Below are 72,089 nucleotides of genomic sequence, written 5' to 3' on the forward strand. Positions count from 1 at the left end.
GGGTGATACCAGGAAGGAAGTTCTATGAGCCATCAGTAATTATACTGTCCAGGAAAATTGCCTTGGGATAATTAATCCAAAACTGAAGGTCTAAAATGTTTTATTGCCATCAATGTACATAGATGAGCCAAAGATCACATGTCTTCAGAAATGAGAGATGACCCCTTGATGAAATTTCCTTTAATTGCCTGCTCACTGCAAACCCCAGTCAACACTGGGCTCTGAAGTGAAACACTCAGAGTAATGTGGATTTCAAAATATGGCATGTTTTCTGCAGTGGGGCACATTTAATGATTTTCTCATTTGCCACCTAATGAGATTTTTTCCAACTAATTGCAGACTTTCTATAACTTTTTGAAATCAGATAAGAACAACATTAACAAAGCAAACCATGGCAATGATCCCATGCTGGGATGAATTGAATAAGCTATCTCTAATTCCAGAACTGTGGTCTGGTGTAGGATGATATTAATCAAGAGTTTTTAATAGAGTAATGCTAGATCATAATGGAGTTTCAAACCAGTCGTGCAGACAGGCCTGGCCATTACAAGGACCAGTCGATTGCAAACTATTGCTTACAGTTTCATTTAAATTTCCAGTGAAATTTCTAGTGAAATACATATGAAGTGGTCTCAGTTAGAGTCATGAACTTTCATTACCCAGAAAAGTGCCTGAAATAAATCCCCACAGTTTGCTAGTTTAATTACAAACTGTTCTCCCATCTACATCACCATAATAATCTTTGACGTGAAACTTTTCTAGTGTAATGGATTTGAAAGGAACAGCATGGATAATCCCATTCTACTCTAAACTCTCACATTAAAAGGATATAGGGGGCGGTGCTACAGTGGTTCAGTAGCAGAATTCTTGTCTCCCGTGCAGGAGACCCGGGTTCAATTCCTGGAGTCTACCGATGCCAAAAAAAAAAAAAAAGAAAAAGAAGAAAAACAAAAACAAAAACAAACAAAAAAAAGAGAATATAGGTTACCAAGGGATGGGGTGGGGATAGGTAGGGAGTGGGAAATTTAGGCTTGAAATGTACACGGTTGCTATTTGGAATGATAGAAATGTTTAGCTAATGGATGGTGATAATGATAACAATTAACAGCTCTGAAATATGTATCTGAATATGACTTAAAAGGAAAATGTTAAATTGTGTATATGTTAACAGGATAGAAATTTTTAAAAATCCATGGAGCTATACTACACAAATAGGGAGCCCTAAGTTAAACCTGGACTTTGATTAATAGTTCAGTTATAGGAATACGCAATCATCAATTGAAACAAATGTTCCACACTAATGCAAGGTATTGGTGATGGGGAGGTGTATGGGAATCCTGCATTTAATGCATAACTGTACTGTAAATATACAACTTCTCTATTTAAAAAACATTAATAAAAAATTTGTAATTAAAAATTTTTTTTAGGATATAATAATGCCATTTGTCTTAAGTTCCTGGGTTATTTTTCATATTATTCTTCAAAGAGAAAAGAGAAAGGAAGAAAACCTGCTAAGAGTCTGAGATTAAATGTAACATCGTGCACACCTGTATAACCTAGGAGGCAGATTCCCTGTGCACGACTGCTCAATCAATTGTTTTTGTTCTTTAATAAGATGCATATGCTAAATGATGAACTGTTTGGGTTCAAAGGACAGGGGAGTCATTAAAAGAAGTTCCTAATAAAAGTAATTCAATCTCTGTATTTAGCTTTTAATAGGAAAAATTAATTAACATTTGCATTATGAGACCTGACCTCCCCAGGGAAATATAATCAATTCTCCCAATACAGGATGGATTTCACAGTGATAAATTCTTATTGTGGTACTAATCAATTATGTCAGTTGTACGGGGGCATTGTAAATGATGTGCAAAACTATTAAACTCTGGGCTCTTTTAAGACCAATTGTCAGTGCCATAATATATAAATATATACTTACAGTGGGGACTATTTAATTATATAATATTGATTAAATTATTGCCATTGCTGGCATTGCACATGATTATGCTGTGGCAATCTGGAAGGAATGCAAGACCACTGAAAATGTAGACAGTTCTGCAAGCATAATTTCATAAGGGTAGTGTGTTAATTTTAAAGCGTGTTGCATGTTAAAACAAGGTTCTACTGCAAAGGTCACATCACTGAGGAAAGAAAGCATTCTATGTTGAGGGCTCCATCTAGGTGATTTTAGGTCAGTAGAGGTGACTCCTATTTTTATAGAACGTTTTTCTTAATCTGAAGAAATACTCTTTTTTTAATGTGCCCCCTGAACATTTTATATTGAAGTAAAATTCACATAACGTAAAATTTACCATTTTAACCACTTGAATGCACAGGGTTCAGCGAATTCCAGTACATTCATAGTAATGCTGTGAAAACGTCACCGCTATTTAATTCCATAACATTTTTTTCACCCAAAAAAGAAATCCCATACCTTTAAGCAGTCACTCCCTATTCCTCCCTCCCCACAGCCCCTGGCAACAATCTGCTGTTTATCTCCATGACTGTGTCTATTCTAGAATAAATGGAAATGTACAATATGTGGTTCTTTGTGACTGGCTTCTCCCACTTGGCATAATGCTATCAAGTTCACCCACATGGTAGGATGTATCAGAACTTCATTCCATTTTATGGCTGAATAATATTCCATTGTATGGTTATACCACGTTTTGTTTAGCCACGTCCATCAGTCAATAGACATTTTGATTGTTTCCACTTTTTGGCTATTATGAATAATGCTGCTATGAGCATTATTGTACAAGTTTTTATTTGAACACATATTTTCATTTCTCACCAATTCCATCCAGCATTGGAATTGCTGGATCGTATGATAACTATTCTTAACTTTTTTTGAAGAACTATTGGACTGCTTTCCATAGCAATATATGAGGATTTCAGTTACTTCACATCCTTGCCTACACTTGTTATTTTCTGTGTGTGTGTGGGGGGTGTGTCTGTGTATGTGTTTTAGTTCTCCTAGTAGGTGCAAAGTGATATCTCATGGTTTTGATTTGCATTTCCCTAATGGCTTATGATGTTGAACATCTGTTCATGTGCTTATTGGTCATTAGATATTTTGGAGAACTGTCTAGTCAAGGCCTTTGCCCAATTTTAATTGGGTTGTTCTCCTTTTGGTTATTGAATTTCAAATGCTCATTATGTGTTCCAAATAGTACACTCTTATCACACATTATTTTGAACTGTTTCCTCCTATTCTGGGTGCTGTCTTTTCACTTTCTTGATAGTGTTTTTTGATGCACAAAAGTTTTAAATTTGATGAAGTCCAATTTATTTATTTTTTCTTCTGTTGCTGGTGCTCTGGTGTCATATCTAGGAATCCATTACCAAATCCAAGATCATGAAAATTGACCCTGGTGTTTTTTCTAAGAGTTTATATTCTAACACATTTAGGTTTTTAATCCATTTTGCGTTCACTTTTGTATATAATTTGAGGTAAGGGCCCAACTTCATTGTTTTGCATGGGAATATGTGATCTTCCTGCATAATTCATTGTTGTACTTTTTTCAATGCCAGAATTTTTCTTTAATTCCCTTTTATATCTTTCTTTTTAGTGATACTCTCTACTTCTCATGCTTTCCTTCAGTGCTTTAGCTGTAATTTCCCTTCTCTCTTAGACATATTTAAAATAGCTGATTTATAGACTTTGTCTACTAAGTCCAACGACTGCACTTCCTCAGGGGCAGTTTCTATTGATTGCTTTTCTCCTGGGTATCAACTTACTTTCTTGATCCTTTGGATTATTGGTTGAAAAAGAGACATTTTGACGTGGCAATGTGACAGTTTTGGAAAGCAGATCTCCCTGCACCCTCAAGGTTTGTTATTGCTACTTGCTGTAGTTATCAATATTTGTTCAGTAACTGTAACTGAGAAATCAGGATTTAAGGGATGATTTTGATTACTGACTCGTTACATAGATGTTCCTTTGTGCTTTCTGGTGTATTGGAGTGGACACAGGGAAATACCTGAAAATTTTAAATTGTAATCCAGCTGCCTTATTCTCTGGTAATGATTGTATAGCCCTTATCTTCTGCCCCTGTGATTATAAAAGCCTTGCAACTAAACTTTATTATCCAGGTTTTCAGCTTTAGAGTCTTGCACCCCAATATTTATTAATGAAGGATCTGGGGTCAGCCCAGAACTAACCTTCCCCAAGTCCAAAGTTATCTTGATAACCAAGACTAGATCTAACCAAAATGGGCCTGCCTGACATGCACAGTAGCTGAGACTTTAACTTACAAGTCTTCTATACCTCATTCCGCCATTTCCTTATGTAGATTTTGTGCCTAAGCATCTAATCAATCTGTGCATGCTCAGTAATTAGATCACTCCAATTACATCAGCTGAGGCTGCTGTGCTCATTATCCTAAACCCTGCCCATCTTTTTCTCTAATAAAGCTATCAGAATTACTGCAGTTTGGGGAGATAGATTTGGGGCCCATAGGCCACCTGCTCTCCTACTGCATGCCTGGTAATAAACTTTCTCTCTTTGAAACCCGGTTTCTCAAGAATTGGTCATTGAATGCATCGGGCAAAAGAATTCATGGTGTGTGGTAACATAACTTTTCTTAACTAATTTTACAAAGTCTATTTATAACTGAAGTGTTTCTTCTTTTATTTTAGTGTTCATCTAATGATTGGACAGAGATTTTCTTAAATGCCTGGAATCACAAATTTCCCAATCTTTGCTAATGTGTGTGCATTGCGGTCCGCCTTCTAACCTCAACCAGACAATCTACAAGTGTGCCTTAGCTGTTACTTACTGTTTGCACAGAGCATGAAGGTGAGTGTCGAGAGTTAAGAGCCCTGTTGGATTTCTTCTGAGCATGCACCAAGCCCTGGACATTGAATCTAGATTTCTAGAAAATGTGGGAATTTTTCAAAACTCTTATACCTCCAAGCCTCATGTGCCCCAGCCTTCTCTTCCAAGCATTTTGTGTGTCTATTGTTTACCTCAACTGTTGTCCTCTGCCCCAGGCAGCAAAGCCCAATCCATTTGCCTTTAAATGGTTCTGAAAATGAATGCCAGGTAGCTGACTCTTCACCCTGGTAAATTCCAATTTAGGCAAAATAACAGCTAGCCCTTTGTGCTCGTCCTTCAGGGAGCCACCAGAGAGATCAAAACAAACAACAACTCTTAGAGGACAAGGGTCATTCTGCATCCTCTGGCTTGAGGAACCCACACCAAGAATGCAAGCTGCCATCTTTAAGACTGCCACTGAGCTGGATGGAGAGATGGGATAAGAGTAAATTAAAATTCCACAAAGTCCTCCTACCAAGTTTTAGCTACCTTTTCTTGATTAAACATTCATCTGATTGTTATACACCTTGGACTAGTTTCCAGAGTTCCAACAAAGTTGACTCTGGCATTTCCTCCAATTTATGCACTCTTTCTTTGTGTGCAGGGGCAGGCTCTTGGATTTCCCTTCTTGCCATTTTTGCTGATGTCACCTGAATCATTTCCTTTCATATAACAAAAATATCAAGAATAGGGGAGCAGATTCACCAAGAAGGTATTTTTTTAAACATTGTAGCTCACAAAAAAATGACTGACTAATCTAATTTCGGTGTTTTGTCATATTGCTTGGACCTGACATTTCATATGGTTGTAAATAATTTGGAAGGTAATTGACATAGAGTCTATACTGCATGACACATTGGCTCAAGTGTATCAACTGATCTGACTCATATTGAAGTTTTCTTGTACCATGGACTCTATATTTATTGTTCAAACTCTTGAAATTTAAAAATAGAGCAGGAAACTGGGATCCACTTTAGTGCCCACAGTCCTTTTTAATTTTATATAAGACATGTTTGAATGGGTTTATTTAGCCAAATGCTCTAATGGAAGACCTCTCACATGGGTCTTTTTAAGATAAGGATCTAAGAGAGATAGAGAAAGATAGATAGAGATAGAGAAAAAGGAGAAGGAAGAGGTAAGTTGAGAAGCACATGAGGTTCTTTACTATGTTGGGACTGAAAAGGTTTAGACATTTAGGAAAGAACAAACTCTGTTTAATGATACCCATTTCATGCGGCCATTTATCCCTCATTTGCCTAACTATGTGCTAGGGATTGAATCATGTCCCTCCCAAAAGGCATGATCAAATCCCAACCCTGGTCCTGTGAGTGTGAACCCATTTGTAAATAGGACCGTTCAAGGTGTTATTAGTTAAGTGTCCAAAGTAAATAACGGAAGGCCTTAATCCAACATGACTCCTTATAAATCCTTATAAGCCAAGGAAATTGGAAATAGGAAGAGAAGCCACAGGGAGCAGCCAGAAGCTGGAAGTTCACAGAACCAAGGAGAGAAAGGAGAAGATGGCGCAATGTGCACTGCCATGTGACAAAAAAGCCAAGGACCAGAGATCGCTGGCCACTAGCCCCAGTCTTCAGGGCGAAAGCGTCGCCTTGCTAATGCCTTGGCTTTGGACTTCTTTTAGCCTCAAAAACATAAGCCAATAAATTCCCATTGCTTTAGCCATCCCATTGTGTGGTAGTTGTTTTAGCAGATAGGAAACTAAAACCGGTTTTAAATATTCACTGAAGCATCTTGGTACAATTAACATTATCATCACAAATTGTGGGAATACCAATTTCATAGCTTAGAAGGTACTCTATCTTCCCCCGAACATCTGGACATGAAGAGAAGAACAATATTAAGATTGTCAACTACATGTTCTAGGATATTATTACAAATACTGCAAATTAAAGACTGTAATAATTCCTTGAATTTATGAACCTATGAAGAAAATGAAAATATTTAACTTAAATACCCATCCCTCTTCTTTTTAAAAAGAATATTGCATCATATTTTTCCATTTAAGCAAGTTATTTGTAGGAAGAAGAGATATTTGAGGTAATTATTAAGAATATCACTGCAAGACAAATTAAACACTATGTTCCTTTAATGTAATAACAGAGCATTTAATGTTCTTAACTCATTTACTCAGCAAATACTGATTACTGCTTCCTATGCACCAGGCAGTGCAACATGTACCAATAATGCATTGTAAGCACGGCCACTGTGGTTCCTGTCCTTGTGCATGTTATAGATGAGTGAAAGGTTAGACATGGAAACCAGAAATTGCATTATAATAGGGGAAAAGGTGCAATGGTGTGGGAAGTCCAGAAAACCATGGCTCAGCAAGGGAGGGTCATCGAGGTTGCAGGTCAGCAGTAGCTTCCCACGGGATGTAACATCTAATCTGAGCTCTGCAAATGCACTAAGAGTTGGTTCACTTAACAAGGCTATGTGAAATACACTAGAATTACTGACAGGACATATAGCATTAGTGAAGACATCAAGGTAAGAGAGAATGTGATCCACCTGTATAACTGAAGAAGTTGCTCAGTAGTTCAGTAGGACAAGAGCATAGAGTGAGAGTGGCCAGAAAAGATATTTGAGAACAAAAATCTTGTTGGGACTCTTAAGCTCTGTTAAAGAGCTTAGACTGTTTTTTGGAGGGCAATGGAGAGACTGTTAATGTATTAAGCAGGGAGAAGCATGATCTGATTTTTATTTTAGGAAGCTCATTCTGGTTACTGTAAGCAGAATAAATGATAGGAAGGGGTGGGGCAGGACCATAGACAAGAAAAGCAGCAAGGAGACATGGAAATAACATAGGGAAAAGATGATAATAGAATAAATTAGGGTTTGGAAAACAGATGAGAGGTAAATTGATCTTATAAATGTTTAAGAGATGATGTCTACTGTATTTGGCTTTTAAGTGATTGTGAGTGGCATGGAGTGGTGCGTCAAGAATAATTCCCAGTTTCCTCACTTGAACACATGGGCAGTTAGCCATGTTGCTCACTAACAGCAGACCAAAAAGACAGAACAGGTTTGCAGATAAGAAGCTAATGAGTTCATTTGTATGCAAGATGTGTTTATGGCTCTGTAAGACACAAGAACCTCTCCAATAGGCTGTTGGAGAAATGAGTGTGGAATAGTGGGGCACAAAGTAAGGCCTGGATTGACCACAGAAATTTGGGAGCATCAGCATATAGTTAGTAATTGAATCTAAGGACTAGATGAGATTGCCCAGGAGTCATGAGCAGAGAAGAAAAAGGAGGTGGCTGGAGTAGACTTAAAGGAAACCTAACATTTAATGGTCAGCTAAGAAAAGGACCAAACTTTGCCCATTGGATTTGAGAAAATAGCATTTGTTAGTGACTTGAGTGAGAGCAATTTTAACCTCCAGGTGGGAGCAATAACCATACTGCGGTGAATTAAAGATGAATGGGAGGTAGGGAATGACATTTTCTGTGATGAGAAGAGTGTAGCATTTGAAGTTAGGCATGGTTTATGCTATGAAAAACTCAGGATGTTTAAGACTGAAAAATAGGAGAAAAAACATTTATTCCATTGTAACAAGGAAGGAAGAAGGAGGGACATATTCTAATGCAAATAAGTCAGTGGTATTGGTGTAATTGGACAGCAGAAGGTTGTAGAGATTTCCCCCACTAGATGGCTTCTTTACCTTTATGAATCAGAAAGCATCATGTGTGAAAGTGAAATAGAGGTAATGGCTTTCATATTTTATGCCAAATAATGTTCTAAACACATGACATTTAATAATCACTAATTATGAAGCGATTGCTTTTGTAATGCCCATTATACAGACGAGGAAACCAAGTCACAGAAAATTGTTGAATAACTTGCTTGGGATCTCACCGCTGGTAAATGATGAGCTCAGATTTGAATCCAATCAGTCTTACCCCAGAGTCATGCCTTTAACCACTAAATTAGCCCCCTGGAGTTGAGTTTATGACTGGATTTGTGAGGACACAGATCTTTGTAGTTGTGTAGATTTTTCTCTCCCAGAGTTCTTCAGTATAGGGATAGGCACTGAGTAATAGAGAGTTCCAGATTCAGGCTTTTGACCTGCAGGTGCATGAGAAGAGGGTAAGAGGGTGAGATGAATGAAAAGAGAGTGGTCAAGGAGATGGACCAGAGGCAGTGAGTTGAGTAGGAAAGAAATACAAGCAGGAGGTGACTATGAAGAAGGACTTACAGTTTTGGAGGTCTCAGTGACATCCAAGGACAGGTACTCTGGGCATAGCGAAATGAGAGATGACAGTCAGAGGGTAAGGTCTTTGAGGACAACACCTCAGATTTGGACAAATGAGGGGATATTGCAAGTTGTAGATTTTGGCCCTATGTGGGGAAAGTTGAAGAGAATTGGAGATAAAGGTCAACTGGAGAGGAGGATTCCATAACATGAGGGTCAAGACCATTGAATTGGATGTTCAAGTGGATGTTGAAAAAATTCAAAGTCATGGTGGAATCTGGGGTCCAGCCTCACACTCTTTTGCTCTATTTGCTCCATCTCACTTTCCTGTCATCCACAGGCTTGCTTTTTGCTTTCATGGCTTATTTAAAAGGGCTAATATTAAACCGTCAGTCATAAAATTCATGCAGTAGGGCGTCAGTGATCCTGAAGAGTCTCACTTTTGGGCATTCCAAATCAGAGAGAAGAAAAGAGATCCACAGACTGTTCAGTCACAGTTTATTTTCTTTCCAAATATTTTATGCCTGCATTTATTACTTTGGCAGGGAAGAGTTCTGAATTAAGGAGGGCAGATATGAGGGTTTTGAGGTTTTTAATCACAATTTTATTACAAGCTATTTATGTTCTATCTGCCCAGATTCAGATTTTTCCACAGTGAGAATTTTACTGAGAGTACTCTTTGAAGATGGTCTTGTATCCACCAGTCTAGCATTTATTATTTACTTAAAAGTCTATAGCATTAGGTAAATCCCTCTCAAAAAGTTCTGATGGCTTGCCTTCCCACAGGCTCTAACTCTGTGCCTTCTCTGGCATGGAGGAAAAGGGACTTGCTCTATCAAACCTTAGTTCTTTTGGGATTATGGTCAACTGCTTGAGAAATGTCTAATATCCTTGGAGAAACGTCAGTTCAGTCAGCCTAAATGAAAGGGATTAGTAAATTATTTTCTGTAGCGCTGGCACTGCTGGTGCTTTGCCTTGTTCCTTCACACCCTCCCTTTATAGACTTATGTAAGAATCCATACAGACCACAGGTGGACTAACAAGCCCAAAGGGGACTGGCAAGCCTCTGGAGCCACACAGGCAAAGCTGCCAGGAACCAGCTGACGAACAGGATGCACATGTGCTCCAGAGACAGGAACCATAAGGTAAGAGTGAAGGAGGCAAGTGTCACTTATCGCTTTGAGCCAAGATGTCTACTCAGTGGACCCAAGGCAAATTAGGAGGGTCCAAGTCCTTGCAATCCATGACCAGTCTTTGGCATCCTCACATCTCCTCATCATAGAATATCATCACTCCCCAAAAGGCTGATTAGGGTGATGAGTTTTCAACAGCTCAGTGCTCCTTTTCCACCTGGAACTGTGACTCTTTGAAAGAAAGTCACAACTATTCTATCAGCAGCTATCTTTATGATATGGAATATGTTCTTCCTTCAACTTTTTAAAATTTCCCATATCTTCTATAATGGCATGCAAATTTCAAAAGAATATTCATCTTATTTAAATTTTGTTTCCTTTACCTTAAAACTAAATTCCTTTATTATTTTATCTCTAAAGAAGGGCAGACTTAAAAATCCTACTAGCAGCTCCTAACTCAAAATTTCGGGTCAAAGGAGGCAGAATTCAGAGTTTCTGTGGTGGGTTCTCTTTTTAGATGTAGTATCCCTATGGAGGAGACCCTCAGTGGGTGCTAAGATGTTCCAGCACAGGAGAAAAGTGTGATAGCCCACATGTCATCAGCACTATCAGCATTTTTTAAGAAAATAATTATACAGGATTATTTGAAATATTATAGACATCTTGCCTTTTAAAAAAGGTAAAAAGTTATACATTTAAACCAAACTAAATTAAATCCTTCTCCCACCTCCACCTCCACCCAAGTTCTTTTCACTCACTGGTTAACAATGCCCACTCCCACTTATGAGAAACCAGATAAAATTCAGAGCAGCCCCTCACCACAGAAACATTTCAGAGCCAGCCTCCACTTTGTCAGTTTATGCCATTTGTTCATATAAGACTTGATCATTGTAGCTGCTTCTGTGTAAAGGAAACATTTTTATCTTCACATCGTGTTGATCCAAAGGGGCTAAAAACAAACTTTAAATGGTCAAATATTTAGAGTAAAATAAAATGCTCTCATTCAAAATGAATTCAAACTTCTTATACCTAAAGTACTCTGAATGTGATTCACTTTCAATTCTGACTTAAGGGTACACCACCTGACCCCACCCTACCTTGCATCCTGGGAAGGGGTGCAAGGTGAAACAGCAGGTGTGCCAGTTTGAAGCTGTTATCTACCCCAGAAAAGCCAAGTCCTTTTCCTTGATTCAGTCCTGTGGGGGAAGCCATTTCTTTTAATCCTGATTCAATATTGTGGAGTGGGAACTTTGATAGGATTGCTTCCATGGAGAGGTGATGTGCCCAGTTGTGGGTGTGACCTTGTGATTAGATGCAGATGTAACTCCACCCATTCGAGGTGGGTCTTGATTAGTTTGTTGGGGTCCTTTAGAAGAGGGAAATTTTGGAGAAAGCTCAGAGCCAACAGAGATGTAGATGCATGGAGAACAGTTGTTTTAGAGCTGACAGAGACACAGACATTTGGAGATGGTTGGAGGGCCGACAGGGAGCAGACACCTAGACAAAGATGTTTGGAGATGTAGAGCCCAGCAGATGTTGTTATGTGCCTTCCCATGAGATGCTAAGCAAGTCAGAACCCAGAGCTGTGTCCTGGAGGAGCTAAGTGAAGGTCCACAGATGCTTAGAGAGGAAACCACTGGTAACAGAAGCTGGAAGAAACAGAACTTTGGTACAAGGATCAGTGGATGCCAGCCACATGCCTTCCCATGGGACGGCCTTTTTTGAGTTGAGGTATCTTTCTCTGAATCCCTTAGTTTGGGCATTTTTATGGTCTTAAAACTGTAAACTTGCAACTTCATATATTCCCTTTTTAAAAGCCATTCCATTTTCTGGTATACTGCATTTCGGCAGCTTTATCTAACCAAAAACAGCAGGTGTGCATATTGGTTTTACAGAATGTTAAGATATGAAAACCTTGAATACATTTTGGTAGGATGAAGCCTTTTAGATAGAAATGCACCCTTTTTATTATTTTAATAGAACTTTATAATATCCTTCTTATCTCTGCACCAAAAGACAAATTTACATAAATTAAAATCTTGCTTTGTTCAATTTCAAGTTTTGGAGAGAAAGGAAAAGAGTATCTACTAATAATTTACAACTATTAGTACCTACTATGAGCCAAACACTGTGGTTATTTGGTTTAGGCTCATATCTCACTTAATTTTTTGCCAACTCCTCTGAGTTGGGAACACTGAGGTTCAGAGGCCAAGCAACTTACCCAAGGTCAAAAACTGGTTATTAGACAGATTCAAATTTAAGGTCTGTTTGCCCCAAAGTCCCCAATCCCTTTCTCCTATGAGGGTTTTTATTTCCATTAGTTCCAAAAACTAATGTAAATTCTGAATCATATGCACTTACTGCTATTTAAAAAGAAGGTAGACAATTCAAGAAAAGTGAGACCAAGAATATAATAAATTCACCATAATAGCTTTGCCAAGCATGATGACTATATATTCAATATGAAGTTCTCTCTTCAAATGCCACAAGTGATCTATTCTATTATTTAAATGTTTTAAAGCATTCTAAATTATTTCTCTTGAAGCTCAAATATCTTTTGAAAGGACCTTCTGGTATTGCTTAAAACGTTTGGGCTTTCTCCTTAAGAGTTGTAAGGATGTATATGTAAACCAAATTCATTCACATTATCCTAACTTATTCCCCAAACTCTCCATTTTACCTCATGTAAGAGTCTCAGCCAGGATTTCAAAATGGCTTTTTACAGTTTTTCATCTTTTGAGATTTAAAATTTAAATTTATGTCTTTGCTTCTCCAGCCTTCTCTTTTCCTAATTTATTTTTCACTTACTTCAAGCCATCAACATATTCCTGCCATCAGTTTTGATTTATATTGCTTAGGAACATAATCCAATCATGAATCTTCCTTGGGAATGCCAACATGGCAGGAGAAAGAGCTTGCTTTAATGATCTTTCTAGAGTAGAAAACAAAAATGGGGGAAAAAAGCCATGAAACCTCAAAAACATTGCCAAGCAGACCCTATAAACTTGTCATAATATAAGAAACTTGATTTTCTGTGAATGTAGAATTGAAAGCAATGATGCACCAGTCCATCGCACTTTGCTATTCTCTCTTTTCCATACACAGGAACTAGAATCAATCTGTTTAATTTGTAAATGAGATCCCCAACAGCCTTTCCCGCATACACCCCAGGTCCTATGTGTTTCTTCACTAAACCCAGGAACTTCACATATTACTTACTAGGAAACCATGTCTAGTCCTCTGTACTATGACTCACAGCTAAATGCACATTTTTACCCACTGAGCCACAGGGCTTTTGTTAGGGTTCTTTGTGTTGCTAGCCACAAAAACCAACTCTGGAGATTCAGCTAAAGAGGTCATTTTTTGGAAGGATATTGTAGTATCTCCTAGTCAAAACAAAGGCTCAAGTAAGGCAGGAACCAGGGATGCTCCAGAGACAGCATCTGCAAAAGTTCATAGATCTTTAAACCACATTTCATAGTTAACATGACTCAGTTTCAAAGACTCTCAGACATGGTGTTTCTTTGTTTCATGTTTAAATTCTCATAAGAGAATCTCATTGGTCCAGTTTGGGTCAAGTGACTACCCCAGTTTCCATCATCTGGCAGACTACATATAGCTCAAGAGTCAAACCTTGGAGCCTAGGATTTATGCCCCAAAAAAGGGAAAATTGATGAAGGGTAGAGGTTTATAATTGATGCAGGCTTCACGCAAATACACAGCATCATTAAATCTCCAGAGACTCTCTCGAAGGGTGGGCAGTCCAAGAGATGCCTTAAGTTTAATTTGCAAAGACTAAGTTAGCATGCTCAAAATGGCTTGTTTAAATATTGACCTCATATATGACATCAATAAAGAGAAAGCCCTCTGTGTACTTCTTTTAAGTCAGCAACCGTCAATGGTGCATCTACTACATACAAAGCAGTTTGCTCCATAAAATGAGTTCATTGAAAAGGAGGAAAAAGAAATCCCCAACCCTCAAATCAATTTTACCTAAAAGTGAACTAATGATCATTCATTCATTCATTCAACAAATATTTACTGCGTTCCTACTAAATACCAGGCATTGTTTGAGCTCTGCAAGATGGGGGTGGGGGTGGGGAAAGTGTCTGCTAGTGAACACAAGTGACAGATATCTCTACCCTAATGGAGCATTTATTGTAGAGAAACAAAGTAGTGGTTAAGAGACTGGGTCCAAATCCTAGCTCTGCCTCATGCTAGGTGAGGGGCACTTTCCCAAATCTCTCTATTGTTGTTTTCTCATTTTTTAAAATGAAAATAGGACTGTCACAGAAGTATATCCATCACATAATAAGAACTGCTATCACTGTGACACCTCATCCGGACCTTCCTGAGGGCTATACCTGAAGTTATCCTTCTCCCAACTCAACTCCAGTGAGAAGCTCTCTGAAACCAGACCAACAAAGCTGAGTGTAGGAGTTTTATTTATTTATTCATTGAATGTGTAAGGGGTTGTTGGTTCACCAGAACCAGTTGCTGAGAAGGAGTATGGGGTGCAAGATGTTTCTTAAGGATCACAGGAAAGAAGTTTCCTATGAAAGGAAGAGAGAGGTAACAGGACCAGGGAGAGGAAGTAGTTGAACTTCAACTCAGACTGAGCAAATCTTGACCAACGTGGCATGAGCTCTGAGCTGCTGTGGCCCATTGGAGTGTGCTTTGTAGGGCCAAAATGGTTGAAACTTCACACCCCCACTCCTGTCATTTTCTGGGAGATCTGGGAGATGTGGCTAGAGTATCTCGGTGTCTGCTACCAAAAGGGTAAGGTTTGAATAAGGAAAGAACAAAAACGTGATCTTAAGCTGTAGAAACCTACAGTTTAGTAAATGAGAGGAGGCTGCATGAATAACAATAAAAGAAAGAATGTGTTCTAAGGGTTACCAAGTATTGTGAGAGTTCATTTAATAGAAAGACTACTTCTGGCTGAAATGAGAATACAAAATAGCAGTGTTTAACTCTTCAGGCTAAGGCAATGTGCAAAGATGGATTGAAAAGTAAATTGATAAACTCTTGCATGATTGGTATATGACTGAATTTTATCTTTCTGACTAACTTGGCATGAGAATATCTGATAATCTATATCAATGCAACTGGAAGTGTGATCCATGGACTATTATGGTAGCAAACTGTTTATTACCAGTCCTTAACTAGATAAATATAGAGTGTAGGAGTAAACATTTAGAAGTCTTTTTAGTAATTTGACAATTTTTCTATTCTATTGGCTCTAATAAGAAAAAATGGGGGCTTATATCTTGTACATCTGGCTTTTTCCTACATAATGTTTTCCTGGTAATTCATTTGTATTGTATTTGTACAAAAGAATTGGCCTGTAATGAATTAGATTTTTTAAAAATACATGTTCTTTCACCATAAAAAGTTTAAGAAGCACAAGTCAGCACTACATGTGACTTATTTTTACTATATTTTTTAATTTTTGAAAAAAAATAACAACTTAAATTCAAATCCCTTTTGTGCTTGTGATTGTTAATTTGGAAGTTAGGCTGTATCTCATTTAAATAACAAGGCTACGCCTACAAATTGCCTGAAAAAAGAATTACTTTATGTAGGAGCCCAATTTTCTATGAGCTTTCATTTAATTATCGGAGATGTTCACATGCATATGATAGCAACTGAATGAAATGAAATCAAATAAGAATGTAAGACCTTAAAATAGCATTGGTAGATCCATCAACCAGTGAGTGGATAAATAAAATATGGTTTATTCATACAATAGAATATTATTAAGCTATAAAGAGGGATGAAGTTCTGATACAGGCAACAACATGAATGAATGTTGAAGACATCATATTGAGTGAAACAAGTCAGGTACAAAAGGACAAATATTATATGACCTCATCTGATATGAAATAATTAGAATAAGCAAATTCACAGAGTCAGAATCTAGACTATAAGTTGCCAAGAGATAGGTTGGGGGTAGGGAATAAAGAGTTATGCTTAAATTGTACAGAGTTTCTATTTGCGTTGGTCATAAGTTTTTGGTAATGTATGGTGGTGATCGTAGCATAACATTGTAAATGCAATTAACAGCGCTGAATTATATACATGAATGTGGTTTAAAGGGGGAAATTTTAGGCTGTACATATGTTACCAGAATAATTTTTTTTTAAAGCACAGGACTGTACAACACAAGCAGTAAACCCTATTATAAAGAATGGACTATAGTTAACAGTACAACTATAAAAATGTTCTTTCATTAATTATAACAAAAGTTGCACACAGGGCGGGCCACGGTGGCTCAGCAGGTAGAGTTCTCGCCTGCCATGCCAGAGACCGGGGTTCAATTCCCTGTGCCTGCCCATGCATAAATAAATAAATAAATAAATAAATAAATAAATAAATAAGTCGCACACTAATGTAAGGTGTTAGTGATGATATATGGGAATTTTGCATTTTAGGCATGATTTTTTGTAAACCTACAACTTCTCTACTAAAAAGTACATTGGTAGAGAAATAAGTTTCTGACAAGGTATTAACAATCTTCAAAATTATTTATGAAGTTTAAGCACAGAAATATCATGATTAAAAAATCCCATAGTACCCTCCAAATCAGATTTTAATAAATGAATGTATTATATATATATATATATATATAATATAATTAATGAAAGAACATTTTTATAGTTGTACTGTTAACTATAGTCCATTCTTTATAATAGGGTTTACAGCTTGTGTTGTATAGTCCTGTGCTTTAAAAAAAAATTATTCTAGTAACATATGTACAGCCTAAAATTTCCCCCTTTAAACCATATTCATGTATATAATTCAGCGCTGAGCAAAATGCACTGAGCTGAAAAGTCGCTGTTTCCATGGAGTCTGCCTCAAGAAATTTTACAATAGACCGTGGGCCTCTGAGACCTGTTTCCCTAGCTCTAATGGGAACTCCCAGCCATCATAAGTTGCTATTATTTGTTTTAATCTGGATAAAGGAAGGAAGGCACTCAAATATAGAAGAGGTATTGAATTAAAATCCTCCACCCAAACAAAATTAAATATGATGATGGGAATGCCTGGTTAAAAAAATTCCTGAAATTTTTTAAAATAAAATATTTAGGTGGTAATGTAACCATTCAAATCCTTAATGCATAACTTCTAAACAAAAAGATTTGAAGATAATAATTACTATAACAAGATATTTTTTTCAAATAACTAAATATAAACTTGAACTTTTAAAGAAACCCTAACATATTCAAATCAGATTTTAATAAATGAATGTATTATTTGTGCTGCAACAGAATCTCACCTCTATAAAAGGAGCCATCACACCTGGTTTTTATTTGTTCATTTGGGTTCTTTTTACATGAACACTCCTAACATAATATTAAGAATGGAGATATAAAGTTTGGGAGTTCTGGAAAAAGACATAAAGCCAAGAAGTTAAAAATCCCTTAATAGCTAATGAATAAGAGATTTGTTTAAGCATCCCAGTACAAATGTTGTAAGACAATAGAAAAACATAATTCAATTTATTTTTAAAACTTTTTGAAAGCATGCCTGCATTACATGAGTAACAAGCTACGGGAACCAGCTGAATTTCAGATCTAGAATCTGGGAAAGGGATCATCAGAAACTTTATTAGTGAGCATTAATGCCCAAAAAGGGAATTTGTTGTAATTTAAAATTGTGACTTGGACTAGCTAATTTGTAAAGTAAATGTTCCTCCACAGTTTCTATTGCTCAGTTTTGGAAAGAATCCCTCTGTATTATAGGTAATATAAAATAAACCAGAATTTTGGATATTTTAATAGATTGTAAGATTTGTGTTCCAGGCTATGAGTTTGTGTACTGAATTCAGAATGTAGAAAGAGAAAAAATGATAAACTAAAAATTGTGGGTCTCAAGCCTTGGTAGATAGAGATCAATATTCTAGTATTACAAGAAAGACTCTTTGAGTGTCTGTGCTAGACATTTGATAAATGATGGATAGACTCATTCCGTCATTGATGGAATAAATGTATGAACAAACTAATGAATACATGAATTAATATTACTGACAAGTAGGTCCTCACCCAGGGATAATTTCTTGATACAGCCATCTTCTGGCTTTATCTAATTTCCTTGAGAATTGAATCTTTGCTCACCAAACAATTACAATTGGGTTTTCTGGATGAAACTAGCTCCCAGAAACTGGATCTTTCCCTTAAACTAAGTCTATCTGAGAATGTAAATTAGTATGCTGACATTTTGTGTTCATATTGAACTCTTAAGAGTTTGATGAATAACAATGGATTTTCCAAGATCTGATCATTAAAAAACGAAAGGACAAAAGCTGAGTGTTGCCCTGGAATAACCAAGTTAAAACCATGAGCTCTCGTGAGTCTGAGAAATCCCTTAGTGAAACCCAGGCTGGAACAACCGCCTGAATTTGTCTACTTTGTCTAATCATAGGCTCCATCACAGGTGTAGTTCCCATACACCTGTGGAAACACACACTCAGAGAGGAGTAAATTTGTATGCAAATTTGACCTGCACACTCTTCCCTTAAAGAGATGCATTTTAAAGCCAAAACTGCTTTACTTTCCCAGGGCAGAACAAGCATACAGAAATATAACTGGCTGCTTGCCACCATTGAGAGGAGAGAGCAAACGTCTGATGAACACTTTTCCCCTATTACCCAGCTCACTCACTTCCTTTTGGATGATGGCTTATGCCTGCCATCCCTGAATATCACTTCAATCTTTGGGTAGACATCAGTAATGATTTAGGACTCAAGTGGACATTTTCTTTTTAACGAAGCAATAAAGTTATGGATCTCAAAGAGAAAGGAAAACTTAATATGCTTACCATGCTCTGCAGATTTTCAATTATCCTTATATAATTCTCTTATAAAATTGCTTAAGGCAATCTTTCATTTTAAGCATAATGGAATTACTGAAGAAAGTAGACATTTTGGATACTTACAGTTCAAGAAAATTTGCCACCCATTGATGTGTAACTCCAAGAAACTTGAAGTTATACAGTGAATGCAGGTGAATATCAGAAATGTTAACAGCAACTCCCAGTGGTACCAGGGAATAAAAATCCAAATAAATTCACAGCAGGCTGGAAGTAAGATGAAACTTAGGGATCAATTGGTCTTGGCTTCCCTAAATTGTAGTTTTCAAAACCTTAGATTGGCAGATATTATGAAATATTTTCAGATAAAAGGGTCAAGTGGAAAAATGGACTTTCGAAAGTATTGGTTAAATAAACAAACCATGTTGTTGTAGTCTGCTAGCTGCCAGAATGCAATATACCAGGCAGAATGGCTTTTAAAAAGAGGAATCTTTTGTTGTTGTTCTGTTTTGTTTGCATGGGCAGGCACCGGGAATCAAAACTGGGTCTCCGGCATGGGAGGTGAGAATTCTGCCACTGCGCCACCATCGCACTGCCCAAAAGGGGAATTTAATAAGTTGCAAGTTGACAGTTTTTGCCCATGGAAATGTCCTAGTTAAGGCAAGTCTATACAAATGTCCAAGCTAAGGCATCCAGGAAAAGATACCTAGGTTCAAGAAGGCCAGTGATGTTCAGGGGTTCTCTCTCTGCTGGAAGGGCATATAGTAAAGTCTGCTAGCATGTTCTTCTGGCTACTTGTTACATGAAGCTCCCTGGGAGCCATTTTCCTTCTTCATCTCCAAAAGTTGCTGGCTGGTGGACTCTCTGCTTCATGGTTCTGCAGCGTTCTGAAGCTTTTTCCAAAATACTTCTTCTTTTATAGGATTCCAGTAAACTAATCAAGACCCACTCGGAATGGGTGGAGACTCATCTCCACCTCAGATTTAATACCTACACTTGATTGAGTCACATCTCCATGGAGATAACCTAATTAAAGTTTCCAACATATAGTACTGAATAGGATTAGAAGAAACGGTTGTCTTTACAAAATGGAATTAGGACTAAAACACGGCTTTTCTAGGGTACATAAATCCTTTCATACCAGAACACATGCCTATTTCCTGTTACATTTCTCAGAGCCAAAAATATATTAATATAAATAGTACACCTTCACTATGGGCATATTTAAAGTAAATAGCATTCCAAGAAGGGTGTGAGGAAAACACAAACATTTCTCCAGCTCATTTGATAGGAGTCTTTCTTCATGGGACATCTATGAACATTTCATGGAATAGACATTGGGAAATGCTGACATGGTTTCGTTTTCTGATTTTAAAAGTGAATAGACTCACCTGCCATGCCAGAGACCCGGGTTTGATTCCCGGTGCCTGCCCACGCAGGAAAAAAAAAAGCAAAAAAACAACAACAAAAAAAGTGAATAGAGATTTTGCAAGAGGCATCTGTGCAAAATGACAATACAGGCTAGTGGGGTAACTAACAATAAAATCAGAATTTCCTTCTCTATGTATACTTTAATTAGGAAATGTTAGAAGAATGAGGGGGAAGTATATGGTACTATGAGATGAACTATACCTATAATGGCAAAAGCCGTTAGGAATCAGATAATCTACTGTCATTTTAAATTTTAGTGCAAAAAATTTTAAACACTGGGATAATAATTTATCAACAATACAGAATCAGAGATACAGTAGGCAAACAAAGTATTACTGCTCTATTACTTGTATTCTACTACTGATGAGATATCATATTGAATTAATCTTCACAACCACTCATGAGATAAAGAATTTCATATGATTGTAAGAAACAAAAAAACTCAGTAAACAATGATTTAAGAAGAAGGGGTTTATTATCATCATGTCACCCACCTGGAGGTAGGCAGTGGGGACAGCCACTGGAGGAAGTCCCCAAGGCTTTGGGCTCTTGCTGTCTTCACATTCTACAGCCTCAGTGGATGGCTCTCATCTACACAGTCTCAGTATTGCCATTAGAGGTCTAAGTATTTCAGCTAAAAGCCAGTATTGAAGCAAGAAGGAATCAAAGGTCCATTCCAGCTAAGTCAGCTTATCTCTCCTAGAAGCCCCAGCAAGTAGACTTCTGCTTATATCTAGTTGGCCAAAACCATTCCATAACCATCCCTTCAAGGAACCCTAAGAAACTAAGCTGCTTTTTCCTTTTACAGCTAAGGATATGTTTGCCCAGAACAGAATGTGGATAATATTAGTAAAGAAAAAGGACAAAGGGCTAGGGAACCAGCTCTACTCATACAGGTGTTATTACTTCTATTTTCATGTGATGCTTCAGGAGGTTAAAATCATTTGGCCAATGTCACATTGCTAATAGACTGAGTCAGAGGAGGAAGCCAGATCTGTATGGGGGTCTCAAAATCCATGCTGTTTCTCTGGGCTAGGACCTGAGATAACCAAGGAACAACCTTCAAAGAGTACCCTTGTAAAAGACCTAGGAAATCTGTAGATCTGTCTCATAAAAAGAAAGAAAAGCAGATGCCTAAAGTACTTGTTTGCTCAATTTATGCATGCAATAATATAAACTCTAAGTTGGCCAATAAGCATCATCTGTCTGGTACACTATTAAAATCAATGCTGTTTGAGCTATGAGAATGCATTTTTCTCAAAGTCTTTTGGTCTCTCTGACATTTTCATGAAGACTCCTTTCTCTAATCCTTTGATATTCCTCTCCCTCACCTCCCTCTCCAGCAGCACCACCCCATTTAAAACCTACAACCTCACCCTCCCCATGAACTTCTTTTTCCATGCATACTTCACTATACTGGGAATTTTCCAGACTAATTTCTCCTCATAGAGTCCAAGAGAAAATAAAGAGGAGATGCAAAAATGACTCTCCGTCCTAGCTGTGGAAAGCTTTGGGTTGCTAGGAAACCAATAGTAAGTGATAACCATCCCTCACTAAATGAGGGCAGCTCCCAGCAGAATAATCCTTTCTGTGGAAGAACCTGGACTGTGATTTCACTTCCTGCCTCTGACTGGATCTATCCACCTGTGTGCCTTTATACTCCAGTAACAAGCAACAGAGATGATTAAAAATACTCCTAGGGATGTGAAACTGCACCTGTGATGAAGGTCAGAGGAGTTATGTTACATAATTTATAGGCGTAGGTTTGAAGGGCTTCTTGTTCCTCAAATATTTGGGCCATTGTTATGTGTGTGAGAGAGAGAAATATGGAGAGATGGAGAGGAGAGAATGCTCTTCTGCATGGGAGCAAATTAGACAAAAAATTAGATCAAATTTGGGTCAAATATATGATGGAAAAATTACTGCTTGAAGTTTTTACCTTCCCACTGAGACTGACAGACATGCAAATAGACAGAAGTAATTAAATATGTATTGTCATTATATGGCATATTATTACTTCATCATTAACAAGGCAGGTCCTCTGAATTGTTTTTGTCAGACAAGTTTTAGATTTTTTGCTCCGTTCTAGCCTGAAACTGGCTAATCTTAGAGATCTCAGATTATATCACTTGAGGGTGAGGGTAAGGATAGTTGAGGTTTATAAGATGATTTAGAAAGGAATGATTTATTCAGTCATTGAACAAATATTTGAGTGCCAATTATGTATCAAGCTCTGTCTGGATGCTGGAATAAAAAATGCCTGCCCTCATAGAGCTCACATATCGGTAGTAGAAATAATTAATAAACAAGACAATCAAGACAAAAATATATTATGTAGGAAAATAATGCTAAGGGTGGGGGCAGGGGGTGAAGCAAGAAAGGGGTCTATAAAACATCAGGGCAGGTGCTGAACAGTGAATTTTGAGAGCAAGGTGAGGCATGCAGACATCTGAAGAAAGAACATTCCAGGTAGAGGGAACGGAGGTTGAAGGGTTCCAAAGCAGGGGTGTACCTGACAGATGCAACAATAGCAAGGAGGTGATGCAGTTGGAGCAGAGGCAATGAAGAGGAGAATGGGAGATGTGCAGTCAGAGGGCCAATGTGGCACGAGAGAGAAACAGCAAGGACTTTGGCTTTTCCTCTGAGAGAAATGGTATGTGGGGAGCGTGCTCACCAAATAACCATGTGCTCTTCCACATATCCCGGGCTCCACTACAGCTGGGCTTATTCAGCAATGGATGGTGAGCACAAGTGATGTGTATCACTCCTGGGCTGAGGCAGTCCAAAGGCACTGTGGCTCCTCCATATCTCTCTGCTCTACTGCCATGATCTTCAAATTCAAGTGTTCCAATTGGAGATGGTCAAAATGCAAATGACCTACATCAGACATTGCCTGAGTGAACATTAAAACAGTTAGGGTCCATTTGTTTGTGCAGCAGAGCTTGACCTGCCTGACTAATACAAACATGGAGCTATCAGAGAGCTTTGAACAGAAGAATGGCATTATCTGCTTTACATTTTAACAAGATGACTTCAGCTGCCATATTTAAAGAATAGTTTATAGTGATGGGAGAGGGTAAATGGAAAAGTTGGGGGACCAATTGGAAATCTATTGCGCTGATCAAGGGGAGAAATAGTGGTGGTGGACAGGGGTTGTGGCAGTGAAGATGGTAAAAAATGGGCAAATTCTGGATACATCGCTGACAGGTGAAGGTGAAATGATGAGAAAGAGAAGAGCAATTGGAAGGATGGACTCATCATCAACTGAAAAGGAGAAAGCAAGGAGAGACAGGTTTGTTGGGGGAAGATTAGAAGCTCTGTTGAAGGTAGAGATGCATATTATACATTCAAAGTAAGGCTATCAAGTTGGCTATTGGATGTACGTGTGTGTATGTGTATTGTAAGTGTGTGTATATGTATATGTATATGCATCTGTATATCAGGAGTTCAGGAGAGAGGGCTGGGTTTGTGGGATATATTTGGGAGTCACCAACACATAGATTATTTTAAAGTCAAGAGACTAGTTCCCCAGAGAACAAGTATAGATAGGGGGGAAAAGGAACCTATAAGAATGATATTTAATGAAAACATGGATTCTAGCGATGACTTCTAGGTCAATTTATGCTGATAAACTTCGTCTAAGAAGCAGCAGACTAATGATATGTTGAAGAATACCTTGGCAATTCTTTTTTCTTCAAAATTCTGAAGTCAAGGAGAAGGATTTGTGGTGACAGCACACTGGGTTTTCACCTGTGGGTTACGACTGATCTAAAAAAGAAGTTATGCAAACAACACTTACATGGGACTAACGTGTCTGTGTGGAGAGAGAATGAATGAATGGAGTTTCTGCACACATAGAGCAGTGGCTATTACTGATTGGAGGGGAAGCCATTTATTAAAATGAAGCCATGCCTTATAGCCAGGCAACTTGGCACCAAGATAGGTGCTGTTGGCAGCCTTGCTCACGTGCCAGTCACCACTGCAATGTGGCAATAATAACCAGCAAGCTTGCTTCAAGGTCTATGTCTGGAGGTGAACTTTCACTGTGAAGTAGCTCTGTTTGCACAAGTACTTGCCATCCTTTTTCTTCTGGTAGAGGACCTGAATTGAATAAAATGAATAACATGAATATGTGTGTGTTTGCAATTATGTGTTACAGAGCAATGCTGTAACTGGCAACCTGATTATCTATTTTAGTTTGCTAAAGCTAACAAAATACAATATACCAATAATGGGTTGGCTTATACAATGGGTATTTGTTAACTTACAAGTTTACAGTTCTTTCATTCTCATGAAAATGTCCAAATCGAAGCATCAACAGGAAGATATCTTCTTCCTGAAGAAAGGCTGCTGGTGATACAGACTCATCTGTCTCATGGGAGGGCACATGGTAGAATCTGCTTGTCCTTCTCTCCCTTCTCTCCCTTCTCTCTTGGGTTTTGTTGCTTCCAGCTTCTAGCTCCAGAGGCTTCCTCTCTGAGTTTCTTCTGTGTGTTTCTCTCTTTTAGCTTTGTCCCCTTAGCTTCTTTGTATATTCTCTCTCAGCTTCTCTGGGGCTTTTTCTCTTTTATCCTCTTATAAAGGACTCCAGTAAGAGAAGTAAGACCCACTTAAACGAAGTGAGTCACATCTCAATTGAATTAACCTACCCAATCAAAGGTTTGCATCTACAATAGGTTTACACCCTCAGGAATAGATTACATACAGATTTCTGAGGTACATACAGCTTTAAATCATCATATTGTTTTAGTGGCTGAACACTATGAAAAGTCTATTTTTTAATCTTGTCACAGTCCAACTGGATATGTGGTGAGTGGCCTTTCATGTAGTCAAACTGATACCTAATTCCATCACCTCCTAGCTTCTTGGATTTCTACACTAGACCTTCTGGGAATGAAGAAAGAGAGTGAGTATGGGGCACTGCACACGAGTTTTTAAGGGGTTGGTCCTGAAAGTGGCATTCATTGCTTCCATTCATATTCTCTTGGCCTGAATTCAGTTCATGGCTTCATCTAACTTCAAGGGTAGCTGGTAGGGATCAGTCAGCTCTGTATCAGGAAGAAGAGGAATGGCTTGTGCAGGTAAGTCCTTAACCGATTTGTCCTGTGTGAAATTCTGCCTTATTGACGACAACCTAACCCAGTAGATCTTAGGTGTGTTCACATATCTGAACTCATACATTCAACCCAGGTTTGTGACAAACAGACTCAGACATAAGCCTCCCAGAATGCGAGGTTATTCATCTTCATTTCCACCAGCCAGAAGACAGACATTTCTCTTTAGAATATGATCTTGACCCTGACCCCAACCTTTGTCAACTAATTATTATTAAATAATGAAACAAACAGTTATAGACCATCTCTGACTAGAGATAGTTCTGAACACTGAATATCTAAAGATGAATAAGAATTGGACCTTTCTTTCAACGAACTCACAATTGACTAGGAGAAACAAATTTGTAAAACAGCGTTATAAGTCTCAGAAGAAGATGTGAACATTCCACATGGCATGGCAGAGCACAGGGAAAACATTATAGAGATAGTGCTTAAAATGTAAGTTATGGGATGAGGGAGAATTCTGTACCTGGAGAGTAAGAGGAAGACACAGTCATGCAGCTCATCGGAGATGAACTCAGAGGGGAGCAGCCAAAGAGGCAGGTGATAGTAAGATTGTGAGAAGTCTCAGATGCTGGACTAGGGAGTTTGAACTTTGGCCAATAAACCAAGAGGAGCCAAAATGGGATGAGCAACCAGGCAATATTCAATTCATATTCTGGAAAGGTAATTGAGGAGGGCACAAAAGAACATAGATTGGGCTTGGAAGAAACAGCATATGTGCGAAGAGTTAGGAAGTTACTGCAATCAACTTGCATAAGGATGGAGAAGAAAAGATAGGTTTAATAAGCATTCTGCTTTGGAACATAAAATCAATAGGTCTTGATAACTTTGAAGTAAAGGGAGCGTAAAGGAAAAGGGATTGTAAAATGGAACTCATTTACCTTTGTAACCATAATCCTTGGCACAGTGCCTAGAACATAGCAAGTATTGCTTTGCTGTTTCTGCCCAAGGGAAGTGATTTTAGAAGACTGAAAAGGTTTTTAGATATAAAACAAACTCCTTTCTCAAAAGCTCTCTAATCCTGGAAATTTATTCAATAAGGATTAAAAACCTTTCATTATAACACACTTTGTTGTTGAGGCTGCGGGGAAATGGGCACTCTCATACATTACCAGCAGGAGAGTATATGAGTACAAGTCCTATTGAGGGTAATTTGGCAATATCTATTAAAATTACATATGCATGTATCCTTTGATCCAGCAATCCCATTTCTGGGAAATTCTCCTACAGATATATTTGTACATGTTCAAATGATTTATGAAAAGGTTCTTCATTGCAGCTTTGTCTTTAACAGGAAAAAACCGGAAACAACTCCAGTACTCCTAAATAGAGAACTGATTAAATAATTTATGGTATACCCATAAAATGGAATTCTATCTGGACATAAGTATAAAAGAGAATGAGCACACTTTCTATATATTGATAAAAATCTTCAAGATACATAAAGGGAAGTGAGTAAAATGTGACAGTGTATTTAGTATGTTATCTTTTGAGAAAAAGATGTTCAGAACTCACTTTTATTTTTTTATATGCCTCAAAACCTCTGAAATGATACAAAAGTTAACTAAGAATGGTTTCTAAACAATTTGTCTATTTTATCTATTCAAACAATTGAATAAAAATACTATCTAATTCCACAATTGTTTATAAGGTAAAGCACTGCCCTCACCCCGTCCTTATATCCTGTCTCCTACTCCCAGGTAAAACATTGACTTAAATTTGCTCCCAGATTTGATGAAAGCAGTCTCTGAGAGGAAGTAGTGAAAGTAGAGAGAGAAAAAAGGTTACAAATTCTGAGAATTCTGAACAACTAGAGAAGTGATATGGGGTGCCACCTTAGAAGGAAAACTATGTAGAAGGAAGTAGAAACACTGAAGAGAAACCTTTCCTCGTTCATAATTTTGGAATACATTTGGAATACGTGTATAATTTATTGGGCTATTTATCACAAAGATGCTATTTCTTTAGGGCCTTTTCACTGCCATATTGCCATTAGTTAATCAGAAGTAGTGGCAGAGTTTTCTGGAATTGAAATATTAATGAACCTGAGGTTTGTGGTTCCTTGCAATTTTCCTCTAGGTGTTTCAGAAACTTTGGATGTCTCTCAAAAGTTAGGCAATTTACCAGCCTCTGAAGCCTTCATTTGAAGAATATTGATAAATATATCTCTCTATGTGAAGATTTATTGTTGGTCAATATCGACAGACCCAAGAAAATTACTGTTTCCTTGGGAAACCATGCCCCATCAGAGTAATACATTCTTCAAACTACACATTTTATACCACTTTGTATTCTTGATCATTCTGTGATCCTACAGGATGTTCTGAAAGATTTCCTTTGGCCAAAGATAGCTTCTATGTCAGCAGCTCAAAAAAAAAAAATGCTTATTCTCCCTAAAAACTGAGTTGCTCACTTTGTTCACCAACACTTTTTAAGTAACTGAGTGGCATAAAACCAAAAAGGAAGTTGGAAACAGCAAGTAAATGGAAAGTATTTTAAGTTGTCTGGATACTGCACTGAGGAGATATTTGGAAGGCAATATGGAAGACACTTGCATATAATCTTGGATTAAAATCAACTTCATAGTATAGCAGACTCCAGGTTTCAATTACACGATCCAACTTTTCCATCACCACCATCATTCACTCTGGAATTAAGAATGGAATGGCTACCACTTCCTCTCCAGCACAAATTCTTCCTTTCCTACTCTTGAATAAGACTGCATATTATATCCCTTTTCTTCTACCACAGACCTATCTCTTTGACATTTTTCATGAGTTTATGGAGGATATGCTTGTCATCTCACAGAAGGGTGAAACCTGACATTATCTGTCCCCAGCACACGCCCTCAGACCATGGTGATATTTCCACAGATGGCCTGGAAAACCCACGAACCACGACTAATGACTGTACTCATGAAGTTATGGCAGATTTTGAAGGCTTTGGTTTTCATTTCTACACAGAAGCCTCCCACCACCCATCTGTCCATACTTCAGCCTTTACTGCTAACCAGGAGGAAATGCTGACCTTGGGAACTTAATGTGATTTCTTTGCCATTATTGTTATTCTTTATTATGAGAAATAAGACTCTGATCTTGACAAAGGGGAGGAAGGGGGAAGGAAGAGAGTGTCCAGGTTGTTGGATTCTCTCTTCCCCGTATCCCAAAGACCTGTCCCCTCTTGAGCCACATCTCTAGGCAATATTCTCCAACAGGTTAAGCATGCTTTTTTTCTGTCCCTAGTCATTGCATCACTTAAAAAATCTTAATCTCTCCAACGGAATTGAACATCTCATTCCTTCATGCTCCCTCCTCACAGCAACTTTTTCATTCCAGTCCACTGGGTGATAATTGCCTCAAAGAAGGAGAACATATCTTATTCGTCTCTAGCCATCAATGCCCCATGAACAGCCAAGGTACCTGGCAAGTAATAGGTACTGAGAAAATATCTGCTCGTATTTCAGAGACACATATCAGGAATCATTGCTCTAATACACTGTTTGGAGCTGGAAAAAGAACTTACAGATAGTCAAACCTAATAAAGTTCCTCTTGTTTTAAATCAGGTATTTCTAATTATATTTTAAATATCTACTGCCTGCAAAATATTTGGGTGGCTTTAAAAGTGATTGCATTTTTGTCACATTCATGTATAATATATTTGAGTCTTCTTTTTAAAAATGACAATTTTAGGATTTGCAGACAATATTTACTCTGTCCATTTGATAAAGAAAGCAAAGTTAAAATTTCTTGTCTTAGGGACTTGAATGGGTATTTTCACACTGAAGTTCATAGTGGCATTATTCACAATGCCAAAAGATGGAAGCAGCCCAAGTATCCATCAACCAATGAATGGATAAACAAAATGAGATATATACATACAATGGCATTTTATTCAGCCATAAAAAGGAATGAAGTCCTGATACATGGAGACAACATGGATGAACACCATGGATTATGCTGAGTCACAAACCAGACACAAAAGGACAAATATTGTATGATCTCAACTGATAGGAAATAATTATAATAAGCAAATTCATAGACTAACATCTAGAATATAGGAGACTAGGGGCTGGATTGGCAGTAAAAAATAGGAGAGTTAATACTTAATTCGTACAGAATTTCTATTTAGGTTGATTGTAAAGTTTTGGAAATGGATGATGGTGATGGTAGCACGATATTGTGAGTGTAGTTAATAGCACTGAACTATAAAGATGAATGTGATTAAAAGGGGAAATTTTAGGTTGTACATATGTTACTAGGATAAAACTTAGATAAAACATAGGAATGTAAAAAAAATGTTCTGGTAGATGGAAAATAGCACAACATTGCGAACACGATTAGTGCCACTGAATTGTTTACTTGAAAGAAGTTAAAATGGGAAATTTTGGTTGCATATATGCTACCAAAAAATCAAAATTAAAAATTTCAATTAAAGTACCAATTACCATTTTAACCATCTCTTCTTGAGTTGCATATATGTTACCAAAATTTTTCAAAACATTTAATTCAAGTACCAAATTACCATTCAAATCATCTCTTTTTTGTGTTCCCGAATACCAATCAGGTTTAACCACACTGCAAGCTGGAATTCTATCTACTCTCTTAATAAGTGCACATGCTGTGTTAGGGTGGCTTGGCTAGCTTGGCATTCCAGGAAGCCTGGGTTTCATCATTTTATCTTAAATCCTTATTATAATTTCTTAAAATGTTCTTGGAATAACTTGTTTTGATCATTAATTGAAACAGACATTATAACAAATGTATTTTAGCTTCAAAATATTCATTTTCTTTATGTTAGGGGATGTAAAACAAAAACTTCTTGCCTTACCTTGAGGCTACAACCAAGACCTGTGGTTCTTGGTCTTATCAGTGAATGAGTCAAACAGAAAAGTTGGATTTACAAGATGTGTTGGGAGATGGAAATGAGGTGAAGGAGGTGATCAGCAAAAGCAGAGACTAAAGAATGAGCCGTGCATTCAGGAGGCCATGCATTCATTTATTCAGGAAGGTATGCATGAGCACCCACCATGCACAGGGGCTGTTCTTGCCTCTATGAAACTTTTTATCTGCCAAGGGACACTGACGTTAATAAAATATCAAGCATATTTAGACATAGAAAAAATTCTTTTAACGAACCAGCACTTAGTTTAAGGGATTAACCAACAGCCCCCACTAGCTCTATAAAACTTCCCACCTGATCATCACGACCTTCTTTCTGATCATTGTTTGCCAGGATCCGGTTCCTCTGTTGTAGACTTTTTTTTCTTTTCTTTTGCATGGGCAGGCACCGGGAATCGAACCCAGGTCTCTGGCATGGCAGGAGTGTTGTAGGCTTTTCCAGAGTCGGTTGAGTTTGTTTCCAAACCCATTTATGCCAGTTGTATAATTTATTGTAATTAAATAGCTTAAGTATATGTAAGACAAACATATGAAATACGAGTGTGAGAAGAGTTGTTTCTATGAAAACTAATGCTATAGAAAGACAAGCTGTGAAAAAACTATTGAATTACGTGTGTGAGAGACAACTGTAAAAGAGGGGGAAGAAAAACATAAAATAAAGAAGGATTCTACTTTCAGATTGCCTCACAAATATCTTTCAGTTCTCTTAACATAAAGAAAAAAGAAACGGAAAAGGTAGATATTGCCTTTTGCATGCAATTGAAACCAGAAAGGTGACGGAGGGCTTCGCTCAGTGTGCGCCAAACTCACAAGGCCTGATTCTGTAGCATAAGATTTAGAACGAATATGTATTTATATGTTTTAATTTAAAATAGATTGCTTAAATGTATGTTTCATTTTTTTCTCCTAATTCCCCACTTTAAAAGATATGATTAATCAACTTCAGGTCCTGGTTTACTCAGCTGAGAGAGTCTCTTCTGGGTACACATTGTTAATTGTTTGTGGCCCCAAGGTTTTGGTAGTTAGAATTTCTCTCTGGTTCTCCATGCAAAGATGAAGCAAACATGCAGGGACTGAGGGAAACTTGCCCACCATCCAGTTACAAGAATTACCTAAATTTTTCAGCACACATCTGCTTAAATCTTTTGACAGTTTTCTCGAAGTGTCTAGGTTATGCAACATTACGAAAGTATATCATCTATTCGGACTTAGTGCAAGACATGAGAGAGTTTATAGAACTCTGAGCTACTAAATTGGTCGCCAGGACAGAACTCTTACCTAATTTCCAATACTTTCCAGAATCCAGCTGGGAAAACTCTATGCTGCTGTCTCAAGAATCCCTTCTCTGAAATCACTAAGGGCTATCTCTAAAACAAGTGCTAAGTTTTTATGATGAAACAATACATGAATACATATAATTTTCTAACTTTTTAATAACTATAAAGATCTGCCAGAAACATTCATATTATGCTGAAGAAGGCTAGTAATTAGTAATTGCTAGTAATTAGTAATTACTAGCAATTACGATTGCAATACTTGCTACAAAGGTAAAGTACGGCATGAAGGGAGCCCAAAAGGGGAGGGCTCGTACCCGTAAAGGGGTTCCTGGAAGGCTTCCTTGAGGAGGCAGCGTGAAGTTACAGTGTGAAGGATGAAGAAGAGTCAGCTTGGATATGTGGGGTGGAACAAGGGATTGGAGGAGAGCTCGGGCAAAAGAACAGCTTGTGGGGCGGGCCATGGAGGCTCAGCAGGCGCAGTTCTCGCCTGCCTTGCAGGAGACCTGGGTTCAATTCCCAATGCCTGCCCATACGGGAAAAAAAAAAAAAAAAACCAAAACAACAACGACAAAAAAAATCAGCATGTGCTAAGGCCCTAAGGCAGAAAGAAACTGCCTTTTAAATGAACTGAATGGTTTGTGTGAGCCTGGCTTCATGGGAGCAGAAGTGCAAGTTGGAAGACAACGAAATGGAAGAGGAGGAGTGAATGCGAAGCTATGAGAGCCTGAGGCCCCGAGCAGAGAGCAAGCAGAATAAACTTCTTAGGTCACAGAAGATGTACCCAGGGTCCCTTCCAACCACTTGAGGCTTGATGAGCTACTCTCTCTCTTCTGTTAGAAAAGTCAATTCAGTCAGTCCTAGTTCCTGGACTACTGAAATAATAGTGTTGAAGGCCAAGTACAGTAGCTCTGCAGTCACATTATTCTTATAATTACCACATTGTAATGCAACTCTCCCACCTGTCACCTTTGGAAGTAAAACCTCCCATTCTTTTCCGCTCCTTCGGGAACTATCTCAGTGAAACACAGCTCCTGCCTCTCCTGAAACAGCCCCCACCCCCACCCCCAGGCACACACGCACTTGGCTCCCCACCCCCCACCGCTTCCTGACCCTCCTACCATCCACCGAAAAAGATTACCCAGGCTGCCAGCCAGGATAAGTCGTTAAACCCTGTCCTCTGCAACTTCGCAGCACATTTGCTTTAATACCAAATGAGGCTCCATCTTGGCCAATGAGAAACAAATGAATATGCAGCAATTTGCCACTTGCTGGAAAGCGCTGCCAACAAATCCCACTGCTATGTTCTCTTCTGTTTTTATAATCAATTAAAAAGGTTCAGTTCATTAGGGGCATTTTTTTTCCCTCCTGGAAATGGAAAGGAGAAGCATGCAGCCCTTAGAAGAGGCACAAAGCTCTTCTGAGAAATGTTTAGCAGCCTGAGCTTCTTACAGTAACACTTTATTTTAATGGTCCTTTAATGTAGAATTGACAATGGAACTCCCACTGAGGCCCTCGCAGCAGCCTCATTCACCCTAAATAAAAATGACTATGTTGCCAGAGATGGGTCACAACCAAGTTCTCTAACCTACCCCGGGGGAGGGAGAGGGGAAAGAGACACCCTTAGCTGTGTTTCTAGTATAAATCGTCTCTCCATCCCTGCACCCTCTAATCCAGCTCTCCATTTCCCTATTTAGATGAGCGTCCCCTTGTGCATTTAGGGAATTATTCCTCAGCGGAGACCCCATAGGTGTCAGTTTTCTGAGAATTGGATTGTACTTCCCAGAACCGAAGGGCGCCTAGTTGGTTTGAATGCTCGCTGGTGGGTGAGCCAAGGAGCCGCGGAAGGCAGCTCCGACTAACCAGCAGGACTGGGTTTCCCTCGGCACTCAGCGTTCACTTACCACCAGCAGCAGATTGAAGGTAAAGTTTTAAGAGGTTTGTAGGCTGCTGGGAAATTGTGGGTATGAGAAAAGTTGTTTTCGCCTTTTGAAATTCAAATTTCATTGCAGCAAAAGCGTTTAAATGGTAACTAGAGGAAAGGACAAAGGACTGACAGTTCTCCCATCCATGCCCCGCCCCCCCTCTGCTTCTCCGCCTGGTCCTTTCAGACGTGTAGCCGGGTTCAGTTGCCCAAACTTCACCCATGGGCGGGTGTGGGACAGAGTCACGGGGGCCGGGGGCACACGACTTTCAGAACAGCCCGGCTGAGAGTCTGCTGCCATGTGGCAGGTGGGGCGGTGGGGAGGGGGGCCAGGCTGCTGGGTAGTGGGAGCCAAGAACAAATGTGGGCAATGCTAACACTGTTTTATTAAGCAAGAGAAGTGCAGGGAGCAGCACTGGTATGGTAATAATCACAGCCAGCCAAGTCCAGGAGCTCTGCCGGCTTGCTTTCTGGGGGAAACCAGTTCAAGACTGAAATGTCTTCTAGGGATGCTGGAACCAAGCGTACAGAGTGGCTTAAAACGACAGAAGTTTATTCTTCCACAGTTCTGGAGGCCAGAGGTCCAAAATCAAGATGTTGGCAGGGCCAGGACCCTTCTGATGTCTTAGAGGAGAGTTTATTCCTTGACTCTCTCCGGACTGCTGGTGACCCCAGCAGTGCTGATTTCGGCAGTTTCGCTCTGCTGTCTGCCTGCGTGGCCACCCGCCCATCCTCTCTCTCGTGACTCAACTGTCTTGTCTCTTCCTTTGTGTGTGTGTGTGTGTCTTTTTAAAATTTATTCTTTCCCCGATTTTATTGAGATAAATTCACACACTACACAAGCCATACAAAGTACACAATCACTGGCTCACAGTGTCATCACGTAGTTGTGCATGCATCCCCGTGATCAGTTTTCTTTTAAGGCCACCTGTTGTGTTGGATTAAAGGCCCACCCTATTCCACTGTGACCTCATCTTGACCACTTTCATCTGCGACAACCATGTTTCCCAATAAGGTCACATTCTGAGGTGCTGGGGGTTAGGACTCCAGCATCTCTTTTGGGGAGACGCAATTCAACCCGTAATGACACCTAAGGTCATGGCATGGCAGTATCTGGCCTCTAGAGGGTGATTATAATGGGAAATAAGGTAGTCCAGTATGAACTGGATGGATTTTCAGTGAAGTCACGAGGTGAAACTATATATCCAGTGCAAACAAACAGAGAGGAGATGAAAGGTCAGGCTGCAATAATAAAAAGGCAGGTAAAATGGCCACCTAATGGATTTGTGACAGTATATCATGGTTAAAGACGCGGGTCCTGGACCCACACAGACCAGGGTTTAAAATCTTCCTCCACTATTTGTTACTCTTTGGGTCTTCCAAGGTTTTACTTCTCCATTAAATGGAGCCAATGGCAGTATCCAGCTCTTAAGATTGCCCGTATTGAATCAGATGATCTGTGAGTAGTGTTAACCCAGTGCCTGTCATAGAGTAAGTACTTTTTTTAAACATGGTACCTATTGTTATTTTGTGTGTTAAGGGAAGCCTGAGACCAAGACCCTCCTAAATACATAGGTTTCCAAGACTCCTACTCTTACGTGTCTAGTTGGTTCCAAATATACCTTGTAGCATTCTGATGCACCTGTGATGATTGCATAATTTCCATCCTCCCTGTCTTCTTTGATTTTTCCCTTTAAATTTTCATCTTCCAAATCTTTCTCAGGCTAGCTGTCACTTGATGTTAAATGTTGACTGGAGAAAAAGTGGCTTCTCCAGATAAACTAGTATTATGCTGGGATAAACAATGAAGGCCATCTGTAATGACTGATGGATCATCTGGATTTGAGTCTGGTCAGATATGCAGAGTTCCAAGATAAGATGGAAACACACCAAATCCAGTCTTAGCCTGTCACTAATTAAGCAGAATAAAGGGGAAGGTCTTGAATTGATGCAGAAATATGGTGTATCTTTTTAGAAGAAGAGGGATATATGGGAGACGGTCTTTAACTCTAACTGCAGTCCTGTTCTGGAGAGAATATTACTATGAAGCATAAGGGAAACAGCAATGTACCATGCAGCTCTGCTTTCTCCTACCTCCAAAATTATTCTTAATATCAACCTAACAGAGGTGTGAGTTACCAAAATGAAGTATTTAATACTGTGTAACACATTTCTCCAAGTAACTTAGGTTGTTTATAGCAGGCTGAAAAATATCAAAGAGAATATTTACTAAAATAGAGCTCATGCGTGTTACTGCTAGCTTCTAACTTATTTCTCTGATCAGCTTAGCAGCGTCTAGAAAACATCAATGCAAGATGTTATCAGAGGATCCAGATCTTTATCAAAGTCCTGGCCTATTTACCAGGCTTGGATTTCTCACTCCACAAATGGAGTATTTCAGTCTCTTTGTATTTGCCATCTTAGTAAGTAACGGTCACCCATGTTCCTACTGAAACAGACAATTTTCTGAAAAGGAAGTGAAAATGGAAGGCAAAAAGGAAGGAATGAAACCACATACCCAGTTCATAATCTCTAATTCCATCCCATTGAGAATTTTGGAATGGTGGCAATTACTATCCACCAGACGTCTCAATTCTCCTCCAAGGAGATGTGAACAGGGGAAGGAGTATAAGGGAAATCTCTCCACATGGAATTATGAGGAACGGAGATAATACATCACACCTCCTTGCAATCAGCCAGGCTCTGATGACCTGAAATTGTTCACCTCTCCACCTTGATGTTTTTCCACTCTCTCAGTCCCAACCTCTGAACACTGAGCTACAATAGACTGAACTTCTTCACTTCCTTCTCCGTCACCCTTTCTTCCCTCCAGGTCACAAATTCGTTTTCCCCTGTTTAGAATAATCTTCCTCCTTTTCTTCACCTAGGTAACCCCTGTTGATCCTTCTGATCTGAGTTTAGACATCCCTTCCTCTGAGAATCCCATCTCTGATCTATCAATTAAATTGTATTATATGCCCCTCACATGTGATCCTCTGGAAAATGAGAATCCTCTTTCTTAGCATCTATCACAAATGTATTAGTTAAGACTCTTTGGATGCAAGAAATGGAAACCAGCTTTAAGGAATTTAAGCTGGATACAAATGCAATGTTTTTTTTTTTCTCTTCATAATCCTAGGGCAGGATTGCAATCAGGCCTTATGAAAGGATGAAAACAAGGAATTGAACCCTCTTTTTTTTTTGCTATTTTTTTCAGTTTCTACTTTCTTCCTGTCTGTTTCTGCAGAGCAGCTCTCTATGATCCTCCATCCAAATGAAAGAATATGGCAGGCCGCAGCTTCAGCCATATGTAAAAACATAAATGTCCCTGAATAAAGGTCCTTAATTCACACCATAATCTTATTGGCTCTGTTTAGCTAAGGCATCAAATGAAGAGACCTTTTCAGAGAAGAAAATAACAGCTATGAGATGGGCTGTTACCCCAAAGGATTTATGGTACCATACTACTTGGAATTGCCTGCTTGCTTATCTGTATCCTTCACCACCTGTAACCTTTATAAAAGTAGGCACAATTTATCCATGTCTATTTTATTCATCATTGTATCCCCACAAAATTGTGCCAGACACATAAAAAATGCTCAATCTGTGATATAAAAGAAACAAAAGCCTGTGCCATTCCCTCTATGTCAATGAAGATTTCTTCCTATCTCCTACTCTCACGCCACCCTAACCCCACCCTTTTCTCTCTCTCTCTCTCTCTCTCTCTCTCTCTCTCTCTCTCTCATACACACATATACACACACACACACATGAATCCAACAATTACCATCTACATCTTACATTTATTATATATTTTAACTTCTATAAAATCTTCCAGGGACTCGCCACTCTGTATGTCTCTCTACCAGGACTAACAATAAGAAATTCAAATTATTCAGATCTTATTATGTTGTAGGCATTTTGATGAACCTGATGCATACTTTATGTCCTAACTTCATGACACTTTTCCAATATTTTTCCCAACCCAAGCTTAGAAATATTTGAATAATTTGTCCAAGGCCACAACTGAAAAATAACTCTAGTCTGTCTGAACCCAAAACCTTGTATCCTTCTATCCTCTAATCTTCCCACTCATGCAGTTCAATAGGCTGAAAGCTCCTCAAATCCAGTAATCATGTCTGAATTCATTCCTATACTCCAGAGTCAAAAACATTTTCACATTTTACATATGCATGTTATATATGCTAAATGAACTTTTGTTGAGGAATGAATGAATAATGAATGAAAGAGTAGATAGACTCTATTTGGGGGGAAGGGTGCATTCACCATGGGCAAAGATTTCCTCTATCCTAACAACTCTGTAGTCTTTGCCTGCTGGCAAAATAATTATTGAGAGAAAACAATTATGTTGGTGGTACTGGAAAGTTGACATGGCTACAGGACTAGCTTCTACAGGGCAAATTCTCTCTCTAAGAAAAACTTTTAAAGCTACACAATATAAAACAAAACGTCACTTTTTTTTTTTGGCATGGGCAGGCACCAAGAAGAAACATCACATTTTTAGGCCTCTCGAAAATAATCAAGGCACCCAGAACTTGAAAAGTAGAGATAGCAAAGAAAAGAGAATATCAGGGAAAGGAACCTAACATTTGTGTGCAGCTTCTTTCTTTTCAGCATCTGCTGAATGATAAAATTTCTGGAAGTAAGAGGCTAAGGAACTAAGCCGAAAGTAGCTACTAAGAGGCTAAAAAGCCAAGCAGAGATTTCAGTTCCCATAGAGATGAGAAGACAAAAATTGGAGTTCAGGGCTTGCCAAGGAAAGGAGCCTTGGTTAACACTTAAGGTTTTTAATTAAAACTCCTGGATAGGTATACCCGAAGTATTAGACAATCCTGAAAATATACATTCCTCAGAAAACTAGAACCCCAGCCTCAAAGTATCTCAATACCTAATTGGGTCAAGGGCGATCTATACATTTACTAACATTCTGTAAGAAAGAAAGTAAATCATCTCCGGAGGCATATTACATTGTATAACATTGTTCAAGTCTACAAAATTTTTCATATATCTCAGAATTTAATTGAAAATTAGCAAGTATATGAGGAGGCAAGGCCAAATGGCCAAAAAAAAACAAGAGAAAATCAGACAATAAAAAGACCTGCACCAAAACCCATATATTATAGTTATGAACCTGGGATTTAAAAATAACTATGATTCGTATGTTTGAGGAAATAGAGAAAAAGAAGAAAAATAGATAAAAAGGGTATTTCGATAAAATGTAGAATTTAGAAAAAATAATCAAATAGTAATTCTGGAATTGAACTATATGACAACAGAAGAATTAGTGGACTGAAGATAGTTCAGGTCAAAATATTTAGACAGAAACATAGAAAGATTTGATGGAAAAATACCAAAATGAGATTGAGAAACATATATATGTATACCATAGAGAAAATGTCTAGCATATGTATAACTGGAGTCTCAAGGGAAAACAAAGGAGAAAATGGGGGCATAAGTAATATTTTGAGATATTGGCCAAGAATACTTAAAACTGATTTTAAAAATACCAAAATACATGGGCAGGTTAAGGTGGCTCAGCAGACAGAGTTCTCACTTGCCATGCCGGAGACCCAGGTTCAATTCTTGGTAGCTGCCCATGTAAAAAAAAAGAAAACCCAAAATACATATTCGAGAATCTCTACAAACCTCAAGCAGGATAAATACATATAAAACCACAATATTGTAATAAAACTGATGACACTAAAGACAAAGAATATCTGAAAAGTATCCAGGCTTGGGCAGTGACCTTCGAGGGAGCAATAATTATATTGATGTCTGTCTTTTTACAGCAATGATAGAAGCCAGAGACAAAAGAATGCCAGCTCTAAAATGCTAATTCTAAAACATAATGACCAACCTGGAATCCTTTACCCACCAAAGAATGAAATGAAATAAGGATGCTTTTTCAAATAAAAACAAATGGGTCTGGGGGGTGCAAAGGTAGTTCTGTGGTAAAATTCTCACCTGCCATGTGGGAGACCCAGGTTCAATTCCCAGCCCATGCACTTACCCCCAAAACAAACAAGCAAGCAAAAAAACAAAAATTCAGCAGATGGTATACTCACATGGAAAAAGAATGAAATGTGACCTGACCATACAGCATACAAAAAAAAAAAAAAAGAATTTCATCAACAGCAGAATCATACTAAAATAAATTATAAACAGACAGTTTCAGAAAGAAGGAAAATTGTTCTAGATGGAATAATGGTAATGCAGGGAGAAATAAAGAGTAGCAAAAAGGGTAGATCAATGTATAACACGAAATGGGGGAAAATCAACAAAGGACAAACAAAATTTTAAAAATGAAAACTAAATGGTATAACCTTGAACTTGTGGGGTTTTAAATACATTTAGAATAAAAATATAAATTTTAGGTGGTACAATGGTGGCTCAGCAGCAGAATTCTTGCCTGCCACGTTGGAGACCCAAGTTCGATTCCTGGTGCCTGCCTATGTATATATAATATGTATATATTATTTTTTTAAAGCACAAAATTAGATAAGAGTAAAGGGGATTAACGTATTGTAAATTCATTTCATTGTCCAGGAAGAGACAAATACAGCTATTTGTTATAATGTATTCTACAGGGTAATCATTAAAAGAATAATATAAAATCTATAACTGCAAAGTAAATAGAGGTAAAAGGGAATATTTTTTAACTTGATTAATATTAAAAAACAGAAAAATGAAAAAAAGAACAACTAGTTGAGATGAATAGCAGGTGGTGCCACATTCTTGAATTAAAAGATATAAAATTAAGTATATAAAACTAAATTGTATTTTCCTTAAAGGTGATACTATAAATAAAATGATCTAGAAACGTGAGAGTAATACAGTGTGAAAATAACCAAAAGAACTTGTTGTAGCGGAGTTTATATTAGACAAAGTAGACTTGACAAGAGAAAAAAAGGACATTTCCCTATGATAAAATGTCAATCCAACTTAAATATATGTGATGATAATTTTAAAATCATATATCCGCTAGAAGATAGAATAATTATAAATTTACATTTGTATTTAATAACATAGTTTCAAATACACCCAAAATGGGTACAATTAAAAAGAAAACGGCCAAATCTACAATCATAACTGAAGACTTCAACATATTTCTTTCAGTAACTGAAAGGAAGAGTAACTGAAAAAAAGAAAAAGCAAATAAAAATGTAGTAAAAATCAAGATTTGGATAGATAAATTAACAACTTGACCTAGCTGATAATTATAAAACATTATATACACAACAATTGGAATTATGCATTATTTTTAAATGTCCATGGATTGTTTACTCAAATTGACCATATTCAATTACTTAAAGTGAGTCTTAGCACATTTCAAAGTACTGAATACAGATACAGTAAGGTTTCTGAGCCTAAAAGAGTTAAAATAGAAAGCAATACAAAAAAGTTAATTAGGAAATGATGAAATATTTGGAAATTAAGAAATATGCCTTTAAATAACCAATGGGTTGAAGAAGAAATCAAAATGGAAATTAGAATATACAAACCCATACAAACGTGTGGGGTGCTGTGGGAAGCGATGTGTAGAGGGAAAATTATAGCTTAAATATGCACACACATATTTCATATATGTAAAACGTTGAAAATAATGACCTAAAATTTCCTCTTAAGGAAAAGAACGTAATCTCAAAGAAAATAGAAGGAAGAAGGATGAGAGCAGAAATCAATATAACAGAAAGCAAACATACAATAAGGAAAAATGAACAAAGGAATGTTCTTTCATAGCAGTTAATAAAATTGATAAGCCACTAAGTATATAGCATAAAAAAAAATCAAGGGAAAAAGAAATCACAAAGAACATCAAGACTGTAAAAGAGAATCTCACTATACATTTTATGGAAATTTAAAAGTTAATTGGAGGTCATTATGTACAACTATATACCAGTAAATCTGAAGTTGTAAATAAAATGTAAATATTCCCTGTAAAATAGTACCTAACAAAACTGACACGCAAAGAAAATCTGAATAGCCAAGATTGATTAAAGAAATTGATTCGGTAATTAAAAATCTAACCACAAAAAAAACTAAAGGCTTAGGTGGTTTCACTGATGAATTCTTCCAAATATTTAGAGAAGGAATAATGCCAATTTTAAATAGACTCTTAGATAATTGAAAAAGATGAAAAGCATTACAATCTGTTCTATGAGGCAAGAATAACTTCGAAATGAAAATCTGACAAGGATTTTACAAGAAAGGAAAATTTTAGAAAAATCTCTCATGAATTTGGACACAGAAATCTTAAACAAATATTAACCAATTGAACCCAGCATTTAAAAAATGGGGAGAATTCATCATGACCAAGTGGGATTCATTCCAGAAAAAAAGTTAACATTTGAAAAATTAATCATTGTCAGTCACCCCATTAACACAATAAAAGGAAAAAGCTCTCGATAGATGCATAAAAAAGCATTTGATAAAACTCATCACATTTAGGATAAAAGCAAAACTTTTGGCAAATCTGGAATAGGAATAAAAATGTTTTAATATGACAGAGAATTAGTGTTAAAAAACAAGCCACTAAAGGAGAGACATTAGAAATAATTCTTGATATTCCCCAAATCAGGAATGAATCAAGGTAACCTATCATCACTTTTTTTCCACATTGTAATACAGTCTCAGCCAATGCAATAAAATATAGAAAAATTGTATAAGGGTTTGAAAGAAAATTACAAAACATTATTTTTAGATAATGTAAATGTGTACATAGAAAATCATAAAGAATCTATAAACTTAGTAAGCGAATTTAGCAAAGTTATGGGATAGAATTTCAATACACAATATTAAGTTCATTTTTATACACCAGAAACAAACAACTAGGAAACAAAATTTTCAAATGAAATCCTTTATAATAGCGCAAAAATTCCCCAAAATTTATCACTGTGTACGAATAAATCAAACAAAACCTGTGAACTCTCTCTGCATAAAAATCACAAAACATCACTGAGAGAAATTACAGAGTACCTAAATTTATGGAAGGATACATCATGTTTGTGGATTGGAAAGCTTCATGTTTTAAGATTTCAGTCACACTACGTTGACCTATGGATTCAATGCAATCCCAATAAAAATTCCAATGGCATATGTTATGTAACTTGACAATCTGATAATAAAGTTTATCTGAAAATGTCAGAATAGCCAAGACAACCTTGAAGTAAACAGACAAAGCTGTAAGACTTAATCCCTATATAATGAGAACTACCAAAAAAAGTAAAGTAAATAAGAAAGCATAGTGCTGATGCAAAGCTATACAAATAGATCAATGGAACAAACTAAAAAGTCAAGAAATAGACCAATATATATATATATATGGTAACCTGGTTTATGACAAAGCTGACAGTGCAATAAAGTAGTAAAAGGATGGTCTTTTTAATAAATTGTGCTGGGTTGAATAAATATCCACATGTTAACAAAATATCATGATCCCTACATCACATCATACACAATTATCAATTCCAAGTGGACTGCAGGCCTAAAAAGTAGAAAGAAAAACAACAAAAGCTTTTTGAAGAAAATATTGATGACATATGCATGACCTTCAGAGAGACAAAGGTTTCTTAAACAGCCAGGAAAAGGTGTGTATGTGGGAGGGGTGGGTGGAGTTCATAAAGGATGCATGTTAAAATTAAAAACTTTTGCATGTCAAAAGTCATCAAGAAAGTACAAAAGAATGTACACAGTAGAAAAAGTATTCAGGAGTATATCCTGAATATATAAAGAATTCCTACAAATCAGTAAGAAAAATATTGATGCGCTAATAAGAAAATAGTCACCTGTGAATAGACACTTTCCATAAAAGAACAGATAAATGACTAATAAACATTTAAATGATGCTCAGCACCATTAAACAGCATGGCTAAAATTGGCTAACTGGTGGCTAAATTTCTTAAAGTGGCAATTCTAACTATGAGAGGACATATGCAGCAATCAGAATTTTCATACCCTATTGTTGCCGATGAAGGCTGGCACAATCCTTTGTTAAACTCTGGCAAGATCTGCTCAAGCTGAATCTACACATGACCTGTGACCAGCATTTCCACACTTAGGTATTCAACTGATATCAGCACAAATGTGAATTAAGACGTGTGCATGGATGCTTTTATCCAGCCACACGGCTGGAAATACCAAAATATTTATCAACAGTTCGTGGTGGATAAATAAATTGAGGTATAATCATATAATGTGTGACAGTTCATATCCTCTTGGAAACAAATGATTCGAAAGTGTTAGGAGGACAAGTGATTTATTGGGAGGAAAGTGTGCAGAAGATCAAGGGGAGTCCCAGGAGACATATCACCCAAGGAAGAGTTCCACAAAGGGCAGAAATACTCAGGCTTTAATACATGCTCAGTCCCACATCCTCAGTCACTGGCTGGATCTGGAGGGCGCTATAGCTGAATGCTTTTCGCATAGCTGAATGCTGTTGGATCCTCCAGGTAAAACCTCCCCAGGACAGAGATCTGACCGGCACACCTCCAAAGCTCCCACTTAATGGAAAGTCAACAGAAATGTACAAACTACTGTGAAATGCAATAAAGTGCTCAAACAATATTGAGCAAAAGAGCCCAGGCACAAAAGAGTATGTATCTTATAACTGCATGTATACAGAGCTTAAAAATAGTCAAATCAATTTATGGTGAGAGATGTCAGAATAGTGAACTGGCCAGGGATTAATGACTGGGAAGGGGGCATTAGGGTGGACTGCTGTGGCGCTGGAAATGGTCTGGATGATGGTTGAACAGGTATTCACTTTGCAAAAACTCATCAACCTATCACCCTGATTTTTACCCTTTCCTGTACGTATGCAGATTGCACTTGGATAGAAAGCAAGTTTCTTTTAAAAAATGACATAACCAGATAAAGCCATCAACAAGAATAGATGCCATATAAGTCCAAAGAACAAAAGTCAAAGAGAATATTGGCTTTGTGGAACGTTGTGCACAAAGAAGAGAATAAAAATGCATTTGTTTTGATAAAGATGACTCAAATAATTTTACCAGAATATTTCTATAATTATTAAAATATTATTAATGGGAAACAGCTAACCTGTTGCTGATTTCTTTATTTTATAAACAACTTCTTGATGAGCTAATAACTACTGTATTTTTTTTTTCTGAAAAAGCCTTTGCAGACTAATATTTGCTTAACACAGCACTTAACTTTTTCCAGGCTGACACAATAAAAGCTTAGAGAAACTACCAACACGAGGCCTCCTTTAAACTCTATTTGCATAATAACTTATATCTGCTTTACTTAAATAACATCTTATTTAAAGTGCTTTCCCACACAAGAAATGCTGTTTCCTTTTCCCCTTAGCTAAGCCATACGTACTAGTAGTGTCAAAATAATACCAAAATGAGGATAGAAATGGGAAAATAAACAGACCACACATCTGCAGGTATAGAAAATCTTCTGTCACTAATGGAAATTATCTAAGATACATGCAACCTGGGAAATATTTAGTCACTCAACAAATAAATATTAGGAATCTACTTTGCACTCTTAGGTGCTTTTCGTTACTGCATGATTCCATAGGCCAGACATGAATTCATTCAAATGAAACCAATATGGGACAAAAGAACAAATACAGGACTGGAGCACAGCAGAACTGAGATTCAGTCACAACTCTGCTAGTATTATATGTCTCTGATCTTGAGCTATTTATTCAACATTCTGGCTTATGAAATTTCTTAGCTGTAAATTGAGGAAGCGGAACCATATGATCTCTAAAATGTATTCTGGCAGCGCTCTATCCTGGGTTTGGATGCCGCTTATCATTCTCGTGACCTTTCATGCCTGCATTTTCTCATTTAACAAAACGGTTGTGACACATGCTTTTATAGTCTTCCCACTTCTTCCCTATCCACCACAAATACAAGTTTGCTCATTTATCTGCCCCTCCCACTGTAGGATCAAGAGAAAATCATCCCATCCTAGCTCCAGGTACAGTTCCCAACTGGTTTAAGTCATTTCCCTTTCCTATGTTTGCTTTACAAATGGGCACGTGACATACTGCTGGCCAGTGCGAGCTCGGGCACTGTCTGCTGGCAGGTGACAAGAAACAATGGTCTCTTCTCTTCTGGAATTCCACCTATCCTAAAATGATGTCTGTAACTGTTATAGCTATCTTGCAACCCTGAGGGAAGCCAGCTGAAAGGACAAAGCTGCCACAGTGTCGAAAACAGAGAGGTGCTAGATGTCAAGTCCCTAGGTGCTTGGTAACTTTCCTGAGGTTGTATTGCATCTGCAGCCTGCCCAACCTCTGGACTTCTCATCAGATAATATCTTTACTTATTGTTGAAGCCAAATTGATTAATTTTTTCTTAATTTCTGCCAAAAACATTCCAATGCAATGAATATAGTAATATTTATCAGACAGAAGAGATGTAAGGGTAAAAGATGATATGTTTGATGTCCAGACATTGTAAGTTAATATACTCATATAAATATATTAATATACCTATTATATAATTGCATACATTATCTATTTAATGTATTTTAAAATATTTTATATTTTAAATATTTTATATTTTAATATATAAAATTTTTATATATTTAAAATATTTTAATTTTTAGATTCACAGCATTTGACTAAAAACGGTATATATGATATATGGTATATAGTGGTTCATATACATACAAACACAAACATACATATACACTAAAATGTTATGAATCTAAATATAAAAAAAGACTGGACAAGCTAGACTTCCCTTTTTTTGGCTTAAACAAAATAAATTTACTGGCTCAAGATTTCAGAGGCTAGAAATCCAAATCAAAGCATTGGAAAGACCAAGCTTTATTTCCAAAATCTGTGGTGTTCTGGTACTATCTGCCATGAATCCTTGGGGTTCCTTTGCTTGTATTTCTGCCTCTGTTGCACAGTGATATTCTCTCCTTTCTTGCTTCTGTGACTCCTGAGACCTCTTTAAAAGACCTCCAGTAATCCAGTTTAAGCCCTGCCCTCATTCTGTGGGGCCACATCTCAACTAAATATGGCATCATCAAAAGGTCCTCCTTACAATGTGTTCACACCCACAGGAATGCAGAATAAGAGAAAGAACAGGTTTGTTCTAGGGCACATAATTCAATCTACAATAGCATATAACAAATGTTTTAATTTCTTAGGCTGTTCAAGCAAATACCATGAAATGGTTCACCTTAAATAACAAGAATTTATTCACTTAGGGTTTTGAGCTTGGGAAAATGTCCAAATCAAAGCAGTTCCCAAAGACTGGCTGCAGGTGGTCCTTGGCTCTATGCTACACCCTTTGGATGCCCCAAAGACATGTTATTTTTTACATGCAAAACACATTCATTCCATCGTTATCTCCCAAAAGCCTTACATCATTTCAGAAATTATACTTAGATCAAAGTCTCATCAAAATAGCTTATACATGTGGTTTGTTTTTGACACACAATTCCCTTCCATCTGTGAACCTGTAAAACCTAGACAACTTATCTGCTTCTCATATACAAAGGAAGGACTGCCATAGGGAAAACATTTCCATTCCCATAGGGAGAAATTGCAAGGAAAACAGGGTTCACAGATCCCAAACAATTCTGAAAAACAGAAGGGCATACCTCATTAGATTTAAAGTCTGAGAGTCATCTATGGAAGGATGTTTTGTCTTCTGGGCCTGAGGAAGTGACAGCCCCACGTCTTTCAAATGCTTATGAGGCAACAATGCTCTTCTAGAACACTGCTGTGAAGTATCCACTCTCTCCAAGCGTAAGGATGGTGGCCAGACTCTCCACAAATGCCAGGGCACAGGCTTCATCCTCTCAGAGCTCTGGGGTCTGGGGTCGTGGCCAGACTCTGCAATCTACAGAGCATAGACTTCACCCTCTCTGACCAATGGGGTGGCCACGATCTTCCTGAAAATCTTGGTAGAAGGCCAGCCCTCTCCAAACTCTGGAGCAGACTCACCTTTTCTACACACATGAGTGGCCCACTCTCTTGGCCCAATAAGGCTTCCTTTAAAAATTAACCATTTTCATGGCTATACTTAGGGAGCTACATTTTGTATGAAACTGCTTTATCTTCATGAAGATTAATTTTGTGTGTCAACTTGGCTAACTTATGAGTCTGATTGTTTGGTCAAACACTGGCCTCAATGTTGCTATGGAGATATTTTGTAGAATGGATTAGCACCTACAATCAATTTACTTTAAATAAAGGAGATTACCCTCAATAATGTGGGTGGGCCTCATTTAATCAATAGGAGATCTTAAATGCAAAGAACAAAGGGTTCAGAAAAGAAGAAGGAATTCTACTTCAAGACTATACTCTCCACTCCTTCCTGAATTTTCTCAGCCTAAGGAATTCAGAATGGAGACTTCAAGATACTTTTACCAGAATTTCCAGCCTAGGGACTGCCCAGTGGAATTCAGACTTGCCAGCCTCCACAATTGCATGAGCCAATTCCACATAATAAATCTCTTATATGTTGGTTCTGTTTCTTTGAAGAAGCTTGATTGGAGCAATCCCCACTATAACCATCTACTGGCTAGCAAGAGAAACTGGGCCATTATTTAATCAACATGTATTTAATGATCGGTTGTGTTTGGGACACTGAGAAAAGAGGAAAGAAATGTATGGAGTATTCACATTGTTCTAGGAACTCAAAAAGTATATAGAGAGGGGGAATGGGATGTGCCAGGTGTTCTTTTTTACCTTTATTTTTATTGCTTTTGGAGTAATGAAAATGTTCAAAAATCTATTGTAACAATGAATGCACAGCTTTATGATGATACTGTGAACAACTGACTGTACACTTTGGATGATCATATCTCAAAATTAATTGAAGAAAAAAATGTCAAAAATATATGCATTTGCAGAAATAAGATATTACTATGGCAACAAAGAAAGGTATTTCAGGCAATAGGTACTCTAAGAATTCAAGGAAAGTGGGGATTGTTGTGGATTGTATAGATTAGCTATACGACTTTGCAGGGAACAGATCAGCACAGGGAATGTCACAGTTTCAAATCTCCTAAGCTTGGGATAGACTTACCTCCCTCCTACAATTTCTGATGTGTGTGCAGTTGGTAATGGGTTATTTCAAGGATGACTCTCTAAGCGATAGGGCTGTGGAAAAACATGGTCAAGATGATTTATATCTAGGTAGGAAAATTTTGAAAGTCCAAAAGAAAAAGCAACAGGTCAGTTGAGATAGAGGACTTATTTTCTCCCCCGATAGATATCACCTTTTTTAGAACAATAGGCACAACCAGATAAGTGGTTTTTCCTCTCAGCCATCAGTAATTCACTTACACAACTACAGTATATCAATGAAGCAATTTAAAAAGAGAGACGTGCCTCCTTTCCACTATGTTTATCTATTGATTTTATGTGAAGCCAAAGGTTTTAGACTTTGGGGCAGAGAGTAAGGCTTAGATTATAGAAATGATTGCTCATTGTGAAAGGAAGTGTTTCAGGGCCCCAAAGATTACACAACATACTAGGCAAATCTTCAGAGATATTCCTGTCATTGCAAAAGTTGTACTTTTTGTTCAGGAGAAAAACATGAGTATTTCTTTCTCATCTTTCATCTCTATGGTAACGTGCAACTTAATTGGTTTGGTGCCATATAAAAATAAATGACACAACAGTAAATACCAGAAACATATTTAAAAATGTCCAATTATCAGACTTTTCCCTTTAGTCCCAAAGGACTAAAGACAGGACATATACTAAAAGCACTAATGTACCTCCAAGTAGCACTCTTTCTTCTACAAAGTCAAGAAAATAGCGTATTTTGGTAAAGACTGACATTCACAATTTTTCTAATTTTGGAGAGAAATAAAATTCACATATTATAGAAATACCTTTCCTCAAAATCAAAGTCTTCCAGTGTATAGTTATTTTAATCATAATTCATTCAATAAGTGCTTGCTAAGTGCCAGTTCCTGGGACATTATTTCCCAGTACGGTTCACAAGTAATTGGTGGATGTAAAGAAAGCTTTAGGGGCATGCTGATAAAAATCTCTTTAATTTATTGCTTACATATTATGTTTATATGTGTGAGTGTGTATGTGTATCATAAAGTCCACTAATTTCGGGAAGTGACATAAAGTTTTCTTTGAACAAATGTATTTACATTTAAAAAGTAAATTGATTTAAAGAAAAATGTTAAATAAATGTAGTAAGTAGAATTCTCAGATTGTCCCCAGGATTCCTGCCCCCTGATATATATACTTTGTATAACCTCCTCCCCTTGAGAATGGGAGAGCTCTGTGAATATGATGGTATGGTCACACTTGTGATTCTAGTATATCATATAAGACATCAAAGTAGACTAGGGGGGGATTCTCCTCCAGGCCTTGAAGAACATGTTATGGAGAGGACCATATGGTAGTGAAGAGCAGGGTGACCTCTAAAAGCTGAGACCAACTATTGGTTGACAGCCAGTGTATGTTGAGTGCTGCTGTACCACAAATTGGATGAATTAAACAATAGACATTTATTGTCCCACAGGCCTAGAGACTAGAAGTCTAAAATCAAGAAGCCATGCTTCTTCTAAAACCTGTGAAGAAGAATCCTTCCTTGTCTCTTCCTGGCCTCTGGCAGCTACTGGAAATCCATGGGTTTCAATCTCTATCTATTACATGGCATTCTTGCTTGTGTAGGACAGTCTGTATGTCTGAACTTCCTTTTCTTATAAAGACAGTAGCCATATTGAATTAGGGCCCATCCTAATCCAGTTCGCCCTCATTTTAACTAATTAAATATTCAAAAAATCCTATTTCCAAATAATATCACCAGGGTTTAGGACTTGAACATGTCTTCTAGATGGTCAGTATTCACCATCATAGTCTACCCTCTGATCCTACAACTGTAAGGAACTGAATGCTGACAACAAACTGAGTGAGCTTGGCAGAGGATACCAAGCATCAGAAGAAACAATGGCATGGCCACACCTTCATTTAGCCTTATAGAATCCTCAGCAAAAAACCTAGCCAAGTTGAGCCTGCTTAATTTGTGATAGTTGTTACACAGCAGTAGAAAACTAATACAGTAAAAATAGAACAAGTGTTATGGACCAATGGCAAAATTCATGAAGGTGGTAATTCAAATGACTGGGGCTTGGAAAACACTGCTTCATCCCAGAGACATTGTACTTTTAGATTCAGGCAAGAAAAAAGCCCTTGCCTTGGTTACTGCACATTAGAGAGCATTAAATATCACAAATGCACATGCAAAATGAGCACACACATAGGCTACTCTGCCATTTGAGATCCAACACTCAGTGGTGTTGCAGCACAACCTGTAAGTCTCAACATCCGCTCTTATGTTTAACACCACATACCCCAGGTGAATGGGAATGCTGCTACCCATTTTTCACCCAAGATCTTTGAAACAAAAGCTGAGGGCTGTGAGGATTTGTGGGTTGGCCTGCTCCTAACATCAGAGACAGACAGTGTGTTTCAATGCAGGGAGGATATGAATAGGGAGGGACGATGATACAAGATAAAAGACACATCAAATAACTTGGTGAAATCTTCCTCGCAGCATGAACACAATAGCATCTTTGCATTATGAGTTATCATTTCTAGTAGTGCTAAGCATCTCTTTTCTTGCTTCTCTTCACATTCCAATTTGTGGTTCTGGGGAGTGCTAGTAAATTTAGAAAGTATTGGGAAAGTTGCATATAGTAGCAGAGAAAAAATTTGTAGCATTAAACAATTCATTTTACCCTTAAATATGTGTATGTATACACACACGCACTAATTCTTAACATTGACAACTAATTGAATGTCAGGTGCTGATAGTAAATATATGTATTTTTATAAAATTTAAGTAAACATTTTAAAGTGTTAAATAACAAAATAAGGATGCAATCAACAAAACTTAGGGGAGAATTCTGTAAGACAGACAATGTGGTTTCTTCAACAAATTTCCTAGAAGAGAGGGGGTGGGGAGAAGACGAGATAGAGAAAAAGAGAATGAGAGTGCAACTTAAAGATTAAAAAGACTTAAAATTGTTTTTAACAAATCACGATTTGTGAATTTTATTTGTATTTTTATTCAAACAAACTATAAAGTATATATAACATTTGAGATTGGGATATCAAACATTGGCTGGATATTTGTTTATAAGAAGGAATTATTGCTAAGTTTTAAGTGTGATAATGATAATGTAGTTATGTTTAAAAATTCCCTATCATTTAGAAGCATATACTGACATATATTACACAAAAATTATTTGACAGACGGAATTTACTTTAGAATAATAGGAAGAGAAGATAGAAAAATGAGATGAAATAAGATTGACAATGAACTGATCACTAATGAAGCTTGACAATAGTATACAAAGGGGTTCATAATATGTTTCTATGTTTGAAATTCTCCATAATAAAAAGTTAAAAAAAGAAAGAGTTTTAAGTAAAATTTAAAAATTCATTCTACTTTATTTTATTTAGTACTTTGATATTTATTAATACGGTTAATCTTTTAATTTTAGTAATAATTTTGAATAGCTTTGAAAAATTATTTTTCTTAAATAAAAATAATATAGAATTCAGAAAGTTTTAAATTTACTTGAATTTATATCTTTTGTGAAAATATTTTCAAGTTCTGTAAGCTTCAAATACAAACACATTTTCTTCTTAATCCTTTAGGTTCTTGAGAATGAGTACAAATTGAGAGCATGATAGAAATAGGAAATACAAAAGGAGAGCTCAGAAAACTATAAAATGCTGAAAAGAGAAGCAGAAATTGAAAATTTCTAAAGGAATGGCTTACTTAAATGTTTGCAAACTGGAAACAATAAAACAGAATAGCTTTCTGTAAAACCTAACCCACATAAAATTCATGAACAGAACATCACAAATTTTTTATTTAATGAACATGTACTTACCCATCAAAACAATGAAAATGAACAAAACAATTAATGTCATAAAACCCTCAGTTTGAACAGGGCCAACAAAATCTCTATAATTACACATCTGTGGTGGTTTGAAGCTTTATGTACGCCCAGGAAAACATATTCTTAAATCTAATCTACCTGTGTGTGCAACCCTATTGTAAGCAGGACCTTCTGCTAATGCTATTCATGTAAGATGTGACCTGCCTCATTCAGAGTGGATCTTGTTCCTGTTACTGGCATCCTTTATGAATGGAATGAATATCCAGAGAGAGAAAGCCACAGAAGCAAGAAGTTGAAATCAATGAAATCCAGAAGAGAAAGGAGAGACCAACGGACATGCATGTGCCTTGCCGGGAGACAGAGGAACCAAGTATCACCAGCAGCCAGTCTTCAGGGAGAAAGTGCTGTGTTGATGATGCCTGATTTGGGCTTTTTCTTGGTCTCAAAATAGGAAGCTAATAAACTCCCATTATTTAAGCCAACCCATTTCATGGTATTTGCTGGAGCAGCCTAGGAAACTAAAACGACATCTTTTGCTATATGAAGATTAAATTACTAATCAAGATAATGAGAATGTGTGAGTTCCTCAGTTTGACTCTTTCCCAGGCCCTGGAGGGAGAGGGCTCCCACGAGTAAGGCAATGTCATCTGCCTTTAAGGGATACGCAGTCTCTTTTTCGAAAACACAATTACAAAATAATACATTTAAAATGGTGTGATGCTTTATGTAACATGAGTTCAGAGAAGAAAGAACTGTCTAGTGCTAATAAATGTCAAAATTAGAGAAGACTCGAGAAAGGAGGTGGGACTTTGGTGGAAGAAAGAATGTCATTAGATGGGGAAAAAATATAAGGTCATTCCAGGCCCAAGAATAAGTAATATATAAATGTAAGAATGGCAGAGCTGAATATTCTACAGGCTTTTGTGAATGGAGACAGGTCCCAATCAATTTTACACCATGAGTGAAAATTTAAGCTGGATTAGTCTAGCCCTGCTTAGTACCTTGTCCAGGAACTGAAATATTACAGCTGCAACATGGCAAGCAGAGGAAATGAAATGGAAGCCTATAAACTCCAAAGTGTATAGCAGGAATGCACATTCAGAGAACTGAAGGTAGTTTTATTTGGGGGTTGTACTGTAAAGGTGACTTGGGTAGACCCAAGGGCCAGAGTTCTGTGCCTGTGTGCGGGCCTCTAGTGATCACTAACATTTGAGGAAAAAAAAAGGTTGCATGGTACCACAAGTAAAAATGATTAAGGTATTTCTTGCAGGTTTTTCTGTGTGTCATAAAAACAGCAGGACTTTTCTAGAATGGGCTGATATTCTTTATCCCAGTCATCTCTAATGGGAATTAAAGAGCTGAGACCTGTAGGAATTTATTGGTCTGATGGGATGAAAACACAGCACCAAAAGGAGCACACACACTCACGGTGACTCATTTGAGCCTGTATCTGAATGCAAAGCATGGTCTTATTTTTAAAACCAGCTCTCTGGTAGACTGTTTAAGAGTTAGGGGATTACAAGAATAAGTCATTGATCTCCATTTCTAAGGCTAACAAAGGATTCCATATTACTAAAGCCAGACGTTGCCTTTAAACCCACAAATTTTAACTAGAGTAGAGAGGGAAGGGTATTTTTGTTTACTCTGTGATAATTTGAAAGCTGTAACACATTCTTGGGAAGAAAGGAAAAGAGAAAATGGTAAATCTTGTGACAGCAACTCCCCATGCTCTCCATGGAAAGACAAAGTAGAAATTACTTTGGACATGGAAGGGTGACCTCTCTCTTAAAATCAAGAAGAATGATTTACTTCTTATTTAGAAAAAGACATTGTTTTCGGTCAGAACCATTCCAGGTGAAAGATGAGGTACTTACAGGTAAGACGTTTCTGAGGCTATAAAATGGAACCAAGCTAAATAAATATTTTACAGCCCTTTTGACAAAAGTTTTTGATTAAAAGAATTATTGATAGAGGTAACCTACCGCTAATGAAGATGAGGTACCTTGATAACATAAGGCAGCAGAGTTTTAAAACAAATATACCAAATTTACTCATCTCAACGTGCATTGTCTTCCCCAAAAGGATTACCTTGAGAAGGTATAAAGGTAAATGAGGCTGCAGCAACTGTTTAAAAGAATTTCCAAGTCTTTTTTTTTCTTTTTTTCGAGCCTTCAGGGACAGAAGTCTATTATTTTGACTATTTTCAAAAATGAGAAAGTTTCAACATATGAAAGTAAGATTTTACTTTTAAAAATAATTAAGATTCAATTAAAAAAGGCAAGCCTGGAGATTGACATGGGAGATTAATACTTTTTTTATTTAAAAATAAGTCATAAATTGGGCAGGTCAAGGTGGCTCAGTGGCAGAGTTCTCGCCTGCCATGGCCAAGACCCGGGTTCGATTCCTGGTGCCTGCCCATGCAAAAAAAAAAAGTTATAAATTGGAAAGAAAATGGTACATTTTTTGCATCTTTGAAACAGAATCTGAAGACGAATTTCCAAAGAGTTACACAAATGATTTGTTCAACTAAGTGTAGTGTCTCTTATCTACTTTGAAGGAAAAAAGATCAAAGTGAGCATATTATAGAAATATTTCATACTTAAACATTCTAAATATTCATTCAACTGTTCTGTATGGAAACCTAGCAATATGTATTAATATACAAAGTATGCATACTCTTTAATATAGATTAAGCACTTCGAAGAAATCATTTTAAAGACAACTGGACAAGAAAATAAAGATCCATAGGCAAAACTGTTCATTACTGAATTGGTGAAGTGTTAAAAATGGTCACCAGTTACGCATTATCTTTTAAACACATGGTATAGCCACAGTAGAAGACAAGCAGTGGTTTAAAAGAATGAGATAGAGCAATGATGCTTAGGTATTATCTTAGGTATTAGCTGTAATCAAACACTGTCCTAAGAAGGACTATTAAACTGAGTTTAAATCTCAGCAAGAAAGCAAAGCTAGTACTGATAAGTATTGCCTACAATAAGAGCAAGATAAAGGAAGTGGCAGTACAAAGACCAGGTACTTGCCATCATCCCTAGTATAAGTGCCAGGGTCAAGCAAGGTAGTTCAGTAGAAGGAATTTAGTTGGGAGAACTAGTTACGGAAGTGTTGGAAGAGCTAGACGAACAAATAGGTAAAGTGAAGCAACTGGAGTTTACCACCACAGGGAGCCACTACATTCTCTAGGTCTAGAAGACAATGGAGAGGTGCTATCCAGTGGGTCCCAGGGGTCATGTGGCCAAGTCCATCGGGTGGAAATCAGAGCCACTGAATGGATGGAGCCCCTGCCAGAGATCAGAGGGAGCCACTTGTGGGCTGTTTGTGCAGCCTAATAGGGCACCAAGATCAGCAGGGTCCCAGGCTCGGTTTAATGCTCTGCTGTTGTCATCTTGAAATTTTTAATAATTTTTTAACAAGGGTATTTTCATTTTGTACTGAATCCCACAAATTATGTATCTATTATTGCCAGAGACTCTACCCAAAGCAGAGAGAGCAGAGAACACCTAGGCTGTTCCCATTTTCCCATCCTCCGTTCTCCCACTGCCTCTCACTGGCCTAATTTAGTTGGAAGCTCTCAGGAAAGGAAAGTACAATTTCTAAGGATGGGCTCTGAGAAACAGAGTTAAACGAGGGGAAATGGTAGCAGAATCTGAGAACTAACAAGTGAATGACTGGCATATTCAAGATAAGGGTATATGTTACTATGGATAGATAATCAAATATAACAAGGTTCTTTTTCAAGCTATAGAGTATAGGACAGTATGTGATCCTGTTTATTTAAATGTGTGCATATTCATTTTTAAAAGTCAGGAGGTATAGACATCAACTGTTTAAAATATAAATGAGGAAAGATATATACTAACATTTAAAATAGTGATAGGTAAGTAAGATTATGACCATTCTCTACTCTTGTTTGATTATATTCTCTCTCTCTTTAAATATATAGAGACTTGTAATCAATAGCATAGCTTTATTTTTTTATTTAAAAATACACGGGGTGGGCAATGGTGGCTCAGTGGCAGAGTTCTCGTCTGCATTGCCAGAGACCTGGGTTCGATTCCTGGAGCCCGCCCAAGCAAAACAAAACAAAACAAAAAAAAACCCCACAAAGTTCTGTTTATGGCCAATGTCAGTTTGAAAGGATGTATGTACCTTAGAAAAGCCATTTTTAATCCTAATCCCATTTTGTAAAGGCAGCAGTTTCTTCTAATCCCTATTCAGTACTGTATGTTTGAAAGTTTAATTAGATTGTCTCCCCGGAGATATGACTCAATCAAGAGTGGTAGTTGAACTGGATTAGGTAGAGATGTGTCTCCAGCCATACCAGGTGGGTCTTGATTAGTTTACTGGAATCCTATAAAAGAGGAGACATTTTGGAGAAAGTGGGAGATTCAGAGGGAGCAAAGAAAAATGACAGAGCTTTGAGAAAGCCACAATATGCTGCAGAACCACGAAGCAGAGAGTCCATCAGCCAGCGACTTTTGGAGATGAAGAAGGGAAACACTTCCTGGGGAGCTGGAGAGGAAGCTGGCAGATGATGCCGTGTTCACCATGTGCCCTTCCAGCCAAAAGAGAAACCCTGGCCATATTTGCCACGTGCCTTCTCACTTGAGGGAGAAACCCTGAACTTCATCAGCATTCTTGAATCAAGATATATTTCCCTGGATACCTTAGATTGGACATTCCTATAGAATTGCCTTAATTGGGACATTTCTACTGCCTAAAAAGTGTTAATTTGCAACTTATTAAATTCCCCTTTTTAAAAGCCGTTCCATTTCTGCCTGAGCAATTACTCTATCTTGTACTATAGCTTGTCTTTTTATCTTCAGGGACAGACCCAAAACAGAAATTTAGGTTCAGTCCCAGTCTTGTTGGGTACAGTAGGGAAATAGTGTGGGTGCCTGGGAGGCCACCAGTGATGATTGGAAATAGTTTCAGTAAAGAGCTGAAGGCATAAACTTGATTCCAAATTGGTGGTGAGGAAATGTAAGCAGTGGATGTAGGTAGCTCTTTCAAAATTAGAGCAGGAAAAGGAAGTAAAGAATGGCCACCTGATTTCCCACAGGCTGGTGTAGGGCCAGTTAAGAAAGTAGGGTCGGACTTCAATTTTAAAAAGTGTCATAATAAAATTTTTATGTATTATTGGTCTAAAAGGCTTTTTTGTAGAATAAGTGACCAACTAAAAGGTCATTTAGGCTTAAAGCTTCTCATTTAAGGAATTATTTATCAAGATGCTGATTTTGAAGTCAGCTACTCCAAGCCTTTTAATGTGGTTTAATTTTGGTATGGATCTCTGACAATGCTATGATTTTATAATGCTTCAAAAACTCACTTGAGAGACAGTCGAACTTTTCTCTCTTCTGTCATTTCTTCACAGAATGTCCTGGAAAAAAATATGTGGTGCTTTGATAGGAAGCAAATGAAGCTCCAAAGTAAATATTCTTTTTTTTTTAATTTTATTAATTAAAAAAAATTACAAGAAACAAACATTCCCAACACATACACTCAGCAATTCACAATATCATTACATAGTTGCATATTCATCATCATGATCATTTCCCAGAACATTAGCATCAATTCAGAAAAAGAAATAAAAAGACAACAGAAAAATATAACAAACAGAAAAAAAAAATTTTACAGGCCATACCCCTTACTGATCCCTTTCATTGATCACTAGCATTTCAAACTAAATCTATTTTAACATTTGTTCCCCCTATTATCTATTTTTATTCCATATGTTCCTCTCATCTGTTGACAAGGTAGATAAAAGGAGCATCAGACACAAGGTTTTCACAATCACACGGTCACATTGTGAAAGCTATATCATTATACAATCATCATCAAGAAACATGGCTACTGGAACACAGCTCTACATTTTCAGGCACTGCTGGAAAGAATATTGATAAAATGATTCAGCAGTCATGCTCATTTTTTTAATCCTATGTTCTCTGGTATGTTTCCTCTGTTTCCTCTGATTCCTCTCCAAGTCTATTGGGATCTTTAGGCAATGCTTATTTTGACTTTTTCATGTTGAGAAGGGGTGTCGATGTTAAAGCATAGGGGGATGTCATCAATCCATGATCCTGGAGCGGCTTGTCCCTCAGGGCTTCAGGATTTATCTGACCCAGGAACACTCCACAGTCAACTGATTCTTGACAAAGGTACAAAAGCAATTCAATGGAGGAAGGAAAGTTTTTTCCAACAAAAGTTCCTGAAATAACTAGACATCCATTGGCGAAGAACTGGACCTCGACCCTCTGGGAGCAGTGAGGAACACTGCATATGGCTTTGGTAACAGCTGCTTCAGGAAGCAGGGAAGCAGAGTGTTACATTCTGGAATGACTTCGAAAGGGAATGGGGAAAAGTAAATATTCTTAAAACAATCTTAAACTGATCGGCTGAGGTTAAATTTCTTTTTCTCTGGGCAAAGAAGTCAAGAACAACCAAGGGATGGAAACTATTTACTGTTCTCTGTGTATTAATCCACCGAATGGGAACTTCTGCAAATCACCATGGAAATTCTTCAGAATCAGGACCAGACAGCGTGCTGCTGCCTTAGTTAAGTTTTCATTGTCAGTTCCAGAAATATGGTCTTAATCTATGTTTACACATTCTTCTTGTACGGAACCATTAACCCTGCCTTCCGCTTTTATGTTAATGTGCATGTTAAGTCTCATCGGGTATAACCCCGATTTTTCCTTAATCATGATGCATCACATAGAAACCTGCCTCTCTCAGGAGAGTTCCGTTTACCCACCCTTATCACCTACTCACAGTCTGCTCAGCTGCTGAGGCAGGACACTGTGTGACACAGGGCTGTAAATGTGACACTTTCCTTGAAAGATATCAGTAAAACTTTTATATTGTTATCCTAATCAAGGGGAAACAAGGAAGGTTCTTAGAAATATGTCAGATTATTTTCTTTTCTCAGGGGGTAAATGGATAATTAACTTGCCTCGCTGTTTTTCTACAGCTATTTTACACTTGCCTGATAGAATAAATTATAAGCCAGGAAGAATGATTACTTCCCCTATTTGGACATTGCTGATTAAAATCCGTGCAAATGTTTACCTTTTCAAATGATTTCAAAATAATAAACATCTTCTTGTTTCCATCATTGTCTGCTCCCATGCTGGTTTAATCCAGGTCTCGTTAAGGTGTCAGGTACTTTGAGAGGGGACAAGAGTAACATGGATCTCAGGTTTGGCTCAGAGCAGAGCAAAGGGCTAAAGGAGACTCAACAAATGAAGCTAAAAGCAGAAAGCAGAGGCTTTTCTCAAGTGGATGGCCTGAGAAGCAGAGAAATCCTTGTAGAAAGAGGAGCTTTTGAGTCTTAAACTCGTCTTTGCAATATGGTCTGCTGTCAACAGATAGAAATGGTAGAGGGAGGGAAAGGCTGGTCATGGGGTGATGTGGGAGATAGACAGGGGAAAATAGGCTAAGGCCAGGTTGTAGAAGACTTTAAGTTGCAAAATGGGTTTTGAATTGACTCTTTAGACAGAAGAGAACAGAACAGTCTTAAACATGGAAACGTAGTATGATAAGGGAGTTTGAGAAAGAAAACAAGATTAGTGTGGATGATGGACTGCAAGGAGAGATACTGGTGGTCAGAGAACCCAGCGAGAGCCCCAGTGGCCTAAGGAAGGGAAGGGGAGGGCAAGGCAGACCAAGGCAGCAGTGGTCGGAATGCAGAGACAGTAACAAATAAGAGATATTGAAGGAGAGATACGCTCAATTATAGGTAGCATAAGAGATAGAGGAGAAAATTAAGATAATCCCAAGATTTTGATGATGATTTTGTTGTGGTTTCATTAACAAAATTAGGAAAGACAAAGGGAGGAGGAATTTGGAAAAGTATATAATGTATAGAGTTTAAAAAAATAATGAGGTCAGGGTCCTAATGAACATGCATTTGGAAGTTACCAGCTGAGTTAGGAATGGTTTTCTGGAACTCTGGAGAGAGGCTGGAGCAGGGACGTAGATTTTGGAATCACTGGCCCAAGAGTATATTCAATATAATACAGAAATGAATCAAATCTCCAAGGTTTCCTGATACTTAAGCATGTGAGATATCAAATTTCAGGGAATGAGACAAGGTTGAAGAGCATGAAAATGATCCACTGGAAAGAAACAAAACCCAGGAAAATGCAGTGCCACAGAAGCCAAAGGAAGATGGTTTTTGCCAATTTGTGAAGGCTCAAGTTATGGATGGAAAGTGAGAAAGAAGAAGCAATCAGTATTTAAAAAAAAATCATTTTCTAGAAGTTTGGCAGTGAAGGAAAGAAGCTGAAAGAAATACCAGGTTTGGGGAAAGACATTTTGGGAGTAGGTATTTTGGAATAGGAGAATTCCATAAAGAGGATGTTACTGTATTTCCTAGTGTAACTGAATTTTTATATCTATCTCCCACTCACAGCTTGCAGCACAGCTACTTCTAGGATTTCGCCTCCCTTCAGCAAAATAGTGACTGATCAAAAGTAATATCTTAATATTTTTTATCAGTAATAATAAATATACCACACCAATGTTAGGGGTTAATGATGGAGGAGCAATAACAAGTATGGGATGTTTTGGGTTTTCTCTCTTTTTTTTCCTTGAAGTAATGAAACTATTCTAAAATTGTGATGAATGCACAACTATGTGATGATGCTATGAGTCAGTGATTGTATGCTTTGGATGGATTGTATGGTGAATGATATATCTCAATAAAGTTGCATTAAAAAGGAAAACAAGAAGATAAGAGAGGGTAAGGCTATGTACTGCAGCAAGAAGTGATGAGTGATGATATAACCTGAAATGTTGTTGCAGGAGGCAGAGGCAAGCCCCGGGATGGGGGCCATCAAGTTCAATGGTCCTGCTTGAGCACATGGCTGTCCAGGGTCATTGAAAGCAAGTCTAGTGAGCCCAGGGAGCCAAGAAATTTAGCCCAGGCTAAATTCCTGCAAAAAAAGAAACATAAAAAACTCTGAAACATAATGTTGGAGGACCTAACAATAGAAAGGGCAAGGAGATTTTAGGTCCTAAGACACTAAAAAGATGGAAGGAATGAAATCAAGCCCATACATGAAGGATTAGAAGGAAAATAAAGAGAGCCTTTGGGGAAGAAACCATCAGCAAGTGCACTAGCAAGTGGAGCCAGTTGGAGCTACAAAGGGCTTGTACTATCCACATTCCCTGAGGGAGAGTGTGATAGGAAATCAGATGAATAACAGGGTTTTTTGAGCTGCATTGAGGGCCCAGCTGAGATTAGAGAGCACTGATTTGTAGTGGATCCATTTATATATAAAAATTATACTGTGTACATGAGTATAGGCTATCTAGCCAAGAGCTAATGCACACATACAATATTTTATCTCCAGTAATGCTACTTAAATTTTTTTAGTAAACTCCGACAGTCAAACACGATTTTAACTTGACCTCCCTGCTGATGCTGGTGCATTTAGTGAACGCTGCTTCATTGCCTTTTACTCACTCAGCATTTCTTGTTAGTTTTTAAAAAAAACGAAAATAATTGATTTGTTTTCCTCAGCAGTTCTGAAATCACCCCATTCATTAAGTTGTATTGAGAAGAAAAGGAAGGATAAAAGGGGTTTCCATCTTGAATATACTTGTATTTTTGGCAAACGAAATAATCTTTTAGAGTTATATTATTGGCCACCCAGGCTGGAGGCTGATCCATTTGCAACCAGTGGAAGCACACTGGCCCTAAGCAGTGGAAAGCTCCTTCATTTGTCCTGGCTTTGTGACACTTGTCAGACACCTACCTACCTCTGAGCTCCCTGCCCTACTGTTAGAGTTGGCCAAAATCGTGTTGAAGGATGGCAAGGACAGGAAGACAAACAACCAGATGGCGATTTGGAAAGCATTTGATCCCTGGGAAAAAAAAGGGTTTAAGAGAATGGACTTTGCTCTCACCTCAGTTAATTGAATAGGTAGCTCATGACCTACTACCTAGACAAATGAGTTGGGGCAGGGAATATTATTTAGTAGAGGAAAGACATTTTCATGAATACTTTGCATTTCCATCTCTGTGGAATGCGTAACAAACATTTATCATTCATTGCAAACCCCAAATGACAAGCATTCCTATGTATAGATGGCCCATTAGGGAACGACTATTGGTTCCCAGAACCAAGATGTGTGTCTCCAAGCCACTGATATTAAAAACTGGGGCTCCAATTAAAGAAGTCATGGAAGTCAATGCTAAAGCCAACACTATCTTGGATTCCAGTCTCAAGAAAGCATCTGATTTTCAGTTCTGCATTTTGTCTTCATAATGCCAGCAACCACAATTTGTATTTCTGGGCTCCAGCTCTGACTTCCCTGCACATTTCTCAATCAAAAGATTGAATATTATTCTTGTTTTCATGCAAGGCCATAAAACCACACAAACATTAAATCTCAAAGCCTAATGGTGGCAGTCAAGGAGAGAACCCAGATTTCGGGTCTAACTAGAATCAGAATCCAAAGCAGACAAAGCAATGCCCTTTGCCCTCCCTTTTCTTTATTCCATGTCCAGGCATCATATTTCCCTAGGTGTACCCTATGAATTTCAATTCCTGAGCAATAACTATTATTGTTATTTATTTATTTTGGCTATTGTTATCCTTACAAGGAGAAGCAGTGACCACCACTATGTGTAATATTTAGTGTCATTAGAGGTAATGTTTCTTTCTATTCTCACAAGTCTGGCGAATGGATGTAGAGGTCTACTACAGGTATTTCAAACGTAGTGTAAGTGCATACGTGCTCATATACCTAAGAACAAGGACTGTGTTACCATTAACTCTCTGTTCTTCATCCAAGTAGGATGGTCTTCAGAAAAAGAAAATGATTCGGGGTTTCAGCTGAGAAATACTGAGGAATACCTCAGAAAGGGTCAAACAAGAGGCACACATCATTCTTTTAAACTCATTCTGGATTTTTTGGATGCATCCTAACTTCTTTCTTGCATTTTTTTCTTACAATGCCACCTGATATTGCAAATGGAGCAGCCAATCCCAGAGCTTCTCTGCTGTTCCAATCTCTCTCTTGTTTCTTTTTAGCTAAAGGAGGACCAAGAATGAAGAGTGTCATTGTTTTTGAATGACCAATAAGGAACTCATGTGCCATTTTGAGTGGGAGACTTTTAATTATACAGAACACATAAAAATGATGCAAAACACTGAAATTGGTAAGAGTCTTTAGGATCTGTAGATACATATTCAACCAGTCATGGTCCCAGTCCCTGAGTCCCTTTTTTAAACTGTACTTTGAAAGTAATATTCTGGACTAATGTTGACTGAGCCACAATAGTTACTGGCTAAAGAGGAGGGGAAGACCTCAAAATGGCACTTTATTTTTATGATTTTTATGAATACTGATGTAGCCCTGAAACTTTTGGTAAGCTGACTTAAATGGCAAATGGTTAGCAAATCTAAAAATGGCAATACATTTCATAGGAATTGATCTAATGCTAGGATCAGAGCTTAATGTCATTGCAGTTGGGTAGTAGATGAGAAAGGATGCTCATCCCAGTGAGAAGCACTGCTTTAAAGGGATCCCCAAAGGATACAGGTGGGTACTATTATCCATTATACTAACATTATTAGGTCAGCAAGAAGTGGAATTTCATCCTACTCCAGAGTCCATTTTTTTTTCCACCATTATTTTATATTCTTGCCTCTTATATGCCCCTCTCCTCTATCTGGTAAAAAGAGTTAAGTTTGTTGTGCCTTTAGAACTTCCAATCATTGAGGACAGCCAAAATGTTTCCCCTAATGTGGTATTGTGTAAGCAACTCCAGGCTTAGATCCAGGCAACCTGGCTGAGTCCCAGCACTGCCACAAAGGAGTCGGCTAAGGCATGCAGTCAAACTCTCAGCACAGGGTTCCATCAAAGGATAATAAAACCCATGTCTGAAAAAGTATTCAGTGAACCATATATTTCTATACAAATGTTAGGTGTCTTTATCATCACAACCATTCCTCCACGTTAACATCGTCCTCTCCTGGCAGTTCTTTTTCAAATGTACACTTTCGAATGAAGAATAAATGTCATCTCAATATCCTAAAGTAATGTTGGGAGCACTCAAGTATTGGTGGTTTGTATTATCTTCCTATGAGAGTATGAAGGTTGCATGGTATAAGGCAAAGTAAACTAAATTAAGAAACAGAAGACAGAGATTATAGAGCCAACTCTACCCCACATAACCCACCTTCAATGTTCTCATCTATCAAACAGAAAAGATAATACTCACTTTTGTGCGAGTCAAATAAGATTTTTTAAATGCAAGTGTTTTATAAACTTAGCACACTACATAAATGCAAATCATTGTTATCAATCCTTTTATGATGCTGGAATCTAGCATTCTAATACAAAAATGCATTAACAATTTGCTTCTGATCATTCTGATTATCATCTGATCGAAAGAAGCAACATTTTTTCCACTAAAGAGGCCATTTTTTTTTCTTTCCTCATGTAGTGACAAGTGAAAGTTGCAGGGTAAATGGTCTGTGGACCTGTTGTCCTGCCAAAAGGGTTCATAGGAAGAAGAATTTTGTAAACCACAGGATCAGAAGGCCAAGTTCCCGCTCTTGACTGAAAATGATTAGAATTATCCCTCTATTTATAAAATATAGACTATAGAGGAAGGGTATAATGAAAAATTCTCTTGCCTGTTTACCTATCATCATTTCATAGCTTACCAGAGAAAGAAAACAAGCAAGCATGCTTGATTAAAAAACAAAAGTAGCAAAGAAAAAATAAAACGCCAAAGCCCACCAATGCTATGAGAAATTAAATCACTTGTTCAAGGTCATGGTGGCAGCTTCTTCACAGCAGAGTTGGGACCTGAAATCTCCCATCTTCTGACTGTCTAATATGTTCCCCACCACAATTCACTACTCCTGAACCACTGCACAGTTCAATGTACGTGCTGATTATAGCTGTTTGTTTCTTGAAAAATCATGGAAAACATACGATATAAAATTCTGCTCGTAAAGAAAGTGCCATTTATTCTAGCCATGAAGTAGGAAGGTGACCCCTTTTTTGGGGGGAAGGGGTTGTAGAACCGTCAGAATATAAGCAAATCTCGCTTCATCTGAGGATTTTATTTCTTGAACCAAACCTTTATCATCTAAAGCGAATGCTGGGAAAAGGTTGGAAACCAAACTTATTTAAACCATAGACACTTATCCAAGGAAATGGGTTGCTGGGAAATTCGCGTGTCTTAAATGAAATGTCAGTCAGTCATTACAGCATTTGGTTCTCTCATGGTATTCTCAAAATGGATTATTGTCCCTGAATTTTTAATAACCATTTAGTGGTTCAAATTAGTGACAGTGATGTACGATGACAGCTTTAAAAAAAATGCTCTGGTTTTCAATATTCCATAAACAGAACACAATTGTATCTCTCCAGCCAGTGTCAGAATCATTCTCAATGAAGATAATGCTGAATTCACCTGCCAAGAGAAGGTCAAAAACATATAAAGAAAATAAATTATGACAAACATGGAATTGACTAAAGGTAAAGGATCCAAAGGACAAGCACATATTTGAAAGCACAAATTACCCCCCTAGAGTAATAATTTAAGCAACCCCACCTTAAATAGATGACTTAGTTGCTACATATATTTCCAGAAATATTGTAACATTACATGGGGCAACAAATGAAAAAGTAGAATGTTGGGCACTTTTAGCTCCATTACAGATTTCATTATCTAGTACAGCACCTCGAGACTAATTACTGCTAATCTGCTTCTTTCCACTAGAGAAATCCAATAAATAAATGGGTTGATTCCAGAAATATCATCTCCCAGTGATGTTCTAGGAATTGTCAGGTAACCTGGTCATAGCCTTCGGGGCAGCACACAGGACAAGAAGAGTCATAGGGATAATCCATGCGCTGTGGAGTGGGAGAATGAGTCCTGGAGGTGATGGCAGGAGCCTCAAAGTTCAATGAGTTGTGGTTTTGCCTTGGCCTCTCAAGCCTGCAATCACTATCTTGTGAAGAACCTGCACCAAAGTAAGGAAGCTCTGTTCTATAATTTCATGGAAAAAAGGAGACCACAGCAATCCCATTCACAAGGAAGCTGAATACAGTGGAGCTACATTCATTCAAGGTAAAAAAAAAAGAAAAAAACGAAAGCTCAAAGGTTCTTTCCATTGTTCTCTGCGGCTCCTCCTTTCTGATGAAATCAATATTTACAAAACCCATGTCTTCCAAAGGAAAGGTCTACAAAATAAAAAGGTTAAAACAAAGCATGGATTAAAAGAAACTTAGGTGCCCCGATCCTTGATTGGCAACAGCCCCGATCACACACAGCCTGGAATGATAATTAATGTTTAGGTCCGACTGCTGTAACTGTAAACTCAGAGATGGGACGCATTCCTTTCTGCAGACACTGCACCTGGAGCATCGTGTTGCTTTTCACATGAGATGTGCTGAGTACAATTTGGCTACTGATTGAAAGCTCCATTAAGGTAGGAACTGTGTCTTGTTCTTTATTCAAACCCATTACCAATGCAGTGCCAGACATAATAAGTGCTCTATAAATACTTATTAAATGAATAAATGCCAAAGCAGTCGCCGAATCCACCTTCCCTCAGTCCATGCCAAAAATTCCTATTTACTATATCAGTAGGCTTATTAAATTTAACATATGTCCATGAGGCCAGGCCCCAGAGACCCTTTCCAGTAGGGATTCTCTGTCACATCTACAGCTCCTTTATCTTGTGTGAGAGAAAACTCCCACTCCTGCAGTCAGACTAATTTTTCTCCATTTCTTAATTTTAAAATCTTCATTCCAAGCTAATACTTGCTTATTTTACAAACATAAAAGACAGAAGTGTTTAATATTCATCCACATCCCGATCCTATTATTAGGAGCTACTTTTATATGCACAAAGTGAGTAGACAGAATAAGATGCTATTTGGGTATAGTTCAACTATACCTTATATATAACTGTCATGAAAGATAGAGTTGTTTTGGGAAGAAGATGGAGGGGGGCATGAGAGGAGGAGGACTTCCCAGAAAACAGGTGGCATATGCCCTATTGAACAGTCAGATGCTCACCACTGACAATTCTCCCACCAAAGTATTTTAGAAGAATTTTAAACAAAGATGAAGCGCAGTTAACAATGCCATGACTTTTCTTTGGTATATTTTGGAGAACTTATGGGGTCTCCAGTGGCACAAATAACCCTGAAGGAACTCTTCCTCCTGGAATTTAGCATCTCCGCTGGTGAGAACTGCTCACTGAGTTCCACAGGTAGAAGATCTACAGAAGGGGCCAGCAGAGTCTTCTCAGCAGCCTGTTCCAACCAAGGCACCAAACAAAGCTTTCTCCATGGCCCATGGCATCAGTTCCCAGAAGCCAATGAATACCTACTGGGTACCACAGGTATCTGTAAGGAGAAGGAGCAGTACCCCCTTTCCCTGGTGTGACTGTGACTTTTGCTAGGCAAAATCATCCTAGCTGTTAGCAAGGTCTTCTCCAGGCAGAACTCACCTCTTCTCCCTTCAGAGCTCTTTTATTCCGGAATTGCTTCCATTAGTTGCATGCCAAGGGGCTCCTGATCTCTATAAACCAGGAGCTCTCTCCTTCTTAAAGCTTATGTTTCTTGGGCTCAGCCTGCAGATTAAGAACAGGTGCTGAGAAACAATGACTCCCCCAAATCACCTTTGTTTTTTCAGAATTGATTATGAACTTGAAACTCAACACTTTGTGTTGCTTTTTAAGTTTTCTTTGTGACCATCTCTTCTAGCTAACCAAGGCCATGACCTTTGTATGTGTGCATAATGCTGATCACACTGACTATTAACTCGGTGCCCAAAATCAATCAAATTCTTCAACTCATGCATTCTCTTCTAGTCAGCAATACTTTCTTCTTAAAATTCCAGGCTATGACAGACACAGTGTCTGGAGATGATAAACTGTATGTGAGCCTGTCTCTGGAATATTACTATTCCAGGGTCTGCTAACAATACCTGCCAAGTTAAATGGGGGTAGAGTAGAGAATGGAAGCAAGTTGTACATTACCCTAATAGATTAAGAAAATATAATCCCATTTGGATCATTTCCTGGGCCTCCTTCCAAACCATCAGATAGCTTTGCTAATCATTAAAATGTCCTGGGAGAGGGTGGGCTTTTTTTTTTACAAGTATATTGCATTTCTAAAGGGCATTGTATTCATTTCTTTATGAGTGTAATCTAATAAGAAAAATAATTGATTCAAAGGATGATTTTTCTATAAACAAACTTGTCATTGTTTTAGACCAGAAGAGCAACCCTCACCCCATTTGAGGTTTTTAGCTTATACTTGTACACTGAGGAGCAATTATTTCCAGAAAATATCTCTAAATATTTTCAGTTGCTTCTTTACTGCTTCAGCAAATTTTGGTCACCCTGCAGTGAGGGTCAGGCTCATAAAGACAAGGGTAACTAAGAGTAACCAAGGTTTGGAGTAAAGAGGACTGCAACTTAAAGTCAAACACTTTACACAAGCCCTGGGTCAATAGAAGATAAAATGATTATCCATTAACATGACATTAATTTATCATGTGTGCCCATTAAACAATAATAACAATATGGGGGTAATTCATTAGGGTGCCCTTTGAATCACTATATTATTTTCATTTCTTATTTACGTGCCAACCAGTCCTGGGGTTAATGACAAATGTATTTGTTGGTTATGGTTACCAATGTGATATGGAGGCTGTTATAATTACAATGCATAATCAGAAAATCCACACCATTCAGACAAAATAATTCTTCGTAAGTAAATTTTTGTTGTTATTTGAATTTCTGAGTTGTCCTTTTCCTTCTGAATGAGGGATAGTTACATACAATGACTATCAATCTCTGCTCACTTGCTTTCCTAAACTGTGCCTACATCTGGGCAAGCCATTAAATTTTGCTGTTTAAATGTGTTTGTGAATTCCTTATCCCAAATCAATGACTATTATTTTTTTTTTCATTTTTTTTTAAACATGGACAGGCACCAGGAATTGAACCTGGGTCTCGATTCGAGGTAAGAACTCTGCCTGCTAAGCCACTGTGGCCTGCCCAGTGACTCTGATTTTAAGATGTATGTGACAAACTATTTTATATTGCTGTTTCAACAAAAGTGGTTTTCTGCTTAAATATGTTTTGGACAAAAGAAATTATGAGTTAGTTTGATTCTCCATGACAGGAGAGGGTTTCCGACAAGGAGTAAATTTACTAAGATAGGCTAGATATCAGGCACTGTGTTATTTCTACTGGTTTACTTAATCTTCAAAATAGATGAATTAAATAGTTATTATCCCTATTTTATTAATGAGAACATTAAGAAAGTATGTCAATGTCAGGCAGCTAATATGTAGCATGCAGGGCCACTGGACTCCTAAAGTCTGTGAGAGGCTGTAGGGTAAAACTGCAGAGTCCCTCAAAGGGTCTATTGGTGTCAAAGAAAAAACTGCACTAGACAATGTTATATAGGCAAGGATGGCTTTATTCAAGGGCTACTGTAGGAGTGGAGACAGACTAGAACTCAACTCCACGGAAGGCAAGGGGTTGATTGAGTTTTATAGGCAAGACGAGGGCAGTGGAAAAGTACTCGATGGCCATTTGGTGGAAGAGGGGAGAGGGAGGACAGGGGTGAGTTTGATCCTTGGTATGGCTAATATCTGAAGTTGTTTTTTTCCTGCATTCTGAGTTGTATATTTTTGTGTTTGTTCCTATAGTCCCACAGCAGCAAAAGTAGTTTCAAGGAAATCAAGGCAGGGTGGAGAAAAAGGGTCAAGTGAGGGCCTATAGCCTCATCAAGAAAATAGCAGTCTTGGTCATTGGTTAAGAGATTAATCAGTAAAGTTGGTGGCCAAAACACCTGTCCTTATATAAAGAAGAACAATCGTAAAGCATGCATCCTTAATTCTGCACCTTGGCCATCAAATTCATCTGTAAACTCCTAAAGAACATGGACTTATACTTCCTTATCTACTTCAAAATATCCACTATAGACACTCAATAAATATTTGCTTTTGTATTAGTCAGAAACTTTCTAATTAGTAGAAGTGACTAAAACTCAAATTATATGCAAAAAATTAACCGAATTGGCTCAACTAATTGAAAAATACAGAAGCAGTTCTGACTTCAGTTCCTGCAGGATCCAGGTGCTCAAACGATGCCCTTTCTTTCACCATTTTTAAGACAGATATTTTTTATGTGGTGGACATGCCTCCAGCAATCCAAGATTTATATTTCTTTAGCATTAGGAGCCCTATGGCTTCTTCCTCGACAGCACTCTAAAAGGTCCCAGGAAGGACTCTGATTTTCCCAACTTCAGCCGTATACCTAGCCTGACCTGACTTCTCTGCTCATGAGGAGGAGGGATTTCAGTAGGCCAACTCCACTCCTGGAGTGAGGGATGTTGATTCAGTGATGCCATCAGAATCAGATGCCATAAAGGAAGAACAATTCCCCAAAGGAGCGGGTATGGAGCAAACAAAACCAAAACAAAGTAGCAGACATCTACTGCTAGCTTGCATTTTACATTGAGCTTTAAAACTAAAAATACATTTTGAGAGAGTCTATTCCAACATTTCAACATTCCATTCAGACATTAAATAATTTTATTCAATATACAGACAAGGTACCTGAGTTCAGAAAGAAGAAGAGATTTTCCAATGGCCGCATAACCTGATAGAGTCAGAACTGAACATTATATTATACTGAACCAGCCCTGATTTTATTTTATTTGAAAAGAAGGACTGCCAGAGACAATGTCATTATTGAAAGACAATCACAGCCTTTGAATAAGTCAATATCCCCCATTTCATGGCGTTTCCTCTCATGTCTGTGTTGCTGCAAAATAAGAGCAGTTTCAAGAGAAAGAAATTTCTGGATGAAAAGGAATGCTAGGAAGTTCACCAAAGACAAATATTCTTATATCAAATTCAGTTTGATACTAGAATAGATATAATAAAAAGAAGACAATAACAGGTGTGGGTGAGGATGTGGAAAAATTGGAATCTTCCATACATTGCCGGTAGGAATGTAAAATGGTACAGCAGCTTTGGATAAGTTTGACAGTTTCTCAAAATGTTAAACACAGAATTACCATATGACCCAGCAGTCTCCCCCCATGATATATACCCAAAAGAAATGAAAACATATGTCCACACAAAAACATGTATACAAATGTTAATATCAACTTTATTCATAACAGCCAAAAAGTGGAAATAACTTTTCAAAAAAGCCCATCAACTAATGAATGGATAAACAAAAGGTGGTAGAGCCATACAACGGAATTATTATTCAGTCATCAAAATGAACAAAGCAGTGATACATGCTACAACATGGATGAAACTTGAGAACATTATGCTAACTGAAAGAAGCTAGATATAAAAAGCTACATATTGTGTGACTCCATTTATATAAAATCTACAGAATGGGCAAATCCATAAAGGTAAAATTTAGGATTAATTATTGCTCATGGATGGAGAAGGGGAAGAAGAGTGATTATTAATTCTTTTGGAGGTAATGGAAATGTTCTGGAATTAGATAATGGTGATATTTGCA

General features: G+C 37.7%; 1 long non-coding RNA gene across 1 annotated transcript; it reads right to left on the reverse strand.

Moving 5' to 3' along the window:
• Positions 1-23,086: 23,086 nt before the first annotated feature.
• Positions 23,087-47,729, reverse strand: LOC143676575 (uncharacterized). The gene is made up of 3 exons (XR_013172194.1): positions 47,239-47,729; positions 24,083-24,508; positions 23,087-23,300 (listed from the first exon to the last, which is right to left on the reverse strand). It is a non-coding gene; the product is annotated as an uncharacterized LOC143676575 (long non-coding RNA).
• Positions 47,730-72,089: the final 24,360 nt, after the last annotated feature.

This window comes from Tamandua tetradactyla, chromosome 3, assembly GCF_023851605.1.
Source record: "Tamandua tetradactyla isolate mTamTet1 chromosome 3, mTamTet1.pri, whole genome shotgun sequence".
Lineage (NCBI taxonomy): Eukaryota > Metazoa > Chordata > Mammalia > Pilosa > Myrmecophagidae > Tamandua > Tamandua tetradactyla.